The sequence below is a fragment of the Primulina eburnea genome, chromosome 16 (assembly GCF_022965805.1).
Source record: "Primulina eburnea isolate SZY01 chromosome 16, ASM2296580v1, whole genome shotgun sequence".
Lineage (NCBI taxonomy): Eukaryota > Viridiplantae > Streptophyta > Magnoliopsida > Lamiales > Gesneriaceae > Primulina > Primulina eburnea.
This window is the reverse complement of record NC_133116.1, coordinates 1367526-1439418: the sequence shown is the minus strand read 5'-3', so window position 1 is coordinate 1439418 and position 71893 is coordinate 1367526. Positions and strand designations below refer to the sequence as shown.

At 33.0% G+C, this 71893-nt stretch overlaps 10 protein-coding genes across 13 annotated transcripts in view; 4 read left to right on the top strand and 6 right to left on the bottom strand.

Annotated features, from left to right (window-relative positions):
- Nucleotides 1-8067: 8067 nt before the first annotated feature.
- On the top strand, nt 8068-13188 carry LOC140816562 (transcription factor MYB54-like). The gene is made up of 2 exons (XM_073175910.1): nt 8068-8511; nt 12272-13188. The coding sequence occupies exons 1-2, from the start codon at nt 8352-8354 to the stop codon at nt 12982-12984; spliced, it is 873 nt and encodes a 290-aa protein (XP_073032011.1). The 5' UTR covers nt 8068-8351; the 3' UTR covers nt 12985-13188.
- Nucleotides 13189-14682: 1494 nt separating this feature from the next.
- Nucleotides 14683-15690, top strand: LOC140817259 (uncharacterized). The gene has a single exon (XM_073176898.1). The coding sequence runs from the start codon at nt 14683-14685 to the stop codon at nt 15688-15690; it is 1008 nt and encodes a 335-aa protein (XP_073032999.1).
- Nucleotides 15691-16568: 878 nt separating this feature from the next.
- LOC140817136 (uncharacterized) lies at nt 16569-18608 on the top strand. The gene is made up of 6 exons (XM_073176742.1): nt 16569-16813; nt 16898-16919; nt 17586-17632; nt 17719-17798; nt 17907-18109; nt 18400-18608. The coding sequence occupies exons 1-6, from the start codon at nt 16629-16631 to the stop codon at nt 18523-18525; spliced, it is 663 nt and encodes a 220-aa protein (XP_073032843.1). The 5' UTR covers nt 16569-16628; the 3' UTR covers nt 18526-18608.
- A 319-nt stretch (nt 18609-18927) lies between these two features.
- Nucleotides 18928-48342, bottom strand: LOC140816561 (2-oxoisovalerate dehydrogenase subunit alpha 1, mitochondrial-like). 2 transcript variants are annotated; one of them, XM_073175909.1, is made up of 10 exons: nt 47972-48342; nt 43831-43968; nt 43206-43388; nt 42881-43038; nt 42678-42777; nt 42475-42586; nt 42233-42372; nt 41652-41837; nt 41360-41561; nt 18928-18938 (listed from the first exon to the last, which is right to left on the bottom strand). In XM_073175909.1, the coding sequence occupies exons 1-9, from the start codon at nt 48239-48241 to the stop codon at nt 41394-41396; spliced, it is 1455 nt and encodes a 484-aa protein (XP_073032010.1). In that variant the 5' UTR covers nt 48242-48342; the 3' UTR covers nt 18928-18938; nt 41360-41393. The 2 variants fall into 2 exon arrangements, with proteins under 2 accessions (XP_073032010.1, XP_073032009.1); XM_073175908.1 differs by lacking the exon at nt 18928-18938 and having other exon boundaries at nt 41246-41561.
- LOC140817258 (probable indole-3-pyruvate monooxygenase YUCCA11) lies at nt 22872-24989 on the bottom strand. The gene is given in 5 exon segments (XM_073176897.1): nt 22872-23048; nt 23250-23372; nt 23512-23745; nt 24349-24380; nt 24383-24989. Coding segments are annotated over 5 exon segments (1173 nt in total).
- LOC140817256 (probable indole-3-pyruvate monooxygenase YUCCA11) lies at nt 28090-29658 on the bottom strand. The gene is made up of 4 exons (XM_073176896.1): nt 29053-29658; nt 28697-28930; nt 28435-28557; nt 28090-28266 (listed from the first exon to the last, which is right to left on the bottom strand). Exons 1-4 carry the CDS (start codon nt 29656-29658, stop codon nt 28090-28092), a joined length of 1140 nt encoding a protein of 379 aa, XP_073032997.1.
- LOC140816377 (F-box protein SKP2A-like) lies at nt 34960-38334 on the bottom strand. Of its 3 annotated transcripts, none has more exons than XM_073175601.1 (5): nt 38205-38334; nt 37640-37889; nt 36304-36652; nt 36079-36220; nt 34960-35519 (listed from the first exon to the last, which is right to left on the bottom strand). In XM_073175601.1, the coding sequence occupies exons 2-5, from the start codon at nt 37864-37866 to the stop codon at nt 35146-35148; spliced, it is 1092 nt and encodes a 363-aa protein (XP_073031702.1). In that variant the 5' UTR covers nt 37867-37889; nt 38205-38334; the 3' UTR covers nt 34960-35145. The 3 variants fall into 3 exon arrangements, with proteins under 3 accessions (XP_073031702.1, XP_073031703.1, XP_073031704.1); XM_073175602.1 differs by lacking the exon at nt 38205-38334 and adding an exon at nt 37998-38198; XM_073175603.1 differs by lacking the exon at nt 38205-38334 and adding an exon at nt 38155-38172.
- A 7556-nt stretch (nt 48343-55898) lies between the features above and the next one.
- LOC140816459 (dof zinc finger protein DOF3.5) lies at nt 55899-56929 on the bottom strand. Its single transcript, XM_073175737.1, has one exon. It carries the CDS (start codon nt 56756-56758, stop codon nt 55907-55909), a length of 852 nt encoding a protein of 283 aa, XP_073031838.1. The 5' UTR covers nt 56759-56929; the 3' UTR covers nt 55899-55906.
- A 7539-nt stretch (nt 56930-64468) lies between these two features.
- LOC140816432 (protein MKS1-like) lies at nt 64469-65767 on the top strand. Its single transcript, XM_073175692.1, has one exon. The coding sequence runs from the start codon at nt 64501-64503 to the stop codon at nt 65305-65307; it is 807 nt and encodes a 268-aa protein (XP_073031793.1). The 5' UTR covers nt 64469-64500; the 3' UTR covers nt 65308-65767.
- A 2833-nt stretch (nt 65768-68600) lies between these two features.
- Nucleotides 68601-71893, bottom strand: part of LOC140816981 (PHD finger-containing protein 1-like) — a 4038-nt gene continuing 745 nt past the window's right edge. The window contains exons 2-6 of the mRNA XM_073176501.1: nt 71140-71225; nt 69863-70696; nt 69516-69737; nt 69302-69423; nt 68601-69196 (exon numbers count right to left, since the gene is read on the bottom strand). Coding sequence (XP_073032602.1) covers nt 69102-69196; nt 69302-69423; nt 69516-69737; nt 69863-70696; nt 71140-71225 — 1359 coding nt within the window. The 3' untranslated portion in view covers nt 68601-69101. The remainder of the gene's footprint in view (nt 69197-69301; nt 69424-69515; nt 69738-69862; nt 70697-71139; nt 71226-71893) is intronic.

The following is a 71893-nucleotide window of genomic DNA, read 5'->3' as shown; positions in this document are numbered from 1 at the left end:
GTAGTGCCTTTGCTATCATATCTCAGGAAGAATCACATCGAAGTCTATTAAGTGTGCCTCCTCCCAAGATGGAGCCTACTGCCTTCTTTTCTACTCAGAATAGACAGAAAAATGACATTAGATGTGAGCATTGTAATTGGTTTGGGCATACCAAAGATATTTGTTACCGCTTACATGGCTACCCCGTTGGACACAAATATTACAAGGGACCATGGAAAGGTGGGAATCAAAAATTCAACAGGGACAGCCATGACAAAGGCAGAGTGCCAGGAAAAGCTAATGCTTCGGTTGCCTGTTCTAGTGCAGCTGAGCAACCAAATGTGAACAAAGATACATGATCATTTTTTTCACAAGAACAATATGCTGCCATTCTGAAGCTTCTTGCCAAGGAGCAAGTGACTGGTGAAGAAAATATAGCCAATGCAAACATGGCAGGTACTGGAAATTCTTCTCCTTACATTGAATGGATACTTGATTCAGGTGCTAATGACCATATGATTGGTCTTAATGGATTGCCACATAATCTTAAATCCTATGTAAGTGTCACGGGCTCAATACAATTGCCAAAAGGTAGCACCACCAAAATTAAGTAACCTTGGAACTATCCCTGTCAATCCAACCTTTGCCCTCACTAATGTCCTTGTTGTACCAGAATTTCATCATAATCTTCTTTCCATCTCTAAATTCACCAAAGATCACCATTGTTTTGTCACATTCTTCCCACAATTTTGTGTGTTTCAGGCCCTCTCAAATGGGAAGATCATGAGGATTGGTAGAGAAAGGAAGGGACTTTACTATCTAGACAACTCAAGCTTGAAGCTCCCGGGTACACAAATTACCTCTGCATCTTATGCTTCTCAATTTCCTTTGTTTAGTTCATTACTTTCAGCTGTAAATAATACACAGACCACTGCTATATCACAAGAAACTTTGTGGCACCAACGCTTAGGACATATTTCTTTGACTCGAATGAAATTGCTACATTTTTTGCCAAATATTTCTGGTTTCTCTCATTGTAACATCTGCCCTTTGTCTAAACAAACTCGCATATGCTTTCCTAATAAAAGATCAGTCGAATCATCTGTTATCTTTCAATTGATTCATATGGATGTATGGGGACCATTCCATACACCCACATACAATGGGGAGAGATACTTTCTAACCATCGTAGATGACTATACGAGAGCGACTTGGGTTTACCTAATGCATTCCAAATTAGATGTTCTTCCTGTGATTAAGCGTTTTTTAGCTTTCACTCAAACTCAGTTCTCCACCATTGTTAAAGTCATTCGGACAGACAATGCAATGGAGTTTTTCCAGCATGAATGCACAAATTTATTCCATTCTTTGGGTATTATTCATCAAAGTTCATGTCCTTATACTCCCCAACAAAATGGCCTTGTGGAGCGTAAACATCGTCATATCCTGGATGTTGCTCGCTCCTTGAAATTTCAAGCCTCTCTTCCAGATACGTACTGGGGTGATTGTGTCCTCACTGCCACTTGCATTATCAATCGTACCCCAACACATCTTTTATCAAATAAGACACCGTTTGAAGCCTTATTTGGTACCCCTCCCTCTTACTCTCATCTCCGTATTTTGGGTTGTCTTTGTTATGTTTCTACATTACCAAAGAGAGATAAATTTTCTCCTCGTGCTAGCGCCTGTGTTTTTCTTGGATACTCAAACTCCCAAAAAGGATACAAAGTCCAAGATTTAACCACAAAACGTATTTTTATATCACAGGATGTTGTATTTCATGAAACTATCTTTCCATTATCCAATCACCCTCAGTGTGAGCCTATTTTTCCACCACCAACTGACTTTTCTGATTCCCCCATTATTGATTTTTCACCACCTTCACAGTCACAGACACAAGCTACTATTCCAGATACTTGTCCTCCCCGTCGTTCCACTCGCAATCCTAGACCTCCAATTTGGTCTCAAGACTACATATGCTCGTTTGGTTCTTCTCCACACTCCATATCTAATTACCTCACTTATGACAAGTTGTCTCCATCTTATAATGCCTTTCTTTCCCAACTCACTGCCCAGAAAGAACCTACTTCTTATCACGAGGCAATTGTTGATCCCCGTTGGCTCTCTGCTATGGATATTGAGCTGCAAGCACTAGCCGAAAATCATACATGGGAGATAGTTGATCTACCATTAGGAAAGGTCCCTATTGGCAATAAATGGGTGTACAAGATTAAATATCATTCCGATGGTAGTGTGGATCGCTATAAGGCACGCCTTGTTGCCAAAGGCTACACTCAGCTCTATGGCATTGATTTTCATGACACGTTTTCTCCAGTAGCCAAGATCATTACTGTGAGATGTCTTCTTAGCGTTGCTGCCATGTTTCAGTGGCCCTTATACCAAATGGATGTCACAAACGCTTTCCTTCAAGGCCATCTGGATGAGGAAATTTATATGGTGTTACCTCAAGGTCTTCGAAGACAGGGGGAGGATTGCAAGGGACTTCGAAGACAGGGGGAGTTCGAAGGGACTAAGGTGTGCAAGCTACTAAATTCCTTGTATGGACTTAAACAAGCATCAAGACAATGGAACATCAAATTTGCTTCCATCATGAAAGGAGCTGGTTTTTCACAATCCAAGCATGACCACTCAATGTTTATCAAAAAAGAACAAGGTTTTATTACCATATTACTGGTTTATGTTGATGATATAGTGATCACAGGTAACCATCAGATCTCGATCGAGACATTGAAGAAGCACTTGCACAAGTAATATTAAGATTAAGGACTTGGGGACATTAAAATATTTTCTTGGTATAGAGGTTGCTCGATCCAAAGAAGGAATATGTTTGAATCAAAGGAAATACTCTCTGGAACTTATATCAGATGCGGGTTTAGCAGGAGCTAAGATCTGTGAAACTCCAATGGATCAAAATATTAAGCTTACTTCGAAGGAATTTGATGACAGTGCACAGAAAGTTGCCATTAATGATCCTTTATTAGACGATGCTGGTGAGTATAGAAGATTAATTGGTCGGCTTATATACCTCACCATTACAAGGCCTGACATATGCTACGCTGTACAGACATTAAGTCAGTTCATGAATAATCCAAAGTCATCACACTTAGAGGCAGCCTTGAGAGTGCTATGGTATCTAAAGTCTTCGCCTGGTAAAGGAATTTTATTATCTGCCCAAAGTTCTCTGTCTTTATCATCTTATTGTGACTCCGACTGGGCAACTTGTCCCATGACAAGAAGATCAACCACTAGCTATTGTATTAAGCTCGGAAATTCGTTGCTGTCATGGAAAACCAAGAAGCAAGCAACGGTTTCAAGGTCTTCAGGTGAAGCGGAATACAGGGCAATGGCAAACACAACGTGTGAGATAATATGGATAGTTGGGATCCTAAAGGACATGAGGATGCAATTAACACTTCCAGTGATGGTCTATTGTGACAGCACGGCTGCATTACACATTGCAGCCAATCCGATGTATCACGAAAGAACAAAGCACATCGAAGTTGATTGTCATTTGGTACGAGAGAAGATTTGTGACAAGTTGATCAAAACGTCTCATGTTTCCACAGAAGAACAACCAGCAGATTTACTAACCAAAGCACTGGGAAAAGGCCAACATCAGTACCTAACGTCCAAGCTTGGAATGCTGGATTTATTCCAAGCTTGAGGGGGAGTCTTAAAGTTGTAATTGTAATTTATAGGAATCACATTTTAGTTGTTAGCGTTTTCTTCTCCTTTAGTATAAATAGGTTTGAGTTAGTTGCTTGTAAAACAAACACATTCATACTCTTCAATAAGACAGTTACAGAAAATGGGAGATTCTTCCTCCCGCCAAACCATTTCTTCTTCAATTTCAACACTATGCTAATAAAACAATTAAATCTAGTTGATCTTAGAAATTATAAGTTTCAATTCCTATGTACGATTTCAAGAAGTGGTACGGTAAATATCATGGATCGGTGATGGATGAATAAGTCTTTAGAATGAAAAATGGAGAAAATTACTTTTTTTTTCTCTCTTGTACGTTTTTTTTTGGGTCATGTTGTGAGACAATTCACGAGCTAATTTTCAATTTTAGTCATTTTGTTCACTTGATTGATGACGTGGTATGGACCAAAAAGTCCGACGGACGATGCACCGTCAACATTCTAGTGAAAAAAGACCATGATCGAAAAAAGTAGAGATCAATGGACAACCTTTATAATAATAAACACACACATGTAGGGATGAGAGTCGGTCGGTTCGGTCCGGTTTTTCTCTATAACGGTTCGGTTTTTCGGTTTTGAATATATCTGGTCCAAAACCAAACCATTTTATTATGGTTCGGTTCAGTTTTTTTTTTTTATCATACGGTTCATTTATATGGTCGATTATATACGGTTTTATAATATTTTGTTAAGAAATAAAATTATACATCACTTGATGCTTGCTTGATACAATAAATATAAAAAAAACAATAATAGTAGATGAGTAGAACATATACGATTACAATACACTTGTGACTTAACAATCTAAGCTTCAATAACAATTTGATATACAATTTCAAACAGCAGTTCTTCAATAAAATGATACACAGTCATTAAATTCCAATTCTCAGACTCCAAAATGTATATGCATCTCAAATCTCAATACATTTAACAGTATGAGCTTATAACAATTTGAACTTCCAATTGTCCATATTGGACTTGTCACGTGATTAAGACCCATTTATTAGCTCATTATACAAAAAGCCCTATAGTTAAATATAATATGGTCGGTTCGGGATCAAAACCGTAAACCGAACCGAGAAATCGAATTTTTTTAATTTTGAAACCGTAACTACCCGAAAAAACGATAAAACCGAACCATTTAAACCGATTTTTTCAGTCCAAACGGTTATTTCGGTTTTAACCAAACTATGTCCACCCCTACACACATGCATGAGCAGCCACACTAAAGCATGCTCGATCGCCTTTGTCTAGATCACATAAATAGGCTACGTACTATCATTTCAGTTGATTGCAGATATTAACGATCATCATATGAAAAACTATTATCGAATCACTTCGTATTTACAGGAAAAAAATAGAGGCAAGCAAGGGAAGCATGGATAGATAGTATTAATCAAAGTTTGATTGCCGAGGATTTATCAGTGTCGGTTGCTGTGTTGCTATACAAGGTTTTCTTGTAAAGGTGAAATGTACAAATTTTTTAAGGTATATTATTGTTTTCATTACAACGACATGCACTTCCATGAAATCCATTTATATTCTTACTTTGGTTGGAACTTAATTGAAAGCTATTCCAAACCTTTCCATCTTCTTCATAAATAGAAGCATGATCACTAATATCTCTGGTGAATCCCTCAAATAAAAAAATTTAAAATCTGAACGTTTTCGTGTCGACTATATTTTTTAGATGCTTATAAAATTAATGTTAGCTACATGAGAACGAGGCCAAGTTAAGGGAAATGAATTGATCCGGGTTTAATTTACCATTGGATATATAAAGTTCATGAACCCTAGTTTTTTTTCTTGGCTAGCACTCTACATACGTATAGCTAGGAGGTTCGAAATTAGATAGATATATAGATTTGTAGTTACCAACTGAAAATATTAATGAGAAAATTAAGAGCATGGATGTAACCCGACGTTTTTATATCATTTTAAAACTTAATTATTTCTTCAACATTATAAGTTATATTCTTACAAAAAAATATTTATGGATTTTTTAATTGAAAATTTATGAGAACGCAATCTCATCTTTTTAAAATAAAATGAGTTTTGTTCCAAATTAATGATCGATCCCGCTACATATAACATTTTATCCCATTTAATTACACTTTCTTCATGATTTTTCCCTCATCATCTAATTTTCCCACTCATTTATTGTTAATTAATTTTCCATTACAATCATTTTTCGTTTTCTTTCTCTGAAGACTTTATAATTGATATATCTGGACATCTTAAACACTTAAATTTATATTAAACTAAATATAAGAATAAATAAGCTATTAAACCATTTTATTACTAAAAAAAATACTTTTAGCATGTTTAGAATAAATTTAACCATTAGGGGTTATCAATTAATTTATGTTCCATATTTGTTCTAAACACGTACGTTTAACCCTTTTCCCCGTGTGTCGTAAAAGAGAGTTATATCTTCTTCTTTTTTTTGTACATAAAATAATTATACTTTGTAGCAGTCATACTTAGTTGTAAAATTAGAAAATTTTAAGAAGTAAAAGTCAGTGTGAGGAGAACATTGTTAACTTGATTAGGCAATGTCCATAATATAAAGACATTTCACCACACATTAATTAAGAATTTGACACCGATTTTGCAACCACCCTATATGCACTGTTTTATGCTTGACAATTTGTGACGTTAATATATAAACTACATCTTATACATAAAAAACAATATGAGAGCTAGGCATGCCATCAATTTCGTGGGTTATTGAATAATCATTCAGTTAAGAAATCAACTTTTTTTTTTTCATTTGTTTTTTAATTCCTTTGCCATCTACATCTGCCGATTCTATACAAGAGAACTACTAACTAAAATAGTACTACTAATTTTCAATTATCCCACCAACACTTTCTCGAGCAAGCCATGTAGTGTGATCTACATAATTAGCATGGTTTGAAGGTTACTGCGTCAGACCGATGGTTTACCTGTATAGCTAGTGCGTGCCGTAAGATAGCGGCCGTTGGTTCTAACGTCACAAAAATACTACTAATTTCGCAATTATTTGAATCGTTCTTGAATTAAATTTGTTAATTTTACGAGCCAAAAGATATGAGAAATTCTCCCAAATTAGTAAATGAATTAAAACTTTTGAATCACTCGAACATTTTCACAGATCGAAGAAGTTAAGATTATGTAATGTAAATTAATTAATTAATTAATTTTTTATCTGATTTTTACAGTACGTTCATAAATCATCCATCCCAAGATAAAGAAATTACTATTTACAACCACGAAAAGATGTTAAACATGCTAAACTAATTAGGTGCAAAATGTTAACTAATTGCATTAAATAATATTTAGTCCTTTTATCTCCTTTTTTTTAAAAAAAATCAAATCCCCCATTAATTACATAAGGATTAAGGCTAATATGTCTTTTTTTTTTAAAGTAAAGAGACATTGCATTCAATAATGTTATACTTTTCGTGTATATGTATATATGGAGAGATCACCAACCTTAACAACGATTAAAAATCTCAAGGCTTTTAATTAATTTCTCATCACTTTCTCGATGTTGAGTTCTTAAGATTTAAAAGCCTTACAATCATATATCAAGCAAATTGGCTTATATATCATCTGTGAAAATCAAATTAAGCGTCTAATCTTCGATTTGCTGCAGTCTCCTAGATCTCTAATGTTCATGATATTTTTCTTCATATTTTTCCTTCTTATATCTTTCCATGCAATTTTTCGAATTCAAGGTAAATACTTATTTTTCCATTTGATTTTCATTTCTTTTTCGTAATTTTGATTTCTTCTGCTCTTTCTTAATAAATAATTGTGATTTCATGTGTTATATAAATGGAATTCACACTGTTCTCAAAATCTTATTTTAACATCAACCGGCTATATACGTTATTGAACGTATGCATTTTTAATTCCCAAATCTCTTTTTGATCTGCGATCATGCGCAAAATTTTAATCCAATTAGATGGTTTTTATTTATCAGATAAAAAAATGCCAATAATCACTTTGGTTCTTAAATTATCTAAGGTTCGTTTTTATTAATTTTTAAATATTATTGTAGCTATAAAATAAATGGAAAAATTATAAAGTTGGACGTGTAAGTTTGTCTATATAAATAGATGACCTTCAGTTCTCTAAATGGCCAAAATTTAGTTTTTGAGCAGTAAACTGGTATTTTTTTTACATTTACAAAAAAAAAAAATTGTTTCATTTCTCAGCAATTTTTAAATTAAAAGCTATATATTTTGAAAAACAAAATTTGAATGGACAATATTACCAAAAAAATTACAGTAAAAAAATCTATCCTATAATATTCTGGATAACACATTATTACAAAGAATTAATGAATGATCTAGATAATAAGATTAATTTTTTTAACACAAAGTAACAATTTTTTAACCAATGACGTGCCATCAGTGAAAGAAAGAGTCTTTCAACATGGAGGAAAGTCATTTTGTGGTGCAAAAATAATCAAGCAAACAAGTTACTGTTCAAGTATATATCCACACGTCTAAATGAAACTCAACCAATCCATTTTGCGTTTCCATTACTGCTTACTTTCCCTACTCGTGATCTCTCAATATATGAAATTTTTGCACCCGTTTTTTCAGTAAATCTTCGAGAATTTTCTGTAATAGGTTGACATCTAAGAATATATCTATGGATGAAACTTGTGGTGGTTCGAGCGATGATACAAGGAATACTACTTGTCATCGGGGGCACTGGAGACCTGCTGAAGATGATAAACTTCGGCAACTTGTTCTTCAATATGGTCCCCAAAACTGGAATTCCATCGCTGAAAAGCTTCAAGGAAGATCTGGTATATATACACCAATTAAGTGTTTATTTCATGTTGTTTAGCTAGGGTATAATCCATTTTTTAGAGATCCTGTGTTAGGTCATTATTGACCTACTAAATAAAAACTACGATTAATTCTAAACAGTAATTAATTTGAATTATGAATGAAGGTGAGGAGTTGGGATTAGGGTGGCTAGCTAGTTTTCTTCATGGGAACTTTTGGAATACAAGTTTATTCACCAATTTGTTTTAATTTTCAATTTTTCGTTTTTAATTTAATCGCATCGTGTATTTAAAAATTTTGTGACACTTGACAAGTATTACGAGAGGCCATTCAGCATCAAGAATCATAAAACTAGATTGAGCTCATGTATATATGTATAAATATATGTATGCATATATCTTTGATGTGATGTATCTTGTAAAAAAATATATATGTGAGCAAATAATGAAAAATGAGACACAAGACTTCGTCTTTATGCTTCAAGATGTATATTCAAACCTTCTTTGAGTAGTCATCAATGAAGGTTAACATTTATCGGCCACCACCAATAGAAGGAACTCGAGGACCTCGTAGATTAAAGTGGATGTAATCTAACGTGCCCTTTGTCCGATATACTGATGTGTTAAACTTCACTCGAGACTGTTTTTCGAATAAACAGTATTCACATAAGTCTAATTTTTTAGTATCTAGCCACAAAATAGTCTTTGCTTATAACTTAGTTCCGCCAGATTCTTCACTGATATGCCAGACGCATATGTCATACTTTGATGACATCATAATCAACTATTCATGAAACAAACAGTAGATCCAGTAACAGTGCTTCCTTCTAGTATATAGATTCCATTAGTTTTCTTGCCTTTCATAACAATTAGGGCACGGCCTCTTGAAATTTTTATAACTCCATCTTCTCATTTGAAGGTATATCCGGCCATTATGGTATAGCATACCCATGTATATCAGGTTCTTCTTCAATTCTGGAACATGTCTGACATTTGTCAAAGTTTTCATGATTCCATCGAACATTTTGATCCTTGTTGTGCCTTTACCAACAATTTTACATGCTTTGTTGTTATTTAAAAGGACATTCCCTCATCCAAGGATTGATAGGTTGCAAACCAATCCTTACGGGGACATATGTATATTATCAGTATGAATCAAGTATCCATTCATCGCCTGAATCATGCATGTTCAAAAACTGTAAGAACGTCTGCATTGTCATCTGCTACGGCTATATAATTTCTAGAATCATAGGTCTTCTCTTTTCCAATGCCTTTGTGCTCTTGACAATCCCTTCTAAAATGCCCTTCTTTTTTACATTGATACAACTTGAATGTTCTAGGTGTGAATTTAGATTTAGACCTAGACTTGCTCTTTCCACGATCTCAATTTATTATTTCCATTCTGTCTCTTGCAAACAAACTTTCTGTTGAGCCATTATTTTTATTTTCCGATACTTTTTTCTTCAACTCATTTGAATTTAAAGCAGCTTTAACCTCTTCCATAGTAAGAGTTTCACGTTTGTACATCATAATATCGATGAAATTATCATAGGAGTTTGGTAAATAGCATAGCATAATTTATAATGGCTTGGTCTTCGTCCTCGATTTTAACATATATACTTTTTAGATCAAGTATAATTTGTTAAAATCATCGAGATGAAGGTTAACATTTATCGGCCACCACCAATAGAAGAAACTCGAGGACCTCGTAGATTAAAGTGGATGTAATCTAACGTGCCCTTTGTCCGATATACTGATGTGTTAAACTTCACTCGAGACTGTTTTTCGAATAAACAGTATTCACATAAGTCTAATTTTTTAGTATCTAGCCACAAAATAGTCTTTGCTTATAACTTAGTTCCGCCAGATTCTTCACTGATATGCCCAGACGCATATGTCATACTTTGATGACATCATAATCAACTATTCATGAAACAAACAGTAGATCCAGTAACAGTGCTTCCTTCTAGTATATAGATTCCATTAGTTTTCTTGCCTTTCATAACAATTAGGGCACGGCCTCTTGAAATTTTTATGACTCCATCTTCTCATTTGAAGGTATATCCGGCCATTATGGTATAGCATACCCATGTATATCAGGTTCTTCTTCAATTCTGGAACATGTCTGACATTTGTCAAAGTTTTCATGATTCCATCGAACATTTTGATCCTTGTTGTGCCTTTACCAACAATTTTACATGCTTTGTTGTTATTTAAAAGGACATTCCCTCATCCAAGGATTGATAGGTTGCAAACCAATCCTTACGGGGACATATGTATATTATCAGTATGAATCAAGGATCCATTCATCGCCTGAATCATGCATGTTCAAAAACTGTAAGAACATCTGCATTGTCATCTGCTACGGCTATATAATTTCTAGAATCATAGGTCTTCTCTTTTCCAATGCCTTTGTGCTCTTGACAATCCCTTCTAAAATGCCCTTCTTTTTTACATTGATACAACTTGAATGTTCTAGGTGTGAATTTAGATTTAGACCTAGACTTGCTCTTTCCACTATCTCAATTTATTATTTCCATTCTGTCTCTTGCAAACAAACTTTCTGTTGAGCCATTATTTTTATTTTCCGATACTTTTTTCTTCAACTCATTTGAATTTAAAGCATCTTTAACCTCTTCCATAGTAAGAGTTTCACGTTTGTACATCATAATATCGATGAAATTATCATAGGAGTTTGGTAAATAGCATAGCATAATTTATAATGGCTTGGTCTTCGTCCTCGATTTTAACATATATACTTTTTAGATCAAGTATAATTTGTTAAAATCATCGAGATATTCTTTGATGAACTTTCCACCATACATTTGAAGAGTGTATAATCTTTTTTTTCAAATACAATCAATTGGTGAGCTACTTCGTCATACACAAGCTCTTTATTTTCGACCATACTTTTGTTGTTCTATCTTCTTCGGCTACTTCTCATAGAACCTCATCAGCCAAGCGCAACATTATTACATTTTGTGCTTTATCCATAATCTCATCCTTCTCAGCTGCGAACAGAGATTCTGGCAGCTTCACTCTACCTTCCAAGCCTTTTTGCTAAATCTTGATGACCAGTAGAGCTTTTATTTTTACCCACCATAAGGTTATAAAGTCATTTGTTTCGTTAATTTTTTCCACCTCGAAATTTGTGCTTTCCATAATTCCAGCAACATATTAGACAAGTTCAATACCAATCCTACTTTAGGCAATATTCTCAAGAATATAGTTTCTGATATAGAAGATCAGCTAGAGCTTAAATCTCATAGCATACTTTAAAATTCAAGATAAAATTACAACCAAAGCTCCGACACCAATTTGTTGAACTTTGATGTGATGCATCTTATAGACAATTATATATGTGAGAAAATAATGAAAAATGAGTCACATGAAATTTATATGGTTCGGCAATTTGCCTACGTCAACGGGAAAGAGAGCAGCAAATTTATTCTATGGAGAAAGTTTACAAGAGAACTTTCACTCACTCAATATTTTTCATATCTCAACTTTATATAAAGAAACTCTCAATTTTTCTCAAAAAGCTCTTTCAATTGCTTTTTATGTTTATCACTTTGAGATACTCTTCAAGTCCAATGATGAAATCTAATTATAAACAAATTTGATATGAAACATATGACTCAGAATTTGTTAACTAGTAATTAATTTTCACGACCTCGAAAATTTTTGCATCTGTATCAATATATTCATATATATATATACACTTGTTTCGAGAATTTATGATACATACATGTTGATCAATTGCATATATGATATGCAGGGAAGAGTTGCAGATTAAGATGGTTTAATCAGCTCGATCCAAGAATAAACAGAAGGCCGTTTTCAGAAGAAGAAGAAGAAAGATTGCTAGCAGCTCACAGATTACATGGCAATAAATGGGCACTTATATCCAGGCTTTTCCCAGGTAGAACTGATAATGCAGTGAAGAATCATTGGCATGTGATCATGGCTAGAAAGCAAAGAGAAAATTCCAAGTTTTTTCACAAGAAAAATAGATTTCAAGATCTTAATCCTCCAATAAATTACGCCAAACCGTCCTCTAACTATGCTTTCCGACCAAAGAATTCAGGAATCCAAGAGGGTTCTGGCAAGAGAATCTGCTTCGAGAATGGTGGAATTTCCGAACTACACGGCCGATCATCCTCCAGTTTGCCCCTTTTGTTGCCTACTAATTATAAATCATATCCTTATTATAACTCTCTCGGCTCATTGGCAAGAAAAGGCCAATTTTTTAGTTCTACGTCAAATAGTTCAAATCACGAGAACAATTTCTGGATATTTGGTGCATATGAGGATTTAGCAGTATTTAATTCCTTTAACAATAATAGGGCTCTCTCACATATAGGAGAAAATTCTGGTCATCTACATAAATCGAGACCGAATACGAAGCATCAGATTGATGAAATATCAGTCCAAAAGAAGAATGTTCCCTTCATAGATTTTCTAGGTGTGGGTGGATCTCTTCTTGACTAGCAACATTATGTAGTTTCTTTCTCCAAGTTAAACATATATACAGCATTATGTGTTGATCGAGGAAGATCATGGAATTGATATCCGAAAAAAGGGTTTGTTATGTACGTGGCACTGTATCTTAATTTTTGTGAAATACAAACTATATATTTTGTAGCATCTATAATTTGATTTAGATTATATAATTTTCAGTTTTCCATTTATTACAGGTTGCAATATTCCTTGGTAATATTTAGCTGGGAAAATAGGCAAAGTATTCCGATAAGTGGACTTATTTTGGAATTCGGTCTACTAAATATTATTCATCAAAGTTGGATCTATCTTAATGTATTGTCTTGCTTTATTTTTTAAGTACACCTTTTATTGGAAATATACAAGCAGCAATCCTGACTGCGGGAGCATACCTTTTTTAGATTCATTCTTACATTCAAATCTAACTCTCCTTTATGTCTTTCACTGGATTTCCACTACTTGACTTGCGAGTTAAGCTAGCAGACTGAGATTTAGCTTGAGCGAGAACGAAGGCCAGACATCTCTTTTTTGGATTGAACTGCTTGAGCTGGAGCTTTTTCGTGAACCAACAAATTTTTAAGTAAATGGGTGTTAAGCGTAACGAGCTCACGGGAGGTAGAATATTAGTAGTTCTACCTACTTCGCTAGAATATCGAAAATCAAAGAATCCGTCCAATCTGGGCCAATAGAATGACTAATTTTTAACTAATAATTTTAAGGAAAAAACAAGCTAGCTCGAATAAATAAAAATATTTACAAATGATAAATTTGTGATATCATATCAACTACTCCATTATTCATATGCCCCTCCTTTTTTTAATGTAAATATTGCCTCCGCTGCTAACAATGTAATATTTTATTTGTCGGATTATGAGGGCTGAAATTTCAAGGAAATGACACGAAAAATATAGTTTCTATGGATTTTTTTTTAATTATTATTTTTTATCTGAGGTAAATTTAAATGCAGAAAACTCATAGCGATCGACGACCAAATGATGCTTGGATATATCCTCAAAACAACATCAGTCGGGTTTCCTCTATGTTACCTGAATTGTTTTATACAAAAGTATCGATTGATATTCTGAATTTAAATAAAAATATCGATGTTCTTGTATAAAATCATACCGATCGAGAGTAACACAGATTGACATGTCATTAACATCTAACCACCGATTTCCATTTAATTTTATCGAACTATCTACTTTATTACATCATACTCCATTTCAATATGTCAGCATAAAATTTTTAAGACGTAAGATATTTCAGTAAATGTAACATAAAAATAAAAATATAAAATAGATCTGATTTTTCACATTTATCTTGATTGCAACACATCATTAGTTGAAGACAGAGAATATCATCAATTATTAAAAAATCGAAAGAGAAGGTTATATACATTATTAAATTATTAATTAATTCTTACATAGTATAATTTTGCCGGCCCACAAACAAACTACGCACTTGTTAAATTAGAACCCAATTACGTTGAAGCCGGAGTCTATTCGGATCTCGATACTGTTTTCTACGTAAAACAAATATACAAACGAATTTAAATGACATGATCAAGAAAAAGTCTTTCAAGATAATTGAAGCCCAACACCTCTCGTTTATCCCCATTCTATCGCCTCTGCCACACAAAGTTTCGGCCAAAAAATTACAGAATAATTAGATACAAATCTGTGAAATATAATGGATTTAGAACAAGAACAGATGCAATTTCTTGGACTGTTTGGAGTATATTTTGAAGCCTACAAACTTATTTTTAGCTGCAGAAAAATTTTCAGCCAAATAACTCTCACTTTAATCCTCCCACTTGCCTTCATCTTCTTAGCTCATGAAGAAGTGTCAGCTACACTCTATTGGAAGATCCGATTCAATGAATTCCGACTACATCATACTGTAGCCGGCACGCCAAAGTATGACAGGATTTCCGACCTAGTATCATCCGAATGGGCTACATATATCCTCTTGAAGGGTCTTTACTTCACTTTTTTGCTTATTTTCTCCCTCCTTTCCACTTCTGCCGTAGTATATACCGTCGCTTGTGCGTATACTTCACGCGAAATATCGTTAAGGAGAGTCATGAGTGTTGTCCCAAAGGTCTGGAAGAGAGTAATGGTCACTTTTCTCTGTAGTTTTCTCGCAGTCGTCTGTTACAACATGCTTTTTGCCCTGACCATATTTCTATGGGCTGTCACCTTTGCTTATATACAGGGACTCGGTCCGGCGATTTTATTGCTCATATTGATGATTTATCCAATAGGGTTTGTTTACATGAGTATAATTTGGCAGCTGGCGAGCGTTGTTTCGGTGTTGGAGGATTTGTATGGTTTTAAGGCCATGATCAAGAGTAAAGATTTGATCAAAGGGAAGATGATTGTGGCCACCGTTATTTTCTTCATCCTGAATCTGTCTTTGGGAATAATATACTGGGTTTTCAGAGTTTGTGTTGTGTATGGAGGGAGAGCTTCCGGGACCATACAGATTATTGGGTATGGGGCTCTATGTTTGTTGCTGTTGAATAAGTTGATTTTGTTTGGTCTGGTTTTGCAAACCATAATTTATTTTGCCTGCAAATCGTATCACCATGAAAATATAGATGAGTCGGCTCTTTCCGATCATTTGGAGGCTTATTTGGGAGATTATGTGCCACTAAAGGCTCAGGATGTTCAACTCGAGGAGTACTATCACGTGTAAATTGTGATGTTTCCTTGATTGTTCCCAAGAGGAATTTGTGTATCAAAGATGCATATAATTTTATGATGATATATATTCATATACCGAAATAAATTGTAACATGATGTTGAATAATAGACTTGTCGTGATAATATTTCGGTTTTCTTTCTTCTCTCTGTCTTTTTATATAACTTTATTGTGTAATATTTATTATGTACTCTGATTTATATATTCAAATATTCATATTGAATGAAACCCAAAGCTAGCTAGCTATTTTTCAAATGATCATATCCATAAACAAAATTAATTTTATTGGAACCGACCAATAGTTTTATTTTTCAACACATCTCACTCGATGACTAGGTCTCTTGTGAGACTGTCTCACGAATCTTTATCTGTGAGACGGGTCAACCCTACCAATATTGTCAATAAAAAATAATACTCTTAGCATAAAAGTAATATTTTTTATAGATGACCTAAGTAAAAAATTTGTCTCACAAAATACGATCTGTGAGACCGTCTCACACAAGTTTTTGCCCCACTCGATTTGTCCCAAAAGCTCGAATCAATTGACATATTCGCCAAAATGGACGCAATTAAGGTAGAAAACTTTCGGGGAAAAAACGTACAAGTTGATATTTCAAATCTCAATTCAGCACGTTTGTGTATAACTCAAGTAAACAAAATCATTCTACAACGATATTTGTTTCTAGAAAACTGAAAAACGTTGATTAATTATATCCACTGAAGTCAATGGTAAATAAGGATATTGATAATATAAATATATACATATATCTTGTTCGACACTCAGCGTGTCGGCTATCGAATTAATTCTATACCTAATCTTTATAAATACTCAAGAAATCAATTTCCATACTTGGATATATAAAATAATTTCATTACCATCTTATCCTTTCCAGAGATATAATAATAATCGAAACGTCATTCTTGAATATATAATGCTGATGACGACAAGTTCATTACTTTCTCAGAGTCTCGTAATCCCTGTCAAATCCTCGTCCAAACCCAAGTACGGATTGCCGTATTCATCTTCTAGTTTCTGTATCCGGAGAGATGGAACCCTTTTTCTGGGTGAAAAGACCTTGAGTATCAGACGAGTTCGAAAGAATGACAAGGTTCAGAGGTAATCAGCAGTCTTGAATGTATAAATTCCATTGTCCATCATTCTTTGCTAATGTTAAAGATCGTTGCTTAATTCTTTTTTCAGAAATTTTTCTGTACTGTGTGCTGATGCGATCCTGGTGAAATGGGTGAGCCGGGTCGGGAGCTCCACCGGATCTGCTATCAATATAATGATGGGAATAAGAGCAATGAGATATATCTCCGTAATATGGCTTCCGCTGTAACCTGCACACAATGAAAGGAACTCGTGAATGGGCGCCGGAGGGGTGTCCGGCGTGACCACTCCGATGCTTAAGTCAGCAGGGTACTCAAGCAATAAAACCAATGTAGCCAAGTGATGGCTGTGTGATTGGTGTGAATGAATGAATGAATCCCCTCTAAATGTAAAGAGAAAACCTGGTATTTATAATATGAGGAGTAATGATGACCTCGTTCTCCGTGCTACCTAGCTACTAATTATAGTAGGACGGCTGAGCACACCCTATATTCTGACATGTCAACTCATCGGCACGGTGTCAGAGATGGGACAGTCGCCCACATCCTATTCTGTTAGTATACTCGAGTGCGGTGCTCATACCGAGGTGGCCGGGTAGAATGCCTCCCTGGAGATTTATACAAGAGCCCGAGCCTAAGATTGCCCGGAGAGTAGAGCATGGGCTTTCACCTGCCCGGCTCCAGAAGAATTCATCTGCAGACTCACTCGAATTTGGGAATCCATTTGATATTCCGGGTCATCCATGACCCGGGCTCTTACAAGGGTATCATCATGTGCTATTCAACCAGGAGTTCCGCCGCCTTCCGAGCCTCCGTTCCAATTACTGTAAGCTAAATTTACATTGATTTCTCTTCACGAACGTGGGTTTATCGTTTTCAGTTTATCCTGAATATCGATATTTCTTTATCCAGGAACTGGGTTGTGGGAGTAGTCGTAACATTGGTTCTACCATTTTTCACACACAGATGGGGCTCATTTCTCAAAATCAGAAGTACGTTTATATATTCCCTGATTTCATTTTCATGATCAGTTTATGGTTAATTTTCTATTTTTTCACAACAATATATATTTAATCAATGGACTTGTTTGATGGGTTCAGATGAAGTTGAAACGGTGGTGGAGACGATAGAAGAAATAGCAGAGGTGGTTGAAAAGGTGGCGGACGGAGTGGAGAAAGTGGCGGAGGATATCGCCGATCATCTGCCCGAAGGTGGGACGCTCAGAAAAGCTGTGGATTTTGTTGAAAATGTGGCTGAAACAGTTAGTAAGGACGCTCATTTGGTCGAAGATTTAATTCACAAGGTACATGCATGGACCGATATCTTTTACATATTTTCTTTCTTCGAAAATTTTAGTCTATAACAATATGACCCTGAAATTCAATCTTACTCTTTTTCTGACATATACAATGTCATATCGACTCTCGATAAAAAAAAATGACTAAAATTGCTGAAACTTGGAAATTACAAGACAAATAATGAAATATGATAAAACAAAAATACCGTTCAAATAATATTTCCACCGTAAAATTTCCATAATTCAAAATAAATTATTTTTACTGATTTTATACGCATTAAATAACCATGATGTAGGTACATGAGGCGGAAGAAAAGGTAGAGGAATGTGTTGAATCCTTGGTTGAAGAAGCCCGAGAGCAAGTGCAAAGAGCCCATGAGAATGATGAACAAGCAAATGAGGATGTGTCGCAGAAAATTTAAAGTACACACACGCACACGCACACATTTCATTGTTTATTAATTAATTGGATTGGGTATGACAATTATACCGAGTAAATATTGTAAACACGATAATTCTTTTATTTATATAATTTGTTTATAATTTATCTTTTCATTTTCTATATAAGTAGATATAAAATTTCGCAATTAATGTAATTCATTCCATCTGAATTTGATCGATTTGATCATATAAAAATGTAATTAATCAAGAAAATAAACGCAAGGAACGTAATGTGTCCCCAGAAAGGAAATTTTGGCATGTTTTTAAGATGTTACTCTATTGTTTTGTCTCAGAAAAAGTAAAAATATGTTGCCGTATTGTTCATGCAGGCCGCCATTAATCCAAAGTTTTGAAATTTAAGAAAGTGGGTCCGATTTGTTTATGTTTCTTAATCCTTGTACGTTAAAAAAAAGGGTTGAAGACGTTAGTTAAAATGTAGGCTTGCTCTAATTATTAATTAATATTAATGGGTGGTGGGTTGAATTTTCCGCGGCGACTAAAGAACCATGCATTTCGCATATTCTCCGGCCAAGATTTGGATGAGTTAGTCAACTTGGAATCAAGGGAATCAAAACAAAACAAAATAATAATAATAATAATAATAATAATAATAATAATAATAATAATAATAATAATAATAATAATAATAATAATAATAATAATAATAATAATAATAATAAAAATGAGTCTCATGTGAGACCGTCTCACGAATCTTAATCTGTGAGACGGATCAACCCTACCGATATTCACAATAAAAAGTAATACTTTTAGCATAAAAAGTAATACTTTTTCATGGATGTCCCAAATAATAGATCTGTCTCACAAATATGATCCGTGAGACATCTCACACAAGTTTTTACCTAATGATGATAATAATAATAATAATATAATAATAATAATAATAATAATTATTATTATTATCAATTCTGCGCTGCACAGATGATATCTCCGGTTAGGGGTGTGCAATCGGTCAGAACCGAACCGATCGAACCGAACTTTTCGAAAACCGAACCGATCGATTTTTTTTGGGAAAATCGAACCGACCGAATTTTGAAAAGAAAACCGAGGAAACCGAACCGATAAAAATTCGGTTATTTCGGTTTTCGACCGAAATAACCGATTTTTTATTAATAAACTTTTTAAACATATCCAACTACAACTGAATTATAATGATCAATATACAAGAAATCATTCACCTAGCCTAAGTTTGATCATTAAGAAACGAAGCCAATAGTTGTGTTTTTCATAGATTGGTTCCAACTTCCATCATGTAAAAAGCCCAGTGAATAAAATGATCTACCAAATTTGAGGCCAAATATATAATATATATATATATATATATAATATTTATGATATATATTATATATATATATATATATTAGTTCGTTATCGGCTAACGATTTTTTCCCAAAAACCGAACGAACGAAAAACCGATTAACGAATTATAAACCGATATTAAACCGAACCGATCTAATTTTTTCGTTCTCGGTTTGACCGATATTTGCTCACCCTATCTCCGGTGTCGTATCATGACTGTGATGAAACATTGGAAATAAATGCCAATTAATGAACCAAGATTTTGAATTGTCTCACATCAAGAAAAAATGAAAAAATATGACTAAAAATTTAATTTTCCTAGAAAAAGGCACACGTATTTAATAATTTCATGACATTCTTTTTTACCTCAAATCAATAACCGAACTTTTTTTATGGATTCTTTTAAAAAAATTGATCGTGGTAATAAAATTCAAGTTTGAAATACAGGACACTATAATATTTGAATGTGTGCGTCTGATATATATTTAGCATACACCTGCCCTGTTCTTATATTCAAGGCACTAAACATTAAACATATAATTAAATTAATATATAATTCTCTCCGAGTAATCAGATAATATCATATTTCCAGCTTAACCCATAAATTCGATGCAGATTGAGATGAATATAAATAGCATGCTACTCAAATAAAATTATATTTATTATATGTATCTTTTTTTCTATTATACCAAACAAAAAGTCAATTTGAAATTTTAAAATGATCGTAAAGTAAACGGAATCTATAAAATTTCAATAATGGGTTCTTGCTTTGCTTTTCTTCCATCCTTGTTCAAAATTATTATGCGCGTCTACAAGCCATCAGCACGTTTATTCAAAAACCCTCATTGTATTTGGTCCTTTCACGATCCCCAGATCCGCAATAAAGTTCGAATTTAAATATTTATATAAAATTATTATTATGATCTAGACCCACAAAACTAAATGTGGGAACTGAAATACTGAATATCATACATGAGTCTCGCTCCCATTTAATTTCTTGAGAAACAATAAAAACCAATTTCTGAAAATGAAATTTGATCATGCCGGAGTTTGATTCTTGGAATAGCGCCAATTGAACCATCCACATCATCAGTAATATATATTCCTTATATTCTTTCTTTCAAACAATTTCTTGGATTGAGATAGATAAGGTGGCTAAGGTTGTCGATGAAGCGGACCGTGGAAAACTAAAGAAAGTGGTGAAAATTGTGGAGGAAGTGGCTGAGAAAACAGGTAAAGATGCTCATAGACGCTATTAAAAAGGTAACCGATTCAAATCGTCTACTTGCATGCCAAGTGCGTGTATTTTTAGCATAGATAAAGTGGAATATTGAATTGTCTCAATATTAACTTTGAATATTTCATATGATATGAACCACATTTCCTAGTTCTTTTCCCCAAATGAATATGTTTCGAGGATAAACAAAAATTAAGAAAAAAGGAGAAAACGTGACGATGTGATTAATTATGTATGTATTTTCAACCATCTGCGTTAATTTTAATGGGGGTTAGGTCATTAAATATTATTAGTTACGACTACATGCATGCTAGTAATCTGACCGTCAAATTATAAAATAGCTTAGCCAACAAGATTGGTTAAGTAGTTAGTCGGTGCCTAATTAAAATTATTAGTTTAGAAAGACTTTAACTGCAGATGATTAGGTAGTCACGTACGTATCATGTCTCATTGGAATACATACAGCATCACTTAGTCAAACGAGTGATTGTTTTTATTACTACTATCTTCGTACAAACCAAAAAGTGCGGATAACGCTATTTTGTCAGCTTTACGAAAATGTTAATGCTAACTATTAATAATATACTAATGCACACATTCCATGTATCCATGTATTGCTCGTCACTGTTTTTGTTCTGTTGTCGTGGAGTGTTTGAAGAAATTTAAGCATAACACCGAGTCAAAGTGTTGTGTGAAAGTGGTTTGTTGAACAAGATTTCGGCTTCGTAGAGTTTGTATCCATAGTTATTTGATTATTTCTGATTATCGAATTTTGGATGCACTTTGATCCCATGTTGTAATAAGAAAGTTAGCTTTTAATTCGTATATTCACTAGTATTGTTTTTGAGTAAACTAAAAATATTTTATAGTTAATTTTTTGTCGTGAGTCACTGTCCTTGTATATAATTCTTTATGTCTTGATTTATTTATGTTAATTTTTTGTTTTGAATTATTCCGTTGTATGTTGTGTTAGATGTTACTACACCACACACAACATTTACTTTTGAAACACATAATCCCTCCATTACACAATACTTTTATTTGAAACGACCACCTTTCAACTATAAACTCTTGCAAAGGCCCTGGATTTTGTAAAGAAATATGCTTTTATAATTCTTACATGTGAATAGAAAGTTTTAATATTGAGAACATGAAACAAAAGAAATCTTATTATTCATTTACAAATAATGTTGGATAGTCACTTGATTTCTAGAGTATGTCGACAACATTGCAGATAACATTAAATGCGGAGATAAATTGACAGATAACATTGAATGTGCAAGATTTGTTGAAAAATTAAAGTCGTATTTTTCAAGCGTTGTCAAATTTGGATGAAAACAAATACAATTGATGTTTGACTTCGCACATTCACAAGTAGGAGAGCTCTATAGCTCTCATCCATCAGTTGAGATTATCTCATTCTCTAATATTTCTCTCATCTTATATTATTTAAGTGTTTAGTTCTATAATATTTTTAAGATGTTTTGTTCTCTTTTATTAAGAGAGTATGTGTTCTCTTTGAAAAAAAGTGAGTGGTTATACACCGTAAAATATTACAGTGAAATTCTTTTCATCTTGCCAGTGACTTTTAGGAGTTTTTCACGTAAATCTTAATGTCCGATTTATTCTTTATTTTAATATTATTATCTCAAATTTCGTAAGTGGACCTAGATGTAAATCATATTCAACCCTTTTATATATATACAGAATTTTATTTTATTCAAGTCACTTCCATTTTTATATACCGATCTGAATACCCCACTTGCACGACAGTCAATTTTCATGGCCCAAAAGCCCGTTTATATCATGCGATATTGCTTTGGCATCGTTGGATATTCCGGACAAACCGCTGCTTGAAAACCCAGCGCAGTAAAGGCCGTTTTTACCTTTCCAATGATTCGGGGCTCGCAATTTGGGCATTCCATTTGCACTGAAAAGTGCCCCCTCATCCTGCACATACATTACGTAAGTTAAAGCTTCTACACTACAACAACAACGACCATCATTTTCTCATCTAAGAAATTTTGAAATCTATATATATATATATATATATATATATATATATATATATATTTATATATATATATATGCATCATCAATTCCCCGAAAATAATAACGATTAACTGAATTAGAACGACGAGTGTCAACTACCTTGAGCCATTTGGCGACGGTGCTCTTGTAGCCGGTGGCAAAAACCACGGAGTCGAATGTTTTAGTACTTCCATCTATGAAGTCCACATGATTTCCATCGAAGCTTTTTATGGACGGGAATACCTACCAAGTTGTCACGTAAAACGAAAACTTCACGTGGAACTTACCAATGAATGATGTGTTCCTTCAGTTGAAATATATTAAAAGAAGATAAATTTTTCTCCAAAATACATGTCGTGGCAAATATTTGCGCCATTTTTACCTTTATTTCTCGACTTCGAATTTTGTCGATAGTCCCAACGTCAATTACAGGAGATCTGCCCGTTGTCATTTTGAGATAAAAGGGTCCCTTGTCTGGCCTTTGAATCCCATAATCAGAAAGACTGCCATACTTCAATTTGCTTAACATTAGAACAATGCTGTCCACTATATTTAAAGGCACGTACTTCAATAGAACCATCCCGACTTGTACCATCCTCTTTGTAAGAATGTGCACCTGCGAAAACAAAAATTGTAAAAAACTATTCTTAGTTTGCTTTAAAGAAAGAATTGCAATCAAATTAAGGTGTACTTGCCGGAAAAAAAAAATTGTTTTTAGCACTAGAAAAAGGGAAAACAACATTTTAACTTACACATTTTTCATATTTGTTATGCTATTGTTCAATTCACATTATTAGACCAATTTTTTTTTTCAATTTTACTGATTTTTCATTGGAATGATGACGTAACATCGTATATAAAAGCAGTGCCCAAGGCCATAACGGCCATAATAGCAATATCTAGTGCGTATTTCGAATAAAAAAGACCAAAAGAGAAAAAAAAGTGCAAGTTAGAAGATTGAAATTAATAATTGGCCGATAATACGACCAAAAGTATAAAAAAATATGCAAATTACAAGAATAAAATGTTGTTCTCTCCTATAAAGTATAAATCAAACATCTTAAGATCCATGTTACAAAAATAAAGAAGAAATTGTAGATTTTAATATATGTTAATATTATATGTTATAATTTAGATTAATATTGTTGATTAATAAGGTTTTTCTTATCATCATGTTTGCATATTGGAGCAATATATATACTTTGTTAATAACACTTACAGGACTTCTAGCAACAATAGAAGCGTGAGCACCCAATTCCATAAATCAAATGCGATTTCCATACCAGAGTTCCCACTTCCCACGACCAACACATCTCTATTCTCATATTTCTTCCCGTTTCTATAATCACTAGAATGCAGCACATCCCCAGAAAACGAATCCAAACCCGGAATCTGAGGCACAAAACCCTCACCATTCTCACCCGAGGCGACAACAAGAAAAGCCGCAACATATTCCTCAGTCCTGTCCAAAAGCGTGTTTTTAGCAGCAACGGTCCAGTTCCGGCCGAAAGAAGCAGACTCCACTTCACGATGGTACAATGGAGCCACATTGTAATGACCGATATAGTCATCAAGGTACTGGATGAAACCCTGCTTGGTCACGAATGTGGGTGCACCTGGAGGAAAAGGCATGTTTGGGAGTTCACAGAACTCCTTGGCTAAGTGAAGCTTCAGCCTGTCGTAAGACCTTTTCTTCCACAGAGAAGCGCAGCAGTCTTCTTTTTCTAAGACAATATTTGGTATGTTTTTGAGGTTTAGGCATGCAGAGGTTGCCAATCCTGCTGGACCTGCGCCTACGATCAATACTACGGTCTCTTGCTTCATATTTTGTGTTTCTTGATTCTTCATTGCTTTACGCATGCGGTCCTATGTATATAAAACAAAATGTAATAGGATCGCCGCGCACAACATTTTACACGGTTAGAAGATGATTTTTTCGTTATATTTTAACTTTTAGCAGTTTTATTAAGGAACAAAGCATGAAGTATTCCGTTTGTTGATGTTTAGCCCATCTTCGTCCTCGGCGTTATCTGCACGTTTAGATTTAACGGAAATCTGATACGTACATGTCCCGTGGCCTTTCCCCCTAAAATCAGCCATACAGGTGACACAAAACTTAATATTCTGTGGCCCCTCTTCTGAAATCTAAACTCTCCGTTAGGATTTAAGCATTACCATGATAGATGCTCATGAAGTTCGAAGAATGATTGCTATGTCTAGCCATAAGCCCTCAAAGCTCTACCGCTTTGATTTTAAAGCTGTCTAAATAATTTGGCCAGTATAAAACCTGCTAAATGATTGGGGTAAAAAACTGTTATATTGTACGCACTAAAAGCAAAATCCATTTCACAAAAAAAAAAAAAAAAAAAGCCCTATAAACCAACAAGCTAAGAAAGAATTTAACGAGATGAAATTCTGGGACTTGAAATTATTGAAATGATCATTGAATTTTCTGCAGCATATGTGAGCAATTTTAGTCTTTGGAGTTATATAAGTTGAAACTTTACCGTCGGAATAGCGTATGCTTACGGGAAAATAAATTGCAGGCTTGCACCAAAGATATTCAAAACAATTTCAACCATCGACACAGAGGAAATCAGAGAAGAAACCGATTATATTGGGTAGCCAAGATTCTTGGAGCGGATTTCGTGGTAGATTAATGGCTTCAATTTCGCTTGGCACAAAAGTGAAATTTGGGGTGAAAGCAATTGTCAACGTACGTAGGGCTTCAAATTCATGCATGCATGGGTTAATTTCCGATAATGTTTGAAGATGGGTTAAATGTTTAAAGTAGAGTGACTATTATGGCAAATGAAAAAGGAGGGTCTAAATCGGGAATGAGACCAAAAAATAGGAATAATATTAGACACTAAATTTTTTATATGAAATTAATTCATCTTTTAAATCAGATGATTCTGTCTTAATTTATCTCTACAAGTTCTTGCTCCATTAATGATTTAAATAGTTTTAGAATTCACACAAATTATCGAGATATTATTTGAAACACAAAAAATCATGAAAACATTTATGTAATATATGTTGTTTTGAGTGAAAATTTTACTTTTTATGTCACTGTTGCACAATATAATAGACCTGCACTATTCGAAATACCTTCTAAAAGCATTAACTATTTCAAATAGAAATACTTTTATATAAAAATTAAAAACTTTGCATCATCAATCCGAAAGTAAAAGCATGAACCAAAAAAATTGTTATGATTTTATTAACCATTTGACTGATTGAAAAATAGAAGTATTTGACTAATTATTGCTTTCCATGGACAATATTATTTTATTACATTATTACTTTCCATCTATAAAAGCATTTGAATAATTAATATGACAATGATCTAGAGGCAAAAGAAAAAAAATTATGCTGTGAATTTATTCTTATTTACTAATCTTTACCACCGATAACTGATTGCATATATATATATATATATATATATATATATATATATATATATATATATATATATATATATATATATATATATATATATATATATATATATATCATTAGAACCGTAAAATTAAATTGATTTTAATTATCGTTGGAGTGGTTAATTTTTTTAAAAAAAAAATTAATTTATGTCCAAGTGATCCTACTTCCTAGCTAGTGGCGACTCCATCAAAATGTAAACGAATTAATATCATATTGGATAAAAATTATCAAAACTTGTTTCTTAGATAAGCTTAATCGAGGATGCACGAACTTGAGATTTTTTTTTTTTTTTTTGGGCGAAGCATGAACTTAGAGAATTATGATTAGTACTGATATTAATGAAAAAAATCAAGGGATTGCACTGAATTTTGGTATCGATAAAAAAAGGTAAATTTTACATTACGAAATATATAATTTACATTTTTTAAAATAAAATAAGATAAATGCTATGGCCAATCCTAGTGAAATATTGATTATTGTTTGCCTATGGGCTATGGTTTCCGGGCATATTAGAACGAATGACTAAAAAAAAGCTTCTCATGAATAAAAAATAATGTTCTGAAAAATGTTGTGTGTGAAAGCCTGTGAATGAAACTTCAAGCTTTTTAAGTTCAATCAAGATTAATACGAGTTCAAGCATAAAAAATAATGTTTTAGATTTAAATTATATTAAATAAATTACTGGAATAAATAATGCATGAATATAATAAATTTAAATGTAACATATTAAATTTTGTCAGATTCTCATTCACTCTATTATATCACTCATCTCTCATATCAACATTAAAGCATTAGCCTTAATATCTCTGATAGATTATAGAGTGATAATATCTACCGCATATGCATTATCGCTACACTTAACTATCAAATAGTGTACATTGTTAGTAAAATTTATAATTCACGTTTCTCTTCTTCTTGCTCATCAATCTTGCTTTTTAAAAAAGTCGCACTTAATCATTATTAATTGCTAGCATGACTAACTAATAAATCGTTAATTTGTGTCCTGGTCTTATTATCATCAATTTTATTTTTTTTTATATAAAAAAATAGCACTTAAACGTATTTGACTACATATATATATATATATATATATATATATATATATATATATATATATATATATATATATATATATTAATTATATGATCAACCTATATATGTTTGACCATTTTTTGCCAAAGTGAAACATTCTAGGGAAAAGCTTCAAACTTAAGCGATGTTTAATTAAGCTTTATAGAACTATATGCTAAAAACCGTATATACTTTATTATTTTTCCGTAAACCCAAAAAAAAACTAATAATATTAAAACCGCGACCATGCCCGTTTCCGTCACCGTTGTTATTTCTGTGCTGGTTTCAATTAAACGAAATGAATGTCACTATTAGATAGGTTTGATCGATATATTTATTTTCTCGAAATCAATTTCGGATGAACGAGAATTAAGTTAATCTGGAAACTTAACTCGCCTTAGTCACTTATTCAACCCCTTTTATTTGTATACATAACTGAATACAGTCAATTTTCATGGCTCAATAGCGCATTTATATCATGCGCTATGGCTATGGCGTCGTTTGATATTCCGAACAAACCGCTCCTTGAAAATCCAGCGCTGTAAAGGCCGTTTTTACCTTTCCAATGATCTGGGGCTCGCATTTTGGGCATTCCATTTGCTCGGAAAAGTGCCCCATCATCCTGTACACACATGGCAACAATAACGACCATATTTTTAATATCGTCCAAAAATTCTTGAAATCTAATAAATAATTTTTTGATTTAGAACATCTATATTTTACACTACGATGCAAAACATCAACCCCCCTACGAATGTATGAATACATAGACTAGCGTAGAATCAAGTACCTTGAGCCATTTGGCGACGGTGCTCTTGTAGCCGGTGGCAAAAATCACGGAGTCGAATGTTTTAGTACTTCCATCTATGAAGTCAACATGATTTCCATCGACTCTTTTTATGGACGGGAATACCTACCAAGTTGTCACGTAAAACGAAAACTTCACGTGGAACTTACCGATGAATGATGCGGTCCTTCAGTTGAAATATATTAAATTAAGATAATTTTTTCTCCAAAATACATGTCGTGGCAAATATTTGCGCCATTTTTACCTTTATTTCTCGACTTCGAATTTTGCCGATAGTCCCAACGTCAATTACAGGAGATCTACCCGTTGCCATTTTGAGATAAAAGGGTCCCTTGTCTGGCCTTTGAATCCCATAATCAGAAAGATTGCCATACTTCAATTTGCTTAACATGAGTACAACGTTGTCCACTATATTTAAAGGCACGTACTTCAATAGAACCATCCCGACTTGTACCATCCTCTCTGTAAGAATGTGAACCTGCGAAAACCAAAATCGTATATATTATATCTTATTTAGATGAATAATAAATAAATTCTCTTTTTCTTATGGCCATCCATCATGCATGGAGTAATATATATACTAATTGCTATTACACTTACAGGACTTCTAGCAACAATAGAAGCGTGAGCACCGCAATTCCATAAATCAAATGCGATTTCCATTCCAGAGTTACCACTTCCCACGACCAACACACCCTTATTCTCATATTTCTTCCCATTTTTATAATCACTAGAATGCAACACATCCCCGGAAAACGAATCCAAACCCGGAATCTGAGGCACAAAACCCTGACTGTTCTCACCCGAGGCGACAACAAGAAACTCCGCAACATATTTCTCAGTCCTGTCCAAAAGCGTGTTTTTAGCCACAACGGTCCACTTCCCGTCGAAAGAAGCGACCTCCACTTCACGATGGTAAAATGGTGCCACATTGTAATGACTGACATAGTCATCCAGGTACTGGATGAAACTGTGTTTGGGCACGAATGTGGGTGCACTGGGAGGGAAGGGCATACTTGGGAGTTCACAGAACTCCTTGGCTAAGTGAAGCTTCAGCCTGTCGTAAGCCGTTTTCTTCCACAGAGAACCGCAGCAGTCTTCTTTTTCTAAGACGATGTTTGGTATGTTTTTGAGGTTTAAGCATGCAGAGGTTGCCAATCCTGCAGGACCTGCGCCTACGATCAATACTACAGTTTCTTGATTCATTTTTTGTGTTTCTTTATTGATTTATCCCACCCTTGTTACGCTATTTATATAAAACAAAATACATTTGGAGAACATTTTACATGTTAAGAAGATGACTTTTTTGTTTTATTTCAAAATTTTCATTTTGACCAAACAATGATTATGGAAAAAAGTAGTCCTTTTGTTCATCCCTCCATTTGTCATTGTTTGTCGATTAAACTTTTCATATTTTTAAATTTATCTCTCCACAACTTGTAAACATAAAATCGCTTTTATTCTTGGTTTTATAAAAAAAAATCGCTTTTATTACTTTACAAAATCTTTTGATTAAATTATTACTTTCCAAGTTTTCCTATTCAATATTATCTGAATAAATTATTGCCTTCCATATACAGTATTATTTGATTAAATTATTACTTTCCATATACAAAATTATTTAATTAATAATTTGATAGATCTATTGTGAGACAGTCTCACATATTTATATTCGTAATATAAATCTACCCGATCTATATTCACCATGAAAATTAATATTTTGACAAAAAAATAGGGCAAACTATTAATAACTATTCATCCTCAAACATAACTTTCTTTCCGGTACTCCTTATTCCCCAAAGAGTGGGTCTCATGTAAGACCGTCTCACGGATCTTAATCTGTGAGACGGGTTAATCTACCCAAATTCACAATAAAAGGTAATACTCTTAGCATAAAAAATAATATTTTTTCATTGATGACCCAAATAAAGATCCGTCTCACAAATACGACCTGTGAGACCGTCTCACACAAGTTTTTGCATTCCCCAAAATGTTTATTTGAGTTCCCTAATCTTTTAAATTCTCCAAAAATATTATCAATATTTATAATTATGGTATGCGACATTGTTATACATATCGAGTCTATTCTTAAATGAATATAGCCCAAAGACATGCAACTACACAAAATTTTCAGTATATATATTATGTTTCAGATTATTGATTTTTTATATCTTTTTTAAATGGCTCATCATACTTCCGTATAATAATTTTACAGTTTACCTCTTTGATCGGAGTGTCGCCAGGTTGTTTCCACCTGATTTTATAGATTGATCCTCACAGTCTTACCACAGAGTCGCAACAGATGTTTCCTGATATAGACTCCTTCAACGGCACCTAGCACAACTTGTTTCATATATTGAAGAAAACTCTATTCTTTCTGGTTAAATTTCCTGAGCAACTTTTTCAAATATTTCTGGTATTTTAATAAACTCATTTCTAATAAACAATTTTGAATTATGTGTATTAAATAGAGCATGTGAAATTTTATAGGTAATAGAATATGATCTATTACTCAATTTCATCGATATTTTTTTCTTGAAATTTTGATGCTCAAAGTTCGGCCGAAATCTCGATCTGCCAAGTTTTAGGTAATTTTTGATTAAATTACTCCTACAATTTTCTCTATACAGAGATACCTAAGATAATTCCTAGTATTGAAGCTTGACATTTATCCATTCTTTTATCGCATATACCAATATCAATATGTGAATCTATTCATTCTTTAAAAATAGCTTTTACCATAACATGAATTGCTCTTATATGAATCAATGACATGGTTTGTGCTACTTTTATCTGGAGTTTTTATAATTTTTCTTTAATTTCTTCAGAAAGAATTACTTGCATATCTACCCGGTTTACCATAAGTTCCATTAAGGATTTTCATTTCCCTTCTAGAAACTTTATAGATTAGATTATACTTTCTATTTCTTATGCCAAGATTTCCTAAGAATTTTTCTACCCGTCTTACAGAGAATTCTTGATATCTCTGTAGGATAATATTTTCTCTCATGATCTTTTGAACCATGTTATGATATATAATTGTTTGGCTAAAGAAACTAGACAAATCTTCACGTGTTTCGTGTCGAAACACTTCGTTTTCAGTCAGATTCCGATTCTGTTTATCATATTCTTCCTAACTTAAGACTTTCTCTTCTTCATGTATACTTTCGTATGAGGCAATATCTCCAAAATGATATACTTGAATTAGATTTTGGTAATACACTGTCTTTTTAATATCTAGGTTTGGATCGAAACATTTTATTCGTGTTCTATCATTTTCTGGACAATTATTTGAAATATGACCTCCTGCTTCACATGTCTAACAATTATAATCTTTAAGACTTTCAATGGCTCAGTTGTGAGCCCTTCTGAAATTTTTCTTTATAGGTGACCTTCACTTGCTTCGAGATGTATTTGATGATAACATCCTTGATGGTCCATTTCTCTGACCAAATTTATAAGATCTGACTTTTTATCTAGACCATATTGTTCTTGATTTTCAAGAACTAATTCCACTCCTGACATAAGAATAAGATCTGAAACTCTTTATTATCTCCCGTCATGCTTTACTTCCAATAATTTGTTGGAAGATTTTTTTTTTACAACATAAAGGAATACGTTTATTAATACCCCTTAATCGTTTGTAATTTTTTTGTAATAATGGCATATGTCACCATTATGTCAAATTCTTTTGAAAAAAGAAGCTTTATTGCCAAAATATTTGGATTGTCAAAGACATATTCCTGAATTAACTCTCTCTCCAGAGACTTGGCATTTTGGCGAAGAAAATTTGTATTGATATATCTTTTTCATCTCCTGAATTACATCTATATTTATTGAATAACATAATATATTCATCCACTAAACAGATGTCATGTATATCAAGACTATACAGAGCTTGAATGTATTTTTTTCTTCTATTTGTCTTGATTGTTAAAATAGTTTACCTCTATAAATTGTGCTTTAAATAGGATAGTCATTCTTCCGACTATCTCACTAAGAGATTCTTCGGCTGGGACTGACTCTTTGGTTTCTACCGAAGTCATGTCCCTGCAATTTTAACTGATCCCATACGACTCGGTTATAAATTTTAATGAATCATTCTCTGTTGAGCTCGAGTGTTCCTACTGCGATTCTCAAAGCCAATGTCCAATCATCTATGAGATCTTATCTGTTTTTGAAGTCTAATACAGCAAGGTTAAGCATAACACCATAATGATGTATATGTTCTAAAACCGATTTTTCATAAAGTATTTGGTGCAAGGGAATTTGACTTCTCCTTGATCTGGTTCTCGCTAGGTTTGGTTCTCCACTAACATGAAATTATATTTGGTATCCTCTCGTTTTTTTATTATGTGATCTCATACTTTCCCTTGGTGGTTCATGAGAAGATAACCATGTCATTGCAGGTTCTTTACTATCAGTTGTGTTCATCTTTAGATTTAAGACCTTGAGATTTACAAAAGATTCTGTAGGGTCTTGGAGATCATCGAGACTAATTCTTTCTAATTTTGTCATCAGATTAATTTTTTTTCCCGAGACATTTTTAATTAGATTGATTATTTTTCTTCTTCTGTTAAATGTTTTGGCATCACCTTGATCGTCCCTCTTTTATATAATAAGGATTCAGTATCAAAGGATGGTGGTAAAATTCTTACCGAAGTTCTTTTATTAGAACTTGTTTGTTGTTATAAAGTTTGGATTTTTTTCAATATATTTTAATGTTACAAGAATTTCTTCTTGTTTTTCAAGGGTTTTTTTCCCATCTTTTGTGGTGCATAATACAATACACTGTCATAATTTTGTACTGTCTTTTGGATTTCCCTAAGATCTTCAAAGATCTTAGAGAAATTCAATACTATTTCCAGGAACCTATTAAACTGAATCATAATTTTACTTTGGATTCTGATAAGTTCCATCTTGCTCTTGATATCTAATCTTTGTTAGAGTTTCTTGTTTCAAATATTCTAAGGTATTGAATAACTCTTGCAAATAATTAATCTCGAATATGTATTCGGATCTATATTATTTGAGAAAATTCACCTCCTCAAACATTTAGTTACTAAGTAATAATATTTTTGTATGTTTGAACTAATTTTACACCTGCTCCGATACCATTTCTGATACATGTAAATCAATCGATCAAAATAAATGAATATAAGGGTATTTTTGTAATTTTAGGAAGTTTAGAGAAAGTTTTTTTTTTTTAATTAGGGATTTATGATAAGTTTATGTTTTGGTTTGAGGATTTATCTCCAAATTTCCCTAAATAATATTTTTTATGGGCTTAGTTGGCTCGGAGATCTGTCTCACAAAATTATTCAGTGAGACAGTTTCACAAAAAATTTTGTGTTAATTAATATGATCAACAATCAAGGAAAAATAAAATGCAATTATGCATTTAAAAAAAATAAATACAACTATGCTGTGAGTTCTCTTATTTACTAATTCATGCTTTGCTTTGCTTACCACCGATAACTGATAATATATTTATCATTGGAAACGTAAAATTAAATTGTTGTTAACTATTGTTGGAGTGGTTGGTTAAAAAATATTTAAGTTTATGTCAAAGTGACCCTAAATTCCTAGTGGCGATTCCATTAAAATGTATATCAGTGTAAAAAGGAAAATCAAGAATTGCACTGAAATCCCTAAATTCTTAGTGGCGATTCCATTAAAATGTGTGTGTGTGTCTCTCTCTCTATATATATATAAGGTAAATTTTATATTACGAAATATATAACTTGCAAATTTTTTTATTGAAAAGAGATAAATGTTTTGGCCAATCCGAATGATCCAACAAAAATCCTATTGAACTTTTTTTCATTATATGTGGTTTAATATGGGAGCTTAGTATTAATCTATTATTATATTTCAAGAAATACTTTTTGGAGTAATTAATTTTGGTGTGGATAGAGAAGTTTTTTTTTTTAAAAGCCTAAAACCTCTCTTCTAAATTAATGATTATTTTGACATTATTTAAAGTAATTCGTATCCTTTATTATTTTATTTTTTGTTTATCTAACATATGTATTATTATTTTTTCAATTTGGTTTAGATTGTAAAAACTGAAAATATGAATTGAAACACATTCTCATTGATTATAGAATAGGTCTCATGTGAGACCGTCTCACGGATCACAATCTGTGAGACGGGTCAACCCTACCCATATTCACAATAAAAAGTAATACTCTTAGCATAAAAAGTAATACTTTTTCATGGATTATCCAAATAAAGATCCGTCTCACAAAATACAACCCGTGAGACCGTCTCACACAAGTTTTTGCCTTGATGAGTGTGTCTCATATGAGACCGTCTCACGGATCATAATCTGTGAGACGGGTCAATGATACCCATATTCACAATAAAAAGTAATACTCTTAACATAAAAAGTAATAATTTTTCATGGATGACCCAAATAAGAGATCCGTCTCACAAATACGACCCGTGAGACTGTCTCACACAAGCTTTTGTCTAACATTATATATACACAAACATATAATATTAAAAAAAAATCCTTTACATAATTTTTTTATTATTTTGATAATTCTTAAGATACTATCGATAGTAACCATTAATCACACAAAGTAGCACAAATAATATTTTTCCTTAAAACACACTAATTTTTCTTGATTATACACATGCCTGCTCATTCTTTCAGCCAATAGAAATCTGGTATTTTCCTTACGCAACTTAATGAGCTAGGTGCGGCACGGCCTGTGCGGGACGGTGTGTCTGAACACCACACGCGCAATGCACTGATGTTAAGTTCAGACAGCCGCTTATAATCAGGGAATGGCGACCAGGGCATGTATGAAGAGCCGGAAATGAGTCGCATAAGGCCTGTACAGCTGGAGGCGTAAGGGCGGTGCACTGGCTGATGTTCAGGTTTGTGAGGCCTTCTTCCTCCTGCCTGTTTTTTCTAGCGGATGTCCACATCTCGTGCTTGTTTTTCACTCGCCTCTGTGCTAGAGAATACATCGCTTTATCGGTGATGTACTGGCAATAATACAAGCCCAGGGATCTTAGGTGAAGGCAGTTGTTTGCCAGTGCTATCACGCTCTCGTCTGTATCCCATTACAAGAATTGCGTCAAGGACTCAGAATTCAATTGACTGACTGAGGGGGGATACTTGTTACACTTTGGGGTAAAACTAGATATGCAGATCAAGTTGTCGGGGTGAAACTCGAAATTAATTTCCAGAACAAATTGACCGATATAATCATGCTTGCACCAAATTAACAAACTCAATTTTGATCTTTAATTTGGGTCAACTTCAATCTCAAAATGATTCATTTTTTTAACTTCTAGCTGAGATTGGAGTAGGCTTAAATTACTTGAGCTATAGTGCAATATCCAAATTACGATTATGATTCAATCTTCATTCCTTGTGATGCCTAAGCAAAACTGGCATTCTCAAAATGATTACTCATTAAATCTGAGGATTTTTTGTTTAAGATGACGACTATATCCACTCATCCCTCGGTAGGTTTGTCTTAGTGTAAACAAAAGCCAATGAAGTTATTTTCATACTTCAAACTAGTATCATCAAAGCAACTTAACTTTTAACCAATTGTGCTCGAGTTATTAACATAACAACCTGAAGAACGAAAAAGAAGGGTGTACCTGTTATTAGAACACATCCACACAAGTCAAGAGCTCTGAGGCCAGGGCAACCATATGCTAAACTCTTTACCCCTTCGTCACCAACACGATCACACCATCCCAGAGTCAATGATTGCAAATTATTACAGTTGGATCCAATCGCCTGCACAAAATAGACACACAGATTTCAGAGCCAACTTAAACATCATAAGATGAGTGGGTACAGAATTCTAAAATTTATTATACCTTCAAAGCCCTATCAGATGCTGCCTTCACACATCCACAAAGATTCAAGGATTTCAACTTCCGACAAAACCCGGATAAATATCCCACAGCGGAATCACTGAAGGCCGAACAACCACTTATGTTCAGCTTTAAAAGATTTGGGCAACCATGAGCCAAGGCATACAACGATCTATCTGTTAGTCTAAAGCTTTTACTGAGATCCAACTCTTGCAGGTCACTACAATATCGTGCGATTGTTTCAACAGCATCATCTAGGAGCTGAGGTGAATCTTGCCGAAGGATTAGAACCTGGAGTGTGCTGAATTTGGGAACTAGTGATAGCACAAGATCATTCATGCCTTTCTTGCACCTAATAGGAAAAAATCCAGTTAACACTGGGTATATTAGTTGTTTTTAATCAAAACTACAATATAGTTCATGTTCCTTTCTATAAATCCGAAATAAAAGATTATCGAGACATGAAAAGTTTATGAAAATCACATTGGACACTAATTATGAAATTAAAACATATTTATTTTTATTTTTTTGAAGAGGAAATTAAAACATATTTAAAACATGTATATGCTGTATACACTAAAAAAAATATGAAATTTGTTTCATAAATATCTTTCATCCAGTTATTCTTGTGGATGAACTTAAATTCATCCCCACAACTGCAAATAGCACTTGTTAACTGACAAAAACGAAAGAAAATGATATGTACCAATCGAATACCAATTCTTAGCTGCACACAAATGCTCGGTGTAAAAGAGGTTATGAATTCTCCAGTTAAAAGAAAACAATAACAAACAAGTTTGATCTGATAATAGACTGGTGGCAAGTATTCGGTAGAACACATTTACAATCCACAAACATGAACTAAAACAGAGGAACTCCATCTCAACTCTCAGATAGGTCTGATAAGTGGTATTTATAATATACAAACTGTTAATTGGAAACAATCTCAGAATAATAACGGGGTTTCGAAACACGTCCCCGATATTAGATATGCACAAATATATTACTAACGTATTTATGTTCTACAGGAAAAAATCATTCAAACCTCACAGAATCAGCAACAAATTTTCCTACTCTCTTTTCTTGTTACCCCCATTACGAGACTCAGTCAACCCATATATGATATAGCCAACTAAAATTGGTCAGATCATTCCAACAGAGATATTAACGACAATTCTTACTTCAGATAAATAATTTAAAAAGACACAGAAACACACACCACCGAGTCATGCACAGTCAAAACAATACATCAGAGTTCCGACAAGAAAGCCTGCAGAGTAGAAAATATGATCAAAATCATAGCATAAAACAGAAAGTATCAGGTCGAGAACGCATATACCAGGACAAGGAGAGATGAGTATGGCCCCATGAAATGGCATCTCTCCAGCCATGACAAACCCCAGATGCCACAACGACCGTCTGATCATCCACCATAGAAAGAATCCTCAGCAACAGCTCCGCTGGAATATCTTTCCACTCACTCATCTTTAATCCTTCACATGGACCGCCCATTCCCCCATCAATGTCATCCTTAGCACTCACACAGCCAAAATCACGAAAAACCATCGGTCTCCTCTGCCTTATTGCTCCTATTGACACAAAATAAACAAAGGATATAAATTTCAAATCAATAGTTATAATGAACGAAAATCAATTCCCAAGAAAAATACTAAAATAGTTCAGCAGTTGTTAACAACATTCAGGGGTTTTCAAAAAAGGGTCCTCCTCCTAGAAATCTAAGTCTGTCCCCCACTTCTTTCTTGAAAATTACTTCGCAAGATATAATCTTTTTAATTTAACATGAAAGGGGTGATCACAAGTAACATGATCGTGATGAAAAAGATATGATTGTACGAAATAATTGAAGGTTGCCCAGTTCAGAGTGTTTGTGCGTGAGGACTCACACAGAATCATGAAAGTGCCTGAAAATCGGGACGAGGCAGAGGAATACTTATAGACGGAGACGAGAGAGGAGGGCCGCAAGCGAGTATTTGGTGGGCAAATTAAAAAAAAAAACGCCGTGTCAAAAGAGGGGAATATGGGTGGTGTGTATTATTATTATTATTATTAAAACTTTAATTTGATAATAGAAAAATAGAATTTTTCATTCTACACTTTGATTTAAAACAACTTATCTCTATTATTAAGTATAATCTATAAGAAAAGTAATTTTCGTTTAAAAATAAAAAGATAAGTTTCAAATTCATTAAATACAACAGACGTGAAGTCAAAAAACTCATAGACAAACATACAAGCATGGATTGATTTCAAATAAAGTTATGAGATTTTCTTTCATATTATATATACATATATATATATATATATATATATATATTTTAATAGTTGTTTTATTATATGATCGAGATTGATATTATGCTCTTAAATCTTTCTTTTTCTTTTAAAAAAAAAATAACGGATTCAAATAAAGTTGCTTTAATCGATTGGACCCCCACAACATCATCTTTAATCCTTGATTTGAGACAAATTTTGACCCTTGATGTGATTAATTTTGCATTCTAGTGAGAAGGGTGTGCAAGAAAAAGGTGAAGAAAAAGAAGAGGCGATAACTTAAAAGAATAGATTTCTTGTCATATATTCATATCTATCTTTTAGTTCGATTTATATTTAAAATAAAAATTAATATTTTTAAAATAAAAAATAATAAATATATATCTCACGAAATTTGAAGTTTTGAAGAGAGAAAATAACAAAATGTCTCGCTAATGGTTTGCAATCGATTGTTCTCCAATAATGCATTAATATTCGACCTTATAATAATTTCAGGCACGACTCTACGAGATGTACCATCAAAAGAACAGGAAAGAAAGAACCAAAATGAAATGTAGCATCGTTGTTTGAGGATAAACGAAGCCGCGCGTGCCTTAAAGTAATAGAATTTGTTAATGGCGTTCGAGATTTTTTTTAATGCCCATACGATAGGATAGTGGGGTTTATTATCTTATACTTGTCTCTTTCTCGTTGGATAAAATTAAAATAAATATTTTAATTTAAGCAAAAACTTATGTGAGACGGTCTCACGGGTCGTATTTATGAGACAGATCTCTTATTTGGGTCATCCATGAAAAAGTATTATTTTTTATGCTAAGAGTATTACTTTTTATTGTGAATATGGGTAGGGTTGACACGTCTCACATATTAGGATCCGTGAGACGGTCTCACATAAGACCCACTCTTTAATTTATCGACTATACCAACGTTGCATGGAGTGGATTTGCGGATCGCAGCACTTTAGTGCTTATCTGTGGTTATTGTCGATGGCACCAAAAAAAAAAAAACTGGAGAATTTATTTGCGAGTGAATTTGTTTTGAAATTTTCAGCACATTAAATACAAATTACCCGAAGACTCGTACGTACTCTCCCTCATCAGAATCATACGGGTATGGCTGTTTTAATGTCATTACAAAATTGCGAATTGGTACAAACTTTGTCTAAAACTTTCTCTAATTTCCAAACCAGAAATCCAATTAAATATCATGCATGCAGTTTATTCCCATGCAAACATCCTCTATATTCTGATCCTAGACTGAAGAAGAAATTGGAGACGAGATACAGAGAAGAAAAGGGCATGTCATTACACTAAATCATACATATTATAACAAGATAGATATTATATGAAGAGATGATTTGATCACTAAATGACATCATTTGATTAGGGCTTCGGTGAAAATAAAGAAAGCTAAGGTTGTCGAGAAAATTTCTTGTAATTTCAATTTGTTCACAAAATAATTGTGATTTTGAATTACAGTACCATGTATATCATATGCGAGCTACAGTCGATCAATTATTGGGTCCAAAAACAGGCTGAGCACTGTCGATTTGTTCGATAGGGTGGTGGTGTCTTTTACAATTATTTACAGTGTCCTATTTGGAACCAACCCATCCATTAAATCTTTATGTACTATGTTCCAAGTTCTGTTGTATCTTTGATTGGTTTTCGTCCAGATGCATTCATGACATGACCTCAATAATGTTTAATTAGAATATTAATAAAAATGAAAAAACGGAACCTTTTTTTATCCAATAATAAATAAACTATAGAAAAGTTCGACTATATGTAATATATGATTTGAGACATAGCCAGCATGGTTATCTACGTTTTCGATATTTTTTAATATTATGTTAATATTTTTTTGTTGTCATATCAAACACTAAGAGAAAAAACAAAAGTCAAAATAAAACCATAACTTATAACATTCATTTTTTAATCTTAGAAAATTGATGCCACATATGATATATGAACATGAAATTATTAATTGAAAACTCGTGAGTACGTAAATTCTTATTCTCCAAAGCACCATCTTTGTTTTTGTCTCATATTTGGAATTGACAATATATGAGATGTGTTCTTGTGCTTAACCTTTCCTCTTCCTTCACTGGAAATTGTGTAGATCGATACGTACATCATATCTTGAAATGTCTTATCCGAATCGTCAAATTCATTTGAAAAAATAATTTCGGTAAAGCTTAAAATGATAATAAATAAAATCAACTTGAAAGATAATAATGATATTTTATGATGAAAAGATAGCGACGTTTGTTTAGAAATTTCTTTGATATCTTCTTCATCCCTAATTCACTGTTTGATCTACTACATCGAGAATTTCTAGATGTCGAACGATAAGATTTTTTGTCATTGAAAAGGAAAGCAAAACAAGAAATTAGAAATTGTATAATTGAAATATTTAAAAATGGAATCGAAGAAATCGATGGCTAAGCTGCCAGCAGGGTTATGAGAGATCACTTTAGTCTAATAAAAAATTAAAAAAAAAAAAAAGAAATAACTAAGTTAGGGTAAAGAATAAATATAAAAGAAATGGAGTTTAAAAATCAATGTTTGGAGCATGAACAGCACTGTACTTAATTCTATGTTAGTACTTTTTATTACTCCAATTTTATATTGTAAAATTTTTCACAAAACTGCGGTTGATGGTGAACAAATGGGGGTCATTCAATAATAATGAGATAGGAATTTTGTTCCTCAAATACTTTAAATTTATCCTCATAGATCCCCCGAGGCCAGTAATTTCTCAATCAGACAGACAGCCTTGTATGTTACAAGCCAAATAAGGGTCTAAACGGGTACATCAACCGGGAATTCCTGGGGATGTCTCTTGATGGTTTGTCTGAGTGACATCTCTTGTTCACTGAGATTTGACGGTATTTCATGGTACACATCGCTGAATAATTCTGTAAGTGACGGTTTCTCCATTTTGTCCGCCACTTGAATCGCGTTCAATACCTTTCATTTACATTGATAACAAGTTATGGGGGTTAAGTATAGAAGCAGAAACAAGAATGAGGAAACGTGCAACTCTGTTGGTTACAATACCTGTTTCCTAATGCGTCCCCGGAGCTCGTCTTCCTCTCGGTCAGTCCACCATCCGTTTCTCTGAACCCATTTTCTGAATCTTCCCATAGGGCTTCGAGTTGTTCTCCAGTGATCAATTTCTTGTGGTGGTCGATATTTGGTGGAGTCATCAGAAGTCGAGTGGTGGCCTACTCGATACGTAAGGGCCTAGAGTACATCACAACTATAGAACCATTAGTCATTTCAATTTTGTATCGGAATTTATCTGTATACATGGAGAACAATAAGATCCATTTGCAATGTTTCAAGCTACGGACATCAAAGTATCAAAAAGGGCGGGGCGGGGGATCGAGAAGGCATAGGGAGGCAAGGTAAGCCAGCTCAATAAATTTGGATGAAGAAACACTTGTTTTAGAAAACTCCATTGTATAGCTCTGTTCTCATATTCACGGCAACACAATAGACCCAAAGGCTCTGCCCGACCCAAAATACTTTTCATTGAATGAATTTCCCATATCCCCTTTTCACTTGTAAAAGGGGATTATCACTCCCAATCTCCTACCGAAACAGCATCTAGTAACACATTAGAGCTTAAGTTTCACCTCAACAAGTATTGGCCTTTGTTCTCGTATCACCATTTCACGAGCTGCACGAATAGCACTATAAACAGCTAGAGCATCATTTCCATCTACACGAATACTACGTATTCCATATGCCTGTCCCTTTATCACTACGCCATCGCCTACCAATATCATATAATAAAAAAAATCAATTATCATCCAAGAAAATGAACTTGTTTATCTGAGTTCTGTTTTTAGAGTGTGTAAATATAAAGAGAATGTACTTCGAAATTGTTCGGATATAGGAGTGCTGATGGCCCATCCATTGTTACGGCATATAAACATAACTGGAGCTTCCATAACTGCCGCAAAATTTAGACCAGCATGGAAATCTCCCTGCCAAACGTTTTGAAGCCTCCTAATATATTCACATCCCGTATTTGCATTTGAAAATTTTCATAAAGTTTTGAACTTTAATGAGTTTTACCTCGCTAGTGGCACCATCTCCGGTAAACGCGACCACACATGCTTTTTTGTTATCCATCTTTAGCGAGTAAGCTACACCAGCAGCCTGAGGAAGTTGCGTTCTATCAACACAGAAACCAAAGAGATTTTTTAGATGAATGTGTTCTTGGTTATATTTTAATCTTTTATTTACAATCTTCGTTATCTAAAGGCAGGACAACTCACGCAATAGGAGATGAAATTGTGATGTAATTAAGTTTCTTGGAACCATAATGAATCGGCATTTGCCTTCCTTTCCCATGATCATCTTTGGTTCCAAAGCATTGGTTGGCAAATTCTTGCAGAGTGAAACCTCTCCACAAGAGGATTCCAGGCTCCCGATACTACATTAAATTACAGATAAAACTCAGTAGATGAAAATATCAAGATTAATTATTTTCAAAATATAACTTGAACACCATCTCTGAATTTTTTTTAAAAAAATGTTCTCACAAGGTTATGGCGTGTTCGCTATATTGCTTTTTCACTGATTTAGGCGTAAATAATTTACCTGAGGTAACACAACATCATCTGGCGTAAGGGCAGCAGCCGTTGCAATGTTAATCGCTTCTTCACCCGTTGAGGTCAAGTAGAATGTTATCCTCCCCTGCCTTTGTGCTTCATAGAAAATAGTATCCAATACTTGAAGGGTTACCATGTTTTCATAAATCTTCACAGCAGTTTCTTTGTTAACCTAATGCATTGTTTATTAAAAAAATATAAATTTCCTTACAAAATTTCACAAATACCCAAATGCAAGACCTTTATCTTCACTTCCATACCTAAAAAAATAAATAATCGGTGCCAGATTGTAGAAGGTTACGGTTAGATTGCATTTTGCACCATCCCTCTCAGAAAAAAAAACGCGCCAAAAAACAGACATGAACTTTATAATGCAGCATTCAAGGCAACCATTCATAAAATACCGAATGCTCAAATCGCCCTCCATGACATTATACTTTGTTGAGGAATTTTCTTATTTTCATTTGAGAGTTCTAGAAATGATATAAACATGATCGAAACAAACTGTATGAACAACAATCATTCGCTTAGATACATGAAACAACATCGAGAACCCAACTGCAGTGATGTATAATAAAACATGGCTGAAAACTTGAGGCAAAATTATTATATACCTGTTCATACATGCTGTTTGCAATTGGATAGCCATCATCATCAAGAACCCGATAACAAGGTATTCTCTTTTCCGGGTACTCTGAAATGAACTTCATCTCGGTAGTAAATGTAACCCTTCCACCAGGGAAATCTAGGCCCTGCTAATATATTTAACAACAATCAAGAAAATGATGACAAAAAAAAAAAACTCCATTTGAATTGGTGCAGAATAATCGTTCGATCCCGCCGTGGGCCGGAATTTCAGATTAACCAATGTTAAAAATATTATGGAATATAGAGTCATGTTTTTGTGAATAAAACTTGAGGTGGACGACCACCTCCGGCCACCCTCATTGTCATTGGCACCACCACCTAAAATTAAATTTTAAAGTTATAACTTTGGGCACTTAATTTTCCTTCTTATCCCACTAATTCATATATCCATTTTTCATCACTCATCAAATCAAATTCTAGCATTAGTTTAAACTACAAAATTAAAAATAAATAAATAAAACACTTGTTCATGAAATGAGCAAGAAAGCAATACATGCGACTGAATTATTTTCTCAATCACGACAAAATTGTATAACATCATTGATCACTAACATCCAAAAAACATCGGACAAGTAAAACTCACCTGAAAATTATTAAGATCAGTAATCTTCTTCTTCTTCTTCTTCGTGATTACACGAATATGCATGTTGTTTAGCTTTGGTTGATTCAAACCGAGAAACGCAAGAATGGGATGCATGGATTTTGCCCACTAATGGTGAGTTGGGAATTGAAATTAAGGCGCGACAAAACCCAGATTTTATGGGGTTTTTCAGTATATTTCTGAGCAAATTCATCTTTTCAAGGGGGTCGAATTTGCCAGTTTCACAAAATTATTAGTGCTGTTTAAAAAGAGAGAGAGGGAGAGAGGGGAACGGAGGAGAAGGAATTTAACTTGCGACGCTTGCATTGGAGTTTATGAGGGTAGAGTAGATGCTATCTGTGGGGGCAGTGCCCTCACAGGATCTCAGCCATTAATTTTACATGGTGATTAAATCTGGGCATTTGATCACTTCATGGGCTGTATGTGCGTTTAAATCTGGGCCTTTGATCACCTCATGAGGACAGTGCCTCACAAAGTAGGGTGAAATAAACCGTTTATGAGGTGGCAACAATCAATGAAATAAATAAATGTCGGACAAAGGTCACGTACGTGAACCAATTACGTGGTGTCTATCCGAAATCTTAAAACGATTTTTGAGATATATATAAAATTTTAAATATTTGAAAACAATTTTTTTGAAATTATCATATTCAAAAAAAAAAAAATTTATATATTTCGTCATGTTAGATAGTTTATTTTAAAATTTGTATTCAATGATTTTTAAAAAGGTTGATCCGATCCCGACGAATTCATACCCACCAAAAAAAATTATTGTATATAGGCATATTACTTAATATAAATTATAATTGGAGTTTTGCCAAGTTAAAATTTATGGTGTACAAAGAGAGAGAGACAAACAATTACATTTTCATACCAAATATATCATAAATTTGATATTTTATAATTATAATTATAATTATAATAAAACGTAGTAATTTTATATCAAAAATTCTATGCCACCAAACAAATTAATTAACCAAGGATCCCAGCAGGTTTGGAGTCATTTTCAAACCATAAAACATCTTTGTTTTCTGGAAAATTTGTAAAATAATATCAGTCTAACTATTTAATTAAAAAAATGATTTCTTCGAATAGGTCATTTTTTTAATTAAATAACTGACCAAGATTAAGATTTAAAAATAAAATACCCCTTCATTTTCTGAGTATAAATGATAACAAAAATGACATATAAGCATTTTTCCAAATTTTGATATTAGCAAATGTTTCTTCCTTTATAACCTCGAATTAGCATATCAGTATATCTACTATCTGGACATCCTAGCTAATCTATATTCGTTTGTCACTATGCATATATTAATAATGAATCCACGTTTTTTTTTTAAATAAAAAAAAAGTATTCCCCCGATGAATTGGAGAAAGAATTGATACCATGTATTAACTAGTGATTATGAGACAATTTATGCTAAACGACAGAAGATATTATGTCCAAATAGCCAAGTAGGGTTCATAGAAAGTTACGTGACTTTATATATATACGCATCAAATTAGACAATAATCAGAGAGTACAACATGAAAAAAAACATTTAAAACAATATTAGTTTTGTAAATATTTCTAGTTTCGGTTACGTATGCTCAAATTATCAACTTAAAAAAAAAAAAAAAAAAAGTCACATTTATTTTGCCCTTAAGTTTTCTATACAAACTTAAAGAAAAAGGGATCGGACAATAGACAATTTGTGTGAACAAGTGCTGCCTGAATTTAATTTAATAATCGCCCACGAAACTACATTGAATTTCCCTACTGTAATTCAGTTGGTTGAGTACATGTACATTGACTCGTGTTTTAAGTAGGGGGTACTTGTCACATTATGTCTGCTCCCATCAGATTTGTGGTACTAAATTTTATAGTAGCCAGCCTCTTAAATCAAAATATATTAAATCCGTAAAATGTGAATTAAAAAAAAAAATTCTTGAAGTTTGATGTGACCTAATAGCTCTACTACACAGTTATCTGGTTAAGAATCGAAATAAATCGAGTTAAATATTATTAAAATTTAAGATTTGAATTTTAATCGAATTAAGAACGTTCGAGCTCAGTTCGAAGCTCGAGAATTTTAAATTTTTTGTTCGAATACGACTCAAAATGAAATTCGAGTACACGTTCGGTTCGAAATATATGAACATATCCACAAGCTATTCGAATTCGAAAATTCTAAACGTTAGAAAGACTCTAGATGTATATATATTTTATATATAAAAATATTATGCTTCGCGAGCAGCTCGTAAACTATCGAACAAAATAATTAAGACTAAATTCGGCTTGAAAAAAATTTAAACATGTTAGAACTCGGCTCAAATTTAATAAGTTCAAACACAAATCAAATGTTTGTTGAATCGGCTCGAACAATTCACAAACTGGGCTCGATTTATTTACAAAACTATATCATGTGCAAGAAATACACTACCTGAAACTCTTTCAAAAAGTAATAATATTCATTCGAATTTATGACAAACTACCGCCATGGGTCACACACATAAATTAATAATGTACGCCCGATCAAATTTCACCATAAAATTATTACTACTAGAGAAAAAGAGACGTGTGGTAACTGAGTCTACGTGGAAAAAGTAGCTCTGTCCAGAAGTTTTTATGATAGATTATAAAATTTTTACGTTAATTAATTTGGTAATTCCCGAATAAGTATTGTGTTTGCAGCCTTACCTATATTACATTTGAACAATATTTTCTATCTATTTTTATATAGAGTAATTCTCTTGTGAGATGGTCTCACGAATCATTATCTGTGAGACGGGTCAACCCTACCGATATTCACAATAAAAAGTAATACTCTTAACATAAAAGTAATAATTTTTCATGGATGACCCAAATAAGATATCTGTCTCACAAAATACGACCCGTAAGATTGTCGTACACAAGTTTTTGCCTTTTATATTTTCATTAATGAACTAAGTTTTACTTTCGGCTAGCAATTAAGACTCTTTTTGTTTGATTCTAAATAAGGGTGCACTTGAAATCCATAGAGATCTTAAATTCACCTTAATTAATTATTTACACTTTGATTATATAAAATATAATGAATTTCAAATAACATCGTTATTGAGTCAACTTAAAATTTATGTTAATTAACATGAAAAAATGTTTTTGAAGTTTATGGTTTTAATACTCTAAACAAAAAAAAAAAATATTTGTAATTTATATATTTTAAATACATAAATCCAAATTCAACCTAATATTATTTCAAAATTTTAAAACTCATATCCTTTTTACATCTTTCACTATATATAATTATGTATAATTGCATAATCACAAGTGTTGGTGGCAAGTATCATATCAAAAATTCGCCTCATCGGACCAAGCTAGATTTATGATTAACTATGAAAAAAGTCCAAAATTTTATTTCTAATTTGCCAAAAATATAATTTATTTCTCCCCATTTGAATTTCCTTTTAGGTACGATCTTGCACTGTTCAACAAGAATAAAATTAACTAGCTAAAGAAAAGTACTCGTGCAGACGTAATTAACCTGGTTTTCTTCATCTTCATTATCCGTGTCAGGCACAGACTCCACTTGTTCTCCGGCTCTGGCTGACTCATACCGCCGGAAAGCTAGAATTCCGGGAAGTTTATCCCACAAGTCTGGCGACTTTCTCCGATACTCGCCGGCCATGGATTTGTAACAAGAATTGGCATGAAAACAAGAAATTGAGAACCTGCTTTCCAGTTTCTCTAAGGAGCAAATTTTTGCCTTCAATAGATGTGTAATGTTTCTTGATCTTGATAACAAAGCAGCCATTGAAATCAATTTATGTAGTAATATAATATCTTCTCAATACAGAGAAATCAAAGATTAAGTAAAACTAATATTATGGCACCAAGCTAGTGTGTGTTTTTTGTAATGTCATCTTGATATATATATATATATATATATATATATATATATATATATATATATATATATATATATATCAATATTAATACAACGCCGAGTGATCATCATAAATAAGGAGGATACCAGCTTGACAATAAATACGTATTTGACAAAATTAATTAGGCATGCCTTTTCATAAAAACAAAGCTTGATTTTTACTTGGTCTATACATTATAGAATGAAATACTATTTTTGTTAAGATACATTAATATTATACTTCAATTTGGAATAAACGGTTTTAAAAAAAATGACCTGTATCTTTTGTCCAAAGCATAATTTTCTGATACAATTTCGAAGCTTAGAAAATTAGAAAAAGGGAAGAAAAAATTATTTAGCCAAAATAATTTATTACCACCGCACCCACATATATACATGACCGATGTGATACATTCTAATTTCCTATTCACCAAAACTAATAAGTGGAAAAAAATATAATATTTTAGAGGGGAAAGGAGGCCAAGCCTCGTACGTATCGTCCATAGTATTGAACTGATTATGGGTGTTGGCATTAGGGTTGGCCGATTTCCCTACTGCTCGATTGGAGGATTTTTTTAAATCTCCGAAATAATTTGAAACGATTATGAGGATATTATCATCAACTCTGAATCCCTCCAAAAAATAATTATAACAATGTATTTTTTTTTTTGAAAATATTATTATTAATAATATCATTAATGATAATAGTATAATAATAAGTTCAGGTTCGGGAAACTCCAGTACCCGCCTCCACCCAGCCTCGTTAATATTTTTTAAACGAAGATAGTGCGAGATGGAGATTTGATCCCTTGAGTTCTGCAAACCCAAAAACGGGGATCAAGACGGATATAGAGGAAAGAGCGGGAATTTGGGTATTAGGATGAGGACGATAAACCCGTCCATATCTCAACCCACCCGGTCCTTTGCCATCCCTAGTTGGCGCCGTATCAAGCTAGGGAAGGTAATATTAATACATCATGCGGGTACCTACCACAATACTCGAGTTATGATTCGGTTGTCTTCCTGCTTCAATACAATTAAAATTAATCGATATATTTGGATGCTCGTACCTAATTAAATTTTTTACATCATTGCTAGATATGTTAAAAGGTTTCACGGAGCAGGCCAACTTAACTAATTTTGTATGTAATTTCAGGACAAGTCAGCCCATAATCCGCTGCAACCCACCGTTAGATAAAAAGGGATGGGTCGGAAAAATTCTAACCTAATCCACCTATGACATATGGAAGGTGGGCGAGCTGATCTAACTCATCTGGAAATTAATTATTCAAAACGGATTTATTTATTTATTTGTTATTCAAAATACACAGAGCTATATCATTTAAGGCAAAAACTTGTGTGAGACGGTCTCACGGGTCATATTTTGTGAGACAGATCTTTATTTGGATCATCCATGAAAAAGTATTACTTTTTATGCTAAGAGTATTACTTTTTATTGTGAATATGGGTAGGGTTGACCCGTCTCACAGATTGTGATTCGTGAGACGGTCTCACATGAGACCTACTCATCATTTAATTGGAGCCTTTAATTTAAACTTGTCCGTTATCACGTTGATATCGTAATTACAATTTTGGAGCTTAGACAGATTATGGTAATATGGAATCACACCGAGAGAAGTTTATATCAAATAAATGAAGTTTAGATAATCCGATTTTTGAAAATTTCTTACTTTTATCCTAAAATTTTGTAATAAATTTCATAATATGATTTAAATGATTCAAATACAGCGTTATATTATCTATACCGCAGGTTAAAAAAATATCCTTACATGCATGGAATGAGTGTCACGCTTTTTATTTCAAGCTTGGACATCAATTTAATCGTATATTACGTGAATCGTTAACTAATTATGAATGAATTGAATTATCTTCGCCCATTTTCCTTTCCCGTCCTAAATATTTCTACCTGGTACTCTAAGATTTAATAAACTTATCATGATATGTTTTTTAACGTAAAAAAAAATCAAATACTGTAGAGTACGTCCATGGTATGTGAAAATGAAAATATATGCCAATTAACTATATGATGTTTGGCGCGTTAAATATTAATCAACCATCACAAGGCAAAAACTTGTGTGAGACAGTTTCACGAGTCGTATTTATGAGACAGATATCTTATTTGGGTCACCCATGAAAAATTATTATTTTTTATGCTAAGAGTATTACTTTTTATTGTAAATATGGGTAGGGTAGACTCGTCTCACAGATTATGATCTGTGAGACGGTCTTATAAGAGACCCACTCCCATCACAATTCAAAGCGATTTATAAAAGCTGCCAGATTAGAATTGATAACAACTTTAAATCTCATGTTTATGCGGTCACTAATTACATTCAATATTAATATTTTTTAGGCGGTACAAACCCATGTTATATTTATTATTAACAATAAATATTGGGAACCGTTGGATGTTGAGTTTATAATATGACACGTGATATGTTAGTATTTGTGCTTAACTAACCTTAACTTAAATTGAACGTAAACAAAAATAAATAAATCCTAAAAATTGAAACATACCAAATAAACATATATATTAAGAATTTCTTTATCTTAATTTGGTCTCATTTAGATTAATGTACATCCCTAGTTTGTCGTATCATATCAATCAAATGGTGCCTTGCTACATAAGTAATCATCAGCTGGTCCAAATACGATATGATTTGTAATTTTTTTTTTCCAAATTTAAGCCAACAAAAATCTGATACACACGTGGTTTTGGATTTTGCATGCCAGTGTTTTATTGGTGGGGATTTTTGGATTCTTGAACTAGCATGTTTTTTTTTTTTTTTTTTTGGGATCGGCCTCATTAATTTGCAGCCCTCTTGGTTTTCAGCCCAATTTAAAGTGATTTATAGGTAGGGGTGAGCAACGGTCGGTTTGGTTCGATTTTAGTCTACAATGGTTCGGTTTTTCGGTTTTCGGTTTTGAATATTTCTAGTCCAAAACCAAACCATTTTATTACGGTTCGGTTCGGTTTTTTTGTAATATGGTTCGGTTTTTACGGCCGGTTATATATGGTTGGCTGAAATTTGTTGAGAGATAAAATTATATGTCACTTTATGTTTTTAAAATCTAAATCATAGTATTTTTCAAATATTTAATTTGTGAGACTTGATCATTTATAAATATATATATATATATATATATATATATATATATATATATATATATATATATTTATTATTACATGTGTTGTGTATAAACATGTCGTACGAATATAATAACTATATATAACTAATTAACCATGTAAACACGAAAAATGCCTGAATCCAACGGAATATTCAGTAATAAGAATAATAACAAGGTGTCAATTAGCTCGAATGGAACACAAATAATCTTACGAAATATTAAAGAAATATATACAGAAAAAAAGAGAACGTCGACTGATGAGTGGTGAGAAATATGAGAAAACGATCGGATTGAAAAATTGAGGGTTAATGATACTAAGTTCCTAAATCTTAATAGGCCCATTATATATAAAAAGACTTATATTTAACAATAATATGACCCATTATACATAAAAATCTTATATTTAACAAAAATATGGCCGGTTCGGTTTTTCGGTTTTTCGGTTTTTTTGGGGCTTAAAACCGAAAACCGAACCGAAAAACCGAACTTCATATATTTTAAAACCATAACCGACCGAAAAACCGATAAAACCGAACCATTTAAACCGAATTATTCGGTTCGGTCGGTTTTTTCGATTTTTCGGGTTTTATGCCCACCCCTATTTATAGGCATGATAAAATTATCGTTGCATTTTACTCTACCAGAGACGAAGTCGTTAATCAATTTTTCGTCTCATTTGTCAATGTTTAAAAATTTTTAGTGTCATTGCTTGTGATTTGATGGGTAAGTGATAGAAAGGGGGATTGTTTCACCCTGCCCGTGCTGCCTGCACGGGCAATGAACGACCCGGATCACTCCACATGAGTGATCCGGGCTTTTGTGAAGTGATCCAGACCTACCTCCTTGTAAAAAAAAATATAAAAATTTGACTCGGAAAAATCCGAGCCGTTGGATCGATCTTTGCGGACAATGCCAGCAGAGGTAGGGTCGAGTAAACCTAGAAATGGTGGGAAACCGGAAAAGGATTCCCCCGCCATGTGTGTTGACAGCCAAACTATTTTTAGAAGTATCCCAATTGGATTATTGTTCTTATATCGACTTGTCATTGTCTACAGCACTTTAAAAGCGACGCTGAAGGCCACTTATCTCTTTCTACGTTGTGTCTTTTTGTGAGAGCTTTGGAGTTGTCCTAAATCTTTAATATTTCATTTTAAATAAGTTATACACATGTCGGTTCAGTTCGAGTTTAAACAAAAATTAATTTTTTATAACATTTTTAATTTAGAATATCTGGTAAAGATTCTTAAATTTTTCGGGAAAAATGAAAAATAATATAAAAGAATTTTCAAGGTTTCCCCCAAAATTTTCTTGATTATACGATGGATAATTAATTAAGCGCGGGGTGGAGACCTGAGTGGGCCACCACAAATTATTGGCCAGTATAAACAGGCAAATCAAGCCCATTAATCCGTAAGGCCTGGAAGTCCAGCTAAGTCATCATGGGCTAATTGATATCCTATGACAAAGCAGAAATGGGAACTTTGTTGAATTTCGAAACCGGAGACTTAGGTGGTGTATTCAACTTAGGAAATTTATTCACTTTTAATGACTTTGGTAGATTTTAAAAATCTAGAGATATTCAATCAAGACTTTTGCATACTCTATAGAAATCTTGTGGTATTCAAAATAGACTTTCATGAAGTTTTAAAAAGTCAAGTGGTATTCAACATTGACTTTTATAAACTCTATAAAAGTCTATAGGTATTCAAATTTTCCATGGACTTTTAATAACTCTATGGAATTCATTGACATACAAACATTAAAGCCTAAGGTACAACTACAAATTGTAAAAAATTGTATTTGGTTCACCCCAAAGATTTGAATGGACTTTTAAAACTTCTAACACATACACAATCTATTTATTTTTCTCTCTGTCGCTTCACATCACATCACATCTCTTCCTATCTTCTCTCATCTCATCTATTTTTATAATTCTCTCAAATTTTCGAAGTGTATCTCTATATATATTTTCATCTTTCCTTTTCAATTTTTTCATTTTTTGGTTGATTGTTCATTTAATAATTTTTATTTTAATATCACGGGAAATTTTGAATTATAGAATTGATTTTGTGATTTTTGATTTATGATTTATACAAATTAATGTAATATTCAATAATAATAAAATATGATCAAAAAAATGTTGCTTAATTCTTAATAATTAAATAGTCTGGTAACAACCATGATTTTTTAAATTCATTCTAGTATTTTCAATTAATATGTAAGCTATAATATTTTTATACAAAATTATATTCACACAATAATAAATAATATTATTTTCACATGTATATTATCAATTTAAAAATAATGTTACATGTTAATCAATTGATGTATTTTAAAAAATTTACAAACATGCATATAAACCCACATATATACACATGTAAGAATTAAACGATTTAACTTTTAAATAAGTAAATTTATTTATTAATATAAATATTGAAAATAATTTCAAACTGAATATGTTATATATGTCAATTAATTATTGGTTCAAAGAAATCAATAAACATATCACATGTTATAGTTGAGTACAAAATTTATAAAATTTTATAATAAAAAAAATTCACAAAAGTCTATAAAAATCTTGCAAAAAAGTCTACATAAATCCACATAAATCTGTTTATAAATCTGTGAGATTCTATAAAATCAATAAAAATTTATCAAATCCATAAAAATCTATCATTTAAAAAAGTCATTAAAAGTCATCAAAAGTCTGAATTGAATACACCCGACTTAGAGTGTTTTTTTATTATTTTTATTCAAAATGAAACATCTATATCTATATAAAAGAGGGTTTTTTTTTCCAAAAATAGTAATTTCCGCCAAAATATCATTTCTAAAAAAAGAAAGATATTTCATAAATATTGAAATATATGCACTACGATAAATGATAATTTCATTTATTGTTTGCATTGATTATATCAATTCATCTAGTTCAAATTTGAATTCAATTCATTTTTATATTAATTCAAATATATTTTATGTATTATATGTCTTTTATTATTTTTTATTAAAATGAAACTAAACTCTATTAAAAACATAAACTACATTAAAACTTTTCAATCAATTTAATTTGTGATATGATTTGAAAAAAAGTATTTATCATTAATTTTATTAAATTTGATTTAAAAATATTTATTTATCATATGTTAAAAAATAGTAATATATATAGTTTTTCAGAAATTAAAGAATTAAATATGTATTTAGGTTGGTGATCGACATTAACATTTTAAACACGATAAGAACCATGTCATTGTATTAGGGTAACACAATTAATCGACATACATTCATATTTAAGAATTTTTTTCAATTTAGCGAAAAAATAGTTTTTTATTTTTATTTTTTATAATTATATTAATTTTTTACAATTTAAATATCTATTTTTTTATAATAATTAATTTTTAATAATATCCTCCCGTGCATCGCACGGGTTAAATACTAGTATATATATATGACAAAAACTTGTGTGAGACGATCTCACGGGTCGTATTTGTGAGACAGATCTCTTATTTGGGTCATCAATGAAAATGTATTACTTTTTATGCTAATAGTTTTACTTTATATTGTGATTATGGACATGATTGATCCTTCTCACAGATTAAAATTCGTGAGACAGTCTCACATGAGACCCAATATATATAGGGTATGATCGGTTTGAAAACCATGATCGGGCTTATATATATATATATATATATATATATATATATATATATAGCCATCCATATCTATATCTGATTTTATTGCAAGTAAACCAAACTTCGAATTTTGATTGCAATGGATAGATCACATAGCCATCCATATCTATATCTGATTTTATTGAAAACTAGCAATCGTAATGATTCGACACTAACAACTTAACGACAACATGTGGTGGTCTGATGGATGAACATCAAAATAATCGTGCAAGACTATTTCAACTACACAAAAATTTTTAGGGAGTTCATCTCACAAGAAAATTATATGAGACGGATTTTTGACCCAATCCAATTTATGAAAAAATACTATATGTTAAAAGTGTTTCAATTTAAATATATATTGGATTGATATATATCACAGAAATATATTTAAAAAAAAAACTGCTACTATTTCCACTATTCACGTATGTGAGTAAAAGGATAACCAAAATTAAAAATCGACATATTGTGATGAATAATTGTGACTAAAAATCTATCACCAAGCTCATCGTCAGAACTATATTAAGAAAAAATGGAAGAAGTTCAAGTAATTTAACTTCAGCAACAAAATTTCACTATTTCTCTCAGGTGTGTATATATAATATATATGAGATATATATAGTCATCATCACATATTGGCACAGGTCACTTTCCCAGAATCGTGACATTCAACTTCCAACAATCACTCCCATTTAATTAATTAAAATAATAAAAATATGGCTAATTGATGAAAATATCAAGGTCTTGAAAAAATTTCATAGCCAGATAGATCGAATGAACCCCAATTATAATGTACACGATTTGCAGGGATTCTTGGCTCATTATCAGCTGAAAATAACCCAAAATCTTGAATTTGCGCCGTTGATTCTTGTGATCCAAAGTTTGCCAAATTCATGTCATCAGACCATACTAAATCCCCTGCTAGTTCTTCCCCTAGTATACTCTGCATTTCAAGATCACCACAATTCTGGTACACAAAATCCTGACCCTTGATACCTTCGAATGTTGATGATGGTTGAGGAATCACTTGCTGTAATTGATCATCTTGATCATGATCATGATCATCACCCGCGTCAACAGAATCCGACGGCTGTCCGTTCCGATCCAACGTCATACTAAAGCCCTCAACTTGACCATCAATGTTGTCATATGAACTTGCCTGGCTCGAGGACTCTTGATCATGACTCTCCACGTCCCTATTCAAATACTTGGCGAAAACCACCGCCAAGTCTATCGTTTCGTTTGTGGGTTCCGGGCTATGGGTGGGCCCCGGACAAGCGATCGCCGCTCTCTCCAATCTGGCTGCCCTGGCACGGCGTGACTTTCGACACCCGCCCCCGATGGGTATGTTCCTCAACGAGCCTCCCTTAGTCCAGTACCTTCGGCACGCCTTGCAGAAATACCTAGGCTGTGACAAGCTATAGTTGTTGTAGTAGCAAAATTTGGTGTTGGATGAGGCACATCTAGGGCAACTTGGTGCTAGTTCGAGCTTGTTGGACTTCCATTTCGGCGTCTTGTCCATGAAAAATGGCCTACCCTGTGGGCATCGCTCCATCGAGTACTCACTATGGGTTGTGCTAGCGAACATGTTGCAGTCTTTTGATTTTCCAAGGAGAAATGAAATCAAAGGAGATTGAGATTTAGGTACTTAATATGGTGTGGTTAGATAGGAGGGCCGGGGATGATATATGTATGTAATATCTTATAATATATATAGAAGTTGGTGGTGTGTGGAAATTTGGCGATGATCTAATCAGATTTGATGATCTAAATAATATTCTAAATTAATCGTTTCGTATACGAAGACAAATGAAATCCGTTTTTCATTAAAATTGATTATTTCTTAGGATCAAATTTTAAAAATTTATACAAAAAAAAAAAAAAAGAACAGTGCACAATTTTTGTCCCTATTTTGCGATATATAATAATAATGTTGAATAATTGGAAATTGATGGAGAGGGGCATAGGGCGTGGGCGGTTGGCGAGGCGTTAGGATAAAGGAATGGAAGGGGGCCTGGCTGGCATGTGATGCAAAGCCCACACTAATTATTAATTCACACATCATGGCGAGATTGTTGCAAGTGTTTCCGTTTGGGCAAATCTCACATTTCTTGATTGCAATCCTTTGAGCGTGATTGATGGTTTGCTATATATATATATATATATATATATATATATATATATATATATATATATATATATATATATATATATAAATGAATTAGTCTTTAAAGTTTAAAGTAATGAATTTATAAAATAAAAATATACATCATATGGTAATAGGTCTTTTAGATTATGTTCAAAAACAAATCTACGGGAGATTTGCATGCTCAAATATAAAAGGATTAGTCTGAAACATATGATACTGTAGAGTCGATTAACTTCGCATATTTTGAGTACTAGTAGCTTGAAAAAATACAAGTACAATGTATTTATTTTCTTTCTGGTCTAGGGATCATTAATCAAGAGTTAACTTAAAGACAAATTGTGTATTCCATGCACGTGCGCGTCTGGGCTTACGTGCCATCTTTTTCTCGATTTGACTTCTTAAAATGCACAAAATAATTTGTTTAATAATCACTTCGAGTTTATTAAATTGAGAAGAATCGAGATTTTTAGTCCTATTTCTTGGTTTCAGTAGCTGGTGAACCCAACCACAAGTCATTCCTCAAACAATCGAAAATTAATAATAACAAATATATATTCAAAAGTCAAAGTTTCATTTTACATGGCTAATCCCGGTCTCGATTCTTTCGTTTAGGGTCGAAATCGATACATCTCTGCTTTTATTTTTTTTATATAAGGGATTATGTTCTCAGATGAGGGGCAAAGAAAAAAAACCTCTTAAACCATATCAATTATGTTAGAATAGGTCTCTTGTGAGACGGTCTCACGAATCTTTATCTGTGAGACGGGTCAACCCTACCGATATTCACGATAAAAAGTAATACTCTTAGCATAAAAAATAATACTTTTTCATGGATGATCCAAATAAGATATCTGATTCACAAAATACGACCGTGAAACCGTCTTACACAAGTTTGTGTCAGTATATATGTTAACATTATTCCTTCATATTCCAAACATATAATTAAGAATATGAACCACATGCTACTTAAATTTAATTTTCTCAAATTCACAATAAATTATCCAAAAATTCCAATGTATTTTATGATATAGTCGATCGTAAATATTTCCCAAAATAATTATTTTAGTAAGGTCATCAAAATTTAGACCCTAGCCACATATCTGTTTTATTATTATAGTATCAACAATATAATGGCATATATAGTTGTCAATGCCTTGATAAATTGATGGTTTGGGTACACCATTCCTTGCATGGAACATGAGACTATATATGAAATTTCTAGCAGCACATGCACTTTCCTTATGTTTATTTATTTCATCATTAATTTCTCGATATTTAACAATTTGTGTTAGAAATCAATACGAAAGGTGAACTTTTATATATCGTGAATGCATTTTTAGGACTATAAAATTATAATCTCAACAACTAATTAAAATTAATTAGCTTGGACAAATTTCACCTCCCTGCAATATCCCGCCAAACCATTGCAAATGGCTGGACTTGGTATGTTAACCCCTATGAATTAAACGTGAAAATAGTAAAAAATTACATAGAATGATCGTACGTTTCCTTTCCATTTCCTAGACCGAACGAGACACTGGCTTAAATTCTTGCATAGAAACGTAGTGGGTAACGACACAAAACTCATGTGGGTGTTTTGAGTCATTTTCATGCATGAGATATAAGTCGAGAGGGACACTTCGTACGTAAATGATGTTTTCGACAAGTTTGCACGTGGGAGTGCTTGTCTAGAACTAGCTATATTATTAAGGAGGGCCTCGCGTCATCTAGTAAAGGGTAACAATAATAGGGGAGCGTAAAAAAAAAAATTGAATTTCTCGGAGTCTCTACAATCATGTCCATGAGATTAGAAAATAGATTTTGAATATTATGTATAAAGTATTAACACTCGAGTTAAGTTCGGATATTTTTATGTTGTAGTCCAAGTCAAATTCGTACCTAAACAATTTTGTTTAGATAATAGGGGCTCGAAGGATCGAATCAGATCGAATATCATTCGTATTTTCATAGGCTATAATTAATTACAAATCTTGAATTTTTGCTTAAAAATCGACCCATGTTGGTTTGAATTAAAAATATATTGGTTTGTCTCAAACTTTATTGAGCAAAAGTATGAATTGTAAGTCGAACTTGTACACTAAAAAATTAAACACTGAATAAAATCGATTAGGGTATTCTATGTTGTCAGAGTACTTGAGTCATCGTAAAATTTGTCATCACTTTAGTCTATGTCTATCTACCGAACAACTACTATGTTTTTTTAGAAATGAATCTTTTATTGTTACTATTATTATTATTAAGATGGTCGAGGTTGCTCAGAGAGTTGAATAAACATCTCGCAAACTTTGTTTTTTTTTTTTTTTGAAATTAGGATAATTTCACCGAGGTTAGCAACAACCATGCCGGCTATCCCGACCGATTTGCAAGGTACAACCGACTAACTCAAAATGCGTTTTATTACAGTGCAGAAAAAACCTGTTGGGTTTAGTGAAACTTCAAATATCATTATGATATGTTAAAATTTGGCGATACTTGAAAATAACAAAGTAAATAAACAACTAAATAAGAGTAGAAAAAAAATATATTTATCTTTCTATATTTCCTCTTCTTCATTGGAAAAACCAAAAAGGGGAGTACTACGTCACATGTGGTACTATTCAGTATTATATGTCGCAATATTTTAACTATTTTATTTACATATTCTATCTAAGTACTAATTTTTTCGACTCCATTATTCTATCCTTGGTCCTCCTTATTTACAAGGAAAAATAGTTTTATAGTGACTTGTTCAATTTTAAATTCGATCAACTATACTTTCAAATTTTGGGCAATCTAAAATAGGGGGCCCACTAAGGTTGGGCTAGCCTGGTCAGATAGATTAAAAGCAGAGGCCCATTTAAATCGTCCCTAATATCATAACACTTGGACCTCGGTACATCATTTTTTTCTCGTGGAAGGGTGTGTTTTCCAGTTCAATTTTCGTGTTTATATTCAAGAAAATCCGATAGTTAACTATGACCACACATGTTCACTCGAACAATCGACTGCCATTAGAATTTCTGACTTTAGCTCATCACATATGCTAACTGTGTTCGAAAGTATTTTCTGAAAATTCCTGGCTTTATATCAAGATTCTTTCTTTTTAGTCTGACTGTAATTGTAAATATTCAAAATTTGTTCCAATATTTTCTTGAAACCTAAACATTTCAGAGTATAGGAAATGGACATAATATAATAACCCAATTACAAGAGCAAGTGGATACTGTAGCTTCTCTTGCCTTCAATATATATATTCGGGACTCTTCAAAAAGATGCCCTTCCAGTTCAACTATCACCTAATTATCTATCCATAGCCTCCTGCCGTTTCTAATGTTGTGGATGACGCTGCTAATCTCGCTGAGCAGCCCAAACTTCTGAGTTCTGCACTAGTGAAAGCCGCCAAACAGGTTGATCAGCTGGTAATTCATGAATCATGAGCACTTATAGAATACGCTTTTTTAATACTTCACGATATTATGTTTGTCTTATTTCAAAAAATCGTTGTCTTTTCTAGTTATTTTCTTTTGCACTTATCTTGAAGTTATTCCTCTTTGGTACTAGTTAATCCTCTTGTTTAAGTTATTCGTGATTCTAGTTCGCCTTGGAAAGAAAGATCTTTTTTCATTTTTCTTTATTATTAGAAGTATCTCTGGTAACTCGAATTACTTGTTCATCAGACTCGGTAGGATATGATTCAATTACTTAGTTTACTTTGGAAATTCTGTTCATGTACTTAGATCACTATAATTGAAGCACATGCGAAAAAATGTTTTCTAGTATAGTCTATTACTTAGAAATGGCATTTAAGATTCGTGACTTAGTACTCCACGATTGTTCCAAACTTTTCAAATCCAAACACGACCGTTTTTGACCTCTTCACTTTTCAACATCCATCTATTCTAGTCTGGTTCAGGACTTTTACTTTATCCAATCGGATTTGGTCAATTTAATTGATTGGGTCCGGGTTGTGGGTCACATATTGAAAAGCTCGATCTCTCATGCATTAATGCACAATTTTTCCTCCATACTAATTTTCGGTTGACTATTTCTGAGCTGCATAATAAAATTGGCTGCTCGCGTTTGGTCTCCGAAATTGGTCGCTCTCAAAGCATTTTATCCATTTAATATATGCTAAATTACTAAAGGAAAGGAGATAAAGGCTTCTGTTAGTCAAGTCTAAAATGATCACTCTTTCTCTATAAATGTACTAGTTGATTTGTCGAATTAGACTACGATGAATGAGATGATAAGTTGATTGAAAATGATACCATAACTATTTTTTAACTTCAAAATTATCGTAAAATTCGAGCGAAATGACAGATGATCATGTAGAGATGAGATGGTTCTTATGTCTTTGGAGGGCTACTTCAGCCAATTTCAAGTGCTAGAAAAAAACAAATAGGTCAGGGACATATATAGTTTCGCTAAACTACTAAAATCAACAGTAGCGGGATCGAAAGAAGGGGCTTTCACCCAAATGAGTTAGAGTTTGTTGTTCCGAACCGTGTTATTCTCGAAGTATGGCACAACACTATGTCGTCGTAAATCCAGTAGGACCAAATGATGCATCTCCCGGAAGCGCAGGATTGGGGATTTTTATAAGGACCAAATGATGCTTAAATATATTTGTTGATTCCTTCTAGAAAATATAAGCAACACAAAAACTCTTGCAATAAGGTCTCGTGAGTCGATTTTGTGAGACACATCTTCTATTTGAGTCATCCATGAAAAAATAATATTTTTATGTCAAAAATATTACTTTTTATTGTAAATATGAGCATGATTGACTCATGTCACAAATAAAGATATGTGAAACTGTCTCACAATAGATCTACTCAGATTAAAATAGCATGTGTTTTCATTATTTTCATTGTACCTTCTAATTCCTATTTCTTTTTAAATTTTTAAGTAGAAATACTCCTAAAAAGTTCTCTTTTATTCAATTCAGATTTTAAAATTTTAGACAAAAAATCTGCACTCATCGAACATTTGTTTGATATTATTTTGCGCGTGTATGCATGTTATTAATCAAAGATAAGTATCAATCGTGACACACTTCGCCATGGAGATGACTCTTGGACAGTATATTATAATTTACCATTTTTCTATCAGAATATATAAAATATTAATGTTGTGTTTGATTTGTGATATGAGATAATAAAAGATGTATGGTGTTGAGATTATAAATCAATATCCACAAAAATTCATATGAGATCGTCTGATATATAAAAAAATATAATTTTATTTGTCAGAAATAATATTTTCACTCTAAATATAAATTGAGTTAATATACCTCACGAAAAAAATATTTATTTCTTATCTCCATATATCTAATAGAATTTTCTCGTAAAATAAAATAGTGCGAAACACTTTTCTATTAAAAACGTATTATTCAAAAGTTAGTGGGAGTAAGTCAGCTTTACATGCAACACTTGACTGATCAAACTTAAAAGCTTTCTAGAGACACTTTCTAAATTTTACCCAAAAAACAGCAATTGAACAACATAATCATATACAGACAAAAAGCGAACAACAAATAATAATGCCCACATAAAATATATATGTCCACTTATTCATGATATTTAATTTAAAATAGAGTTGAATATAAAATTACATTAAAAAAATCATTGAAAATATTAAATTCGATTACTTTAATTTCTTCAAAACAATTTTTTTTCATTTGTTTATACATTTAATAAATAAATATAAATATGAAATTAATACACAATGAAAAAAAAAGGTTTTTAGGTCATAAATACACAAATTCCAAAACTCACACTATCAATCAATCGATAATCTGATGCCGCAGATTTTCAAGGTCAATTTCGGACTGCTGAGATAAAGTGGAAAATAGATTTTGCTAAATATAACACAACTAATTGTTTTGTTATAAAAATTGCTGATATTATATTAATAAAAAAAATATTGACATCATATCACATTAATATATAAAACAAGCACATACACTTACCATGTGCAACACTGGTTTGCACAATGAATTGGATATTCGAGACTTCTTTTTTTGTTTTTTTTTTTTTTGGGAAAAACAACCAAATTAGGATAGTGGTTATTCCGACTAGATGCAATGAAATTTCAAATGTGGTTAAACATACATCTATAAAATTTTATGTGATCACCGGATTCATGATTATGAATATTGATAAATTTGACAAAAACTAAAAGATGATTAGCTCATATATGTTTTTTCTTACTTTTTATGTTTCGTTGGATGGAGGAATTTGAAGTTATAGATTTCGAATATATTTGATTGTTTGGATGGATTTTAATTCCACGTTTTTTTGACTATTTAAATACAATGATCATTGTGATGAATTTGAAAATCATTCGAAATATGTGTCATTTCAATTTTTTTCTGGAATAAAATGACTCCATCCAAATCAATTTTTTTCTCCCAAAGGAAACCTTAAACTTCATGTAGGACCATAATCAAGAGGAAGAAAGCAAGATGCAGGATTGAAGCCCTTGAGCCCTTTTAATTATCTAATTATATTTTTGTATCGAAAAATATATTCCTTTTTAAACTAGAAATCATCCTGTTTCTTCTTCTGAAAAAAAAGAAAGAAATCATCCCATTATATTTCTCCTTTAAACAAAAAAATGAAGAAGAAAACCATCACATTCGCATTTTTTACCGTCGCCACTCATTCAATGAATTTTCCACATCAGATCTTGCATTTAATAGTGTTATGATTACTGATAATTATCGGTCATGCAGTTGCATGTATGTGACAATTTTAATCTTGGATTAATGTTCAGAAAAATTGTTTGTTTTCTTATATATGTTCGACTCTTTGAAAGCATTATGTTATTATAATCGAATTTTATTTATATATATATATATAAATATATATATATATATATATATATATATAAAATTTTTGTGTGTTTATACAACATATAAAAAATTATGGAAAAAATAAATTGTAACTTCTCATTTTTCCAGGAGAGATAAATTAAAGTGTGCAGATTTCCCCATTTTAAAATCTTCATTCATTTCCTAACTTTCAACTCCCAAACATGTTGACAAGTTCAAACATTGATTACTCAGTACACCACGAAAGCGGCAGCATTAGCCTCAAAGCGACGAGAGTATCTAATGTTATTTAATTATGTTTTACAATTATTACACTCCATTGACCAAGCACCACCCTTGCCTATGTATGTATATATACGCATATCAAATTATATACTTTATTATCCTCACCACCACCATCTCCGATTCATTGAATTCAGCCACCATGGACATGCCGGATATCCCATTTGTCCGTTCTCCCAGACGTGAGATCCAAGGGCCCCGACCAACGCCACTCAAAGTACGCAAAGACTCCCACAAGATCAGGAAACCACCAGTAGCACCGCCTCCAGCGGCGGCGGCGGCGGGGGCTCAGCATCACTACCCCTACTCTCAGCCTCGCCCGCCTGTCATTATATACACAGTATCCCCCAAGATAATCCATGCAAACCCTAATGAGTTCATGTCCCTGGTACAGCGTTTGACCGGTCCAAACTCCTCATCCGCGACAATTAGTTCCCCCTCAGTGCCTTACTCCTCCTCGTCTTTCCAGTTTCAAGATAACCCCGGGGCAATTTCCCCGGCGGCGCGTTTGGCTTCCATCGAGAAGACCAGGTCACCAGAAGGAAGAAAAGCACTGCAGGTTGTTGATTATGATGTAGGATCGATCCAAGGGATAGAGATAGGAACAGGTATCCAGAGGACTGGACAATTTCCAGGTATCTTATCCCCCAATCCAAATGCTCTTCCTCCAATCCCACCAAATTTCTTCTCCCCTCCATCTGATTCAAATCCCCTAAACTTTTTTCCTGATTTCAGTCCTGCTTTACACAGTAACAGAAGTTATTTAGATAATAGTTTCCTCCTCCCGAGCCCTTCAACTTTATTTTCACCTCAAATCAACATGCCTTCTCCAAATACTTTACATCTTTTCAATACTTTGTTTGACCTTTAACTCCATATATATATATATATATATATATATATATATATATATATATATATATATACACAATTCAAGAAAATAACTTAGTACTACCGGGTGGCGAGGTAAATTTGCCCCGAAAACTTTAAATTCCATATACTATTTCCGTAAATTTGTAAGTCTTGCTAGTATTAGCTCCATGCCAGCTACCTTCAACGTTTGAGAACATTGAACAAGGAAAGGATAGAAATGGAAATATTCCATCGACCGGCATTTTCAAGCAAGTGGGTAGTCGGGAGTATTTAATTCTTTATTTAATAGTTATAATATGTGGGGCATTTGATTGAATGTAATAAATATGGCTGAAATATCTGTATTTTTGTCTTCGTACAGTCATCATAGCTTATGGTATCATTTTTGTCACGTAGCCTCCAGCTTGTAGAACTTTTGCATCACAAAAAATGGAATTTTCTTCTTTGTTTTCGGCTCATCTGTATACCTAACAAGATTTCAATTATTAGAAATAGTGGATGTTGTAAACATATTTACTTCTATTTTGGATTATTACACTTGTTTTAGAATCTTTAGGCATTCTTTAACTCGTAAGTACATACATATAAGTAGCTGAGCGGCACACTGTATATATTAGTTTTTTTTTTTTGTTTTTAGATTTGAATTTTTAAGTTCAAGTTGGGAAATATGACATGGAATTTATATTTATCGAGCTCTACATTTATATTGAATAATCAGGATAAATTGGCATTTTGTTTCATTCGCATGATGTGCAAATAAGGGAGCTCCTCCACTTTTCCTCTGGGTTGTTGGTAAGGGTGGGAGTGGTTGTATTTAAATTAGGATGAACAAGGGTGGGGGTAGTTAAATATGTAGTTAAATATATATATATATATATATATACACACCCACTTTTTATGAATGAAAATATATTATTTTTGTTAATTTTAAATTTTATTAAAAGATAAAAAAATTTACCTGTAACCTCTTATCATTTTAAAAAATTTCTATTGAGTTTAAGTTACAAAAGATTCTTATCTAATTATGAGTAACAATGAAAATTTTATTCTTTGGCAAAAACTTGTGTGAGACGGTCTCACGGGTCGTATTTGTGAGACGGATCTCTTATTTGGATCACCCATGAAAAAGTATAACTTTTTATGCTAAGAGTATTACTTTTTATTGTGAATATGTGTAGAGTTGACTCGTCTCACGAATTATGACCCGTGAGACGGTCTCACATGAGACTCACTCTTATTCTTATTACAAGAAATAACTTGTTGAAAATAGTGTTGATTCATTTGATAAATATTTTATAATATTTAAAATTTTCATTAAGGACAAATTTAAGATTTCTCCAAAATATATTTTTAATATATGTCGAATAATAAATATTATTGATACCCTCGCACCGGATATGGGTTCGGCTCACTCTCGATAGCCCAAGTGGGTTTGGGCCCAGTACTCAGAAATTCCAGGAAGATCATCTTCATGTCTGAGCTCGTCTGGTTCATACGAAGCTGGTGGGAGGTCCTCTAGGAGGTCATTCAGGCCGACCTTTCAAGCGCCCGTAATCTCGCCAGTCAGAAAGAGGTGGCCGACCTCCCTAGCCGACCTCCCAGATTATGGTGACATGTCGATTGGAAATGTCTCGCCCGAGCTCCACGAGGTCCAGACTATAGATGGACTCCTATCTAGGATAGCTCATACTCAGACATTAACGGGACCACAGAAATAAAGCCCAAACAGGTAAAGTCCACTAAGATTTAATCTAATCTCGTCCAAGATTCTGATAATCTAGACATACCAAATCAGGACTTTATTCTTCTCCTATAAATATCAGGCTTCGTTCATTGTTTATGGATTCATATACTAACTCACTCTACACAGACATTAATCTTTGTGTTATATTATCTGGATTGAGCGTCGGAGGGGTTACGCCGGAACAACCTTTCGGCCCAGTCTGACATTCTTGTTTGTCCTTCTAGATTTCGAAGGTGCGATCCGAGCTCTCCAAAGGAAGATCCAACCTCCTAACTATAATCCCGAATTTCAGCAACATCAGCTATTATTACTATTATTTTCTGAATAGATATGAAAATATTATATGCATATTTTAAAGAAATTAATGATTAGATATTATGGGAAAAAAAGTTCACCCGTCTCCAGGAAAAACCTAGCTCCGTCCCTGCTGATGTGAGAACACATGAAGTGTGATAAACTAAGAGATTTTACAGGCGATTACATAACTAAATCTCCACTATCTTTTATATTTTGAAATCTTTTTTGTTTGGATTAAGATATATTATATATTTTTAAAATAAATTACCCGATAAAAAATTCATGGTGCCTTTTGTTAAGGGTTTTTGACTTTTGAAATTGATTTTTAAAACATTATTGCGCTTATTATACCATACTGTTTAAGTTGAATAAACGTAATCATATGTAAAGGTCATTGATTTTTATTCTCTTATATCTTCAGCTTAAATTAGTTTTAGATTGTGTGTACGGGTGGAATTATTAAATTTTGATAGAGAGATTTAATTCGGCCGATATTTCATTTTATAAAATTTAAAATTGTTTTATTAATTCAAATAAAAATTAAAATCTGAAGGATAAAGTAATTTCAGATTCATCACTTTGAAATGCAAACGTGAGTTAAATATTTTTTACTCCAAATAATTTGACATCTTACAACTTGACTAAATTATATTTGAATTGACTAATTATTTATCGTTTACTTTGTTTTAGCCATATGGATGGAAATGTGAAGCAGTAACGAAAGAATGTGCTCCCCCACGAAAATAAAAGACGAAGTCTTGAAACATTTTTAATCCATTTTATAACTATCTATAATCTTTGGGTGTTAATTGAAATTAAATAAGCACACTTAAATTATCAACGAAATAAACTAAAGATTAATATTAGAAGCGGAAAACTTACTATAAGTATTGAAATTAAAAATGTTAATAAAGCATTTTAATTTTTTTAAAAAAAAAATTTAAAATGTTTAATAAAATAATATGATGAACAGCAGCCCAAAGACTAGAAATGTATTAGGAAGCCACTAGACACTAGAGTAGTTGTCATTTGTCAGCTTCCAAATACTTAAATAATGCATGCATATATTCAAACAATAGTGCATGCATATATTCAAACCTTTTTTTTTCTCTAAACCGTGCATTTCAATCATTTAAAAATATTTTTTTTTTTCACAAGCTGTACAAACTGGGAAGTAATCAAATGAGTAGCGTCCCCACAGCTATGATTTCTTTATCTGGTTCCAAAATCATCTGATCTAACACAGTCAAGATAAAACCTCTGCTCTTTCCAATTAGCATCAACTACATAATGTACACTGTTTCAAGAAAAGACAAGGGCAATTTACCAGCGACCACCAACATAATATAAGATGGTAGGACTTAGGGACCAGGTGGAGCGCCAACTAAACGAACAAATTCTTACAATAACTCAAGAAGTGCCTGAGCCACAACTGCCACAGTTGCTGAGCATCACAACTCTTCATCTTCAGATCCGTATCATTTAGAGATCATCGTGCAGGTGTTATGGATCCAAATCGTGTTACATGATTTAATATGACGAGCACAGACCAAAAAAATCTCAAGAATCACAAGCCTCTGGAAGAATCTCGAAAAGGGAGGGAATAAAAATGTAAATAGGGGAGGTTGGTTAGGGCATTCGGTTATTTTTTCTTCTTGAGTAGTAACCATGGGCTTGTAATTCTTGGGCTTGTTTCGGTATATACCCAATATATTCAAGCATGTAACACGATTTCGGTCCGTAACAAAAGGTCATTCCCTAGTTTCACAGTATGTGAATTGGGATTCAATGGATGGGAGTTGCTTCGCCCTAAATACGCCCCATAGATAATACTTCTCGTCAAATCCTGAAAACCCAATTTGTTTTAGAGGTTTCCGTATTGTATAAAATGAATATGAGAAATTATGTGGTTTGATCAACAAATCTTGAAAAGGATTGGAATCAAACTTACTCCAGTACAATAGTGGCAAAACCATGGAAGTAAAGATCAAGATCTCCGCATTCTGAACAACACCTTTTAAAGCGAGTTCTTTATCCCTCATTTCATCAACCAATTGATCATAAGCAGGTTCACTGTCATAGGAAATTAGTAAATTAAATTGGCCAAAAAGTACATAAATTGGAGAAGAAAGATCAAGAGCATAGACTACGGCCCTAAAAATCACCTTATCTTGGATGGAAAGAAAAAGACAGCGATATCTTCTTCACTGGGATCTGATAACTCAAAACGTTTTGGCCATACATTAGAGTGTGGAAGCATTTTCAGGTGAAGATCCTGTTGAAACAAGCTTATTTCCTCGTACACTTTCTGGCATGCTTTGCTAGAAACGTGACCTTTGAGTCCATCAAGAATGTCGTGTCTTTTCCCAGACAAGTTAAAAGTTCCACTGTCGATTAGGAAATAGAGAATGGTAGTTAGATAGAGAGTAAAACACATAATATATAGGTGTTCTAAAAAAACACATAATACATAGGTTGACTAACTTGGTATCCGTAATAATTATTTTCTCACCTCCAAATTGGCGTGAATATTGGTTCAGCACATGTAGAACATTCAAGCATATTTGTATCTTTAGGAAACTCTTTTCCAACTTCTAATCCTCCATTCTCCTTGTGGCCAATGCTTGTGCAGATGATCCCGCCCTCCATCTTCATGCCAACACAATGATTTACAAATTCGACTCCATCGTTTTCCTGATTTTGCTCCTCCAAATTAGTTTCTGGAGACAGAAGAGTTTTCTTCTTCTTCTTTGAACTTTTGGAAGATATATTACATGATAACACAGGATTCTCCATCATCCCAAGCTCAGAAATTTTCTTTTCCTTCACTTCAGAAGCTATTTGATCATCACTAGCCAATTTAAAAGGCTTGTGATGGTCTATGTTTTCGCATTCCACAAAAGGTTTCTTGGAGGAGTTACTGTAGATTTTCTTCATAGTAGATTTATTAACCTTACTTCTCTTTCTCTTCATGTTCGCTTTCAGGGGAATAAAATCTAATAACTTATTTGGCTGCGTCTTGTTATGCCCATCTTCTACTTGCTCAAGCTGTTGGGAGTTCTGCTTGGTTTTTTCATTTTCCTCATTGTTCAACCCTCTGAATTCCTCAAAAGAACTCTCATTGGATGCTTTTTGACATTCAATCAAGTCGAACTTTGTACAAGGATTGTATAAATGTCGAGGGAAATCCTCAGAGACATGTTCCTTGTTCTCAATTGTTACATTACCATCTTTTTCGAAATTTTTTCGAGAAGCAACCTTTCGGTTCTGTCGTTCTGCTTCGCAGTCATCACATACCCAATGAACAAATTCATCAAAATCTTCTGGTACTACATCCAAACAATATCTGGAAAAAAAAGGAATGGTGAAACACATACAGACAAATATCATATTGTTTGGACGTAGTACCAAAAGATTTTGATGAATTTGTCCATTGGGTGTAAAAGTGAGGATCCCATAAACGAACAGACCTCAGTGAAAGAACAAGAACAGAAAGAGAATATCAGTTAATTGGGCCATAAATCATTAACAAATCCTCAATTGAATTTAAAGCCACATTATCTTACATCCACTGTCCTCAATTGAATTTAAAGCCACATTATCTTACATTCACTGTGTTTCGTTACTTCTACCTTGCAGTTTGTAAAGATGCTAGTTGATGAGAAATTAAATCACTAAAATTGGGACAGAGAATTAAGAAACATATTGAGTTCCAAATCCAGGAGACAAGCAGGATTTTGCAGGGATTCAAATACATTAAAAAAAATGAGATCCGCAATCACAGCTTACCGATGGACAGCAAAAGCCACACATCTGACACAAAATACAAAAGCATTGTCATATCCTTTATTGCCACACTGCAAACATATTGTCTCCTGCAGGATTGATACAAGCAGCTGTTACTATGAAAGCACAATCACATAATGCAACAAACGGAGGAAAGCAAGATATGTGGTCGATGCTCAGAGAATTCAGAATCCATAAATTCATGAATCCAACACCCTATCCTACCATCAAAACATTAGACTGCGGAGCTGAGTAAACCTTTTTTTAAAAAAAATGATGCAATATTTGACTGTCATGCATCTCCATTCCATTTAACATCTCATTCATACACCAATTTGAGTTCGTTTCATAGAAGCAGGTGAGCCAAATGACATCGCTAATAAAAAAATTGAAATTGTTAATTTTTAGAGGATTCAAGGCCCTGAAATCTTAAGGTTTCATAATATTTTTCTCATTGTTCAATTTTTTTTATCCCTTCAGCACCCATCCAGTGCAAGCTTATCAGACATTATCTACAACAAATTAATCCAAGAAAAATATTAATCCCAGTTCTTGCAATGTCGATTTCTCTACTGGACACTTTGTTCTGTTGATCATCTTGCATACATAGCACTACTAATTACAGTTTTACGGAGTACAAATTTTTAGCCATCACAACATATTCAAGCCTACGAGAATACAATGTCACTGATAGCGAGCTCAAAATGAGCATTCTATGAAACAAAAAAAAAGTGCATCATTTTGATACAAGGTCGAT

Excerpts from the sequence above, each read along its gene's own strand:
- LOC140817136 (XM_073176742.1), top strand. The coding sequence starts at position 16,629 with ATGCTGATGACGACAAGTTCATTACTTTCTCAGAGTCTCGTAATCCCT. Across the intron at positions 17,633-17,718 it reads GAGCCTCCGTTCCAATTACT|GAACTGGGTTGTGGGAGTAG; the intron begins GTAAGCTAAATT and ends TTCTTTATCCAG. Across the intron at positions 17,799-17,906 it reads CTCATTTCTCAAAATCAGAA|ATGAAGTTGAAACGGTGGTG; the intron begins GTACGTTTATAT and ends TGATGGGTTCAG.
- LOC140816459 (XM_073175737.1), bottom strand. The coding sequence starts at position 56,758 with ATGTTCGCTAGCACAACCCATAGTGAGTACTCGATGGAGCGATGCCCA.
- LOC140816562 (XM_073175910.1), top strand. The coding sequence starts at position 8,352 with ATGGATGAAACTTGTGGTGGTTCGAGCGATGATACAAGGAATACTACT. Across the intron at positions 8,512-12,271 it reads AAAGCTTCAAGGAAGATCTG|GGAAGAGTTGCAGATTAAGA; the intron begins GTATATATACAC and ends TATGATATGCAG.
- LOC140816561 (XM_073175909.1), bottom strand. The coding sequence starts at position 48,241 with ATGGCTGCTTTGTTATCAAGATCAAGAAACATTACACATCTATTGAAG. Across the intron at positions 42,778-42,880 it reads ACAATTTCATCTCCTATTGC|AACGCAACTTCCTCAGGCTG; the intron begins GTGAGTTGTCCT and ends CTGTGTTGATAG. Across the intron at positions 41,562-41,651 it reads GGGGACGCATTAGGAAACAG|GTATTGAACGCGATTCAAGT; the intron begins GTATTGTAACCA and ends TGTAAATGAAAG.
- LOC140816432 (XM_073175692.1), top strand. The coding sequence starts at position 64,501 with ATGTATATATACGCATATCAAATTATATACTTTATTATCCTCACCACC.
- LOC140817259 (XM_073176898.1), top strand. The coding sequence starts at position 14,683 with ATGGATTTAGAACAAGAACAGATGCAATTTCTTGGACTGTTTGGAGTA.
- LOC140816377 (XM_073175601.1), bottom strand. The coding sequence starts at position 37,866 with ATGGTTTTTCGTGATTTTGGCTGTGTGAGTGCTAAGGATGACATTGAT. Across the intron at positions 36,653-37,639 it reads ACTCATCTCTCCTTGTCCTG|GTGCAAGAAAGGCATGAATG; the intron begins GTATATGCGTTC and ends TTTTCCTATTAG. Across the intron at positions 35,520-36,078 it reads TGGATGTGTTCTAATAACAG|ACGAGAGCGTGATAGCACTG; the intron begins GTACACCCTTCT and ends AATGGGATACAG.
- LOC140817256 (XM_073176896.1), bottom strand. The coding sequence starts at position 29,658 with ATGAATCAAGAAACTGTAGTATTGATCGTAGGCGCAGGTCCTGCAGGA. Across the intron at positions 28,931-29,052 it reads CTATTGTTGCTAGAAGTCCT|GTTCACATTCTTACAGAGAG; the intron begins GTAAGTGTAATA and ends TGGTTTTCGCAG. Across the intron at positions 28,267-28,434 it reads CCGTCGCCAAATGGCTCAAG|GATGATGGGGCACTTTTCCG; the intron begins GTACTTGATTCT and ends ATGTGTGTACAG.